Raw genomic sequence first — 68422 nt, forward strand, 5'->3', positions numbered from 1 at the left:
TTTTCCTTCTTGGCTCAATTCCATATATAAATATTTGTTCATAAGGAGAGAAAAAGCTTGAAATTTTTACAGAAGAACAAGAGCGTTTTAGACTTCAACGGAGAACAAGCACAAACAAAGCCTAACAAAGCACCAGCAATTTCAAAGGTCTCTCTCTCCCTCTCCCTTACAAAAATTACTAGTTTTGTAACACGTTCGTGGAATATCGAGTTGGGTTAAAAGGATAGGTAACATGCTCGTGGAATATCAAGTTGGGTTAAGAGGATAGGTAACATACTCATGGAATATTGAGTTGGGGTAAGAGGATAGGTAACATGCTCGTGGAATATTGAGTTGGGCTAAGAGGATAGGTAAGATACTCGTGGAATATCGAGTTGGGCTAAGAGAATAGGTAACATGCTCGTGGAATATCGAGTTGGGTTAAGAGGCTAGGTAACATGCTCATGGAATATCAAGTTGGGTTAAGAGGATAGGTAACATACTCGTGGAATATCAAGTTGGGCTAAGAGGATAGGTAACATGTTCGTGGAAGAGGATAGGTAACATGCTCGTGAAATATCGAGTTAGACTAAGAGGATAGGTAACATACTCGTGGAATATCGAGTTGGGCTAAGAGGATAAGTAACATGTTCGTGGAATCTCGTAATAACGTTCATAATTATTTTTCTTTCGTTAAAATATAAGTTTAATCCTTCAATTTTGTGATTATTTAATCCCTTTTAACTTTTAAACGTGTTTAGGGTTTAGGGTTTATTTAATCAGTTTTGTTTGATATGTTTTCAATAGAATATTGAATCGGGTTAAGAGAATAGGTAACATATTCATGAAATATCGTAACAACGTTTATAATTATTTTTCCGCCATTACAATACAAGCTTAGTCCTTCAATTTTAAATTTTATGTCTATTTAATCTACGTGTCTAATAAATTAGTCTCAAAATTTTAATTTTGTATATGATATGTTTTTAACAAATATATATAAATATATATATTTTAAATGAACTTTAAAATTCCGAAAATTTGTAATTTTCAAAATTTTAGAACTTTAATTAATTTTTTTTTTCAACCTTTTGAATTAATGTAATAATTTTGTACGGAAAAAGGAAAAGAATAATTATCAATAATATGCCATTAACAGAAAATATATACAATTACCTTTTTTTTATTTTATTTTATTTCCTTAAAATTCTTTATTTAATTTGATTTATGTTTTGAATTATTTTATTTACTTTCCTTAAAATAATTTATTACACACTTTTCCTTAATTTCTTTCCTTCAAAAAATGTGATTCTCTTTTATTTATTTATTTATTTAATAAATAAAAAAAACATGGCCTGTTTTTTCCTAGGAAACATATTCTGGGTATATTTTGATTCTTTCGCATGTTTTTTTTAATATTTAGAATTATTTCCTTAACTAATAAAATCATAATCTATCATATTTATTTAACAGATTTAATTAATTTTAATTTAAAATATATTATATAAACTCATATTGTTATTATTATTATTAATTCTTTCTTTTCCCATTCACTTTATTTCCATTTATTTTTTCATTTTGCTATAATTTCATATTTTTTTTAATAAATTGTAATTATTTTAGATTTTATTATCCATAATCTGCTTTTATTATTCTTAATATTTTATTTAATTGAAATTAATGAAAATTCTCCAAAATCCCAAATTCCTTAATTTTCTCATATTTCCATTTTTGCCAATTTCAAAAGGCTAATTAATTTTTTTTTAATTATTATTTTGAATATTAATTTTTTTATTTTTCATTTGTATATTTCTTGGTGGTGAAATTAGGTAATGATTGGAAAATTCACAAGTAGAAGAAGAGAACAGCCATGAAGCTTTTCTTATTCATAATTTCAAGGCCAATTTCTTTCTCCATTTTATTGGTAAGGAATAATTCTTCCATTTAAATCCATATTCGAATTCTTTTTCTCCAAAATGACATGAATATTCGAACTTGAACCTTCATTGCAGGCATTTGTGTTACTCGTACTTCCAAGCTTGTTGATTCCATGCTGGTACGGTACGATCAAACGTATTCATTCTCATCTCCTCACGAATACCTACAATGATACCTTAGAAATGTCAATCGAGATGGAGAGAATATCGACTTCGATTCAACCAATTTATTCGTCGACAACAAGTTTAGTTAAAACTTTCGACTCATCTCTCAATGGAAGTCAGATTTCGTCTTTTGAACTGAAATCTAAGGTTAGCAGATAGATATCTACCTAATTCCTTGTTCTCAACTTGTTTAAATTCGACTATAAGAAAAAGGATCCTTGATCTTAAATGGTTGACTCGATTTGGGCTCGAAACATCGAGTAATGTCGATTACGTCTTCAAACTATTAATGTTTTGAATGTGTTTTGATCTTTCAGATTGCTCCTATGTTATTTCAAGGATTTGCAATCATTCCATACCTGACTCAAATTTCCTATATTGGGATAGATGGTCTATTCTTCTCATACTACACTGACAAAAACCAAACTTTTGCAGTCTATTCTAACTCAACCTTCACTGCCAAATTCTATCCTCCTCCTCCTCCTCCAGGAAGGGAATGGAGTTGGCGGACTCAATTAGTAAACTCCAGCACAGGGGAATTATATGGGGATATGGTAGAGACCTTACCCACAGTCACTACCAAGACGAGCTGGTTCCGAGACGCCCTGAATAACGAAGAAAGTGCCTCTGTAGGGAAAAAATGGAGCTCAGATCATGAACTTTTGTTGCTCAACACAGTCAGAGTAAATGGAAGAAATGGAGTTTTCTCATTTGGGTTTTCAATCAAAGCACTCATTGATCTGTTCTTCACTAGCATTGAACGACAAGGAGGGAGATTGTACCTGGCCAGCACTGAAGGAGAAATTCTAGTCCAAGGGTTTCAGAACATTAAGATGGTCCTTGCTAATGGTTCAGCTTCATTTCGGTTCTTGAAGCCGAATGACAATGAAACTGCTCGCGTTGAGAACGTCTCATGTCGGCCTAGGAAAGAAGCCTTTGATGCAAAGGATTATTTCTATAATCTCTTCGGTACAAACTATATGATATACTGCTCTCCACTTGAGATATTGGGCGTGCAGTTGGTAAGTCATCATTTCCAACAAGAACGTATTTCCTGAAAAGTTAAGAACATATGAATCAGTTCATAATTATAAGAATTGTCTGTTACTTATGTTTTTATTTCAGGTCTATTCATTAGTATTGCCACAGAAAGAGTTAGCTAGCCTTGTCCACAAGAGTAGTAGAATGGGACTAATTCTTCTTATACTAACAATGAGTACTACAGTTATCTCCATTTTTGGTTTCGTGTTCATAGTCATTAGAGCAGCAAACAGAGAGATGCATTTATGTGCCAAACTCATTCAACAAATGGAAGCAACTCAACAAGCAGAGAGAAAAAGTATGAACAAGAGTGTTGCTTTCACACAAGCAAGCCACGACATTCGCGCTTCTTTGGCAGGAATTATTGGCTTGATTGAGATATGCCATAACGAAGCTGCCCCAGGTTCAGATTTAAACATAAACCTAAAACAGATGGATGGTTGTACAAAGGATCTTCTAGGTAATTCACATTCAAAACTTGAACATTCATCTCCTTGATTGTCAAACATATAAAAATTTGGTTATAATCTATTTCAGCCATATTGAACTCTATTTTGGATACAAGCAAGATTGAAGCAGGAAAAACACAGCTTGAGGAAGAAGAATTTAATTTGAGTCAACTTCTTGAGGATGTGGTAGATTTGTATCATCCAGTGGGAATGAAGAAAGGAATAGACATAGTGTTAGATCCTTATGATGGCTCCATTATCAACTTTTCACAAGTGAAAGGTGATAGAGGAAAGCTTAAACAAGTGTTGTGCAATTTACTAAGCAATTCTGTTAAATTTACTTCCGAAGGCCACGTAACTGTTCGAGCGTGGGTGAAGAATTTACCTGATATGCAGAATAAGTTGATTCCTTCGAATCACAATGGTGAAATATTGAAGCATCTATCCTTCTTATTATGCAAGGACACACCAACATTACGAGAACAGCAAACCGCAGATAATGGAGTTCATTTGAATCCTAATTGTTATGAATTTATATTTGAGATAGATGACACAGGGAAAGGCATTCCTAAAGAGAAGCGGAAATTGGTTTTCGAGAACTACGTCCAGGTAAAGGAAACAGCTCAGGGACAAGGAACTGGCTTGGGACTTGGCATTGTTCAATCTTTGGTATGTAACTTTCCCTCGTGTATCTTGCTAATTTGCTACTAAATGTTTAAGTTGAAGCTCAGCTCATTACGTAGATCAAAGAAATTTCAAGTACATTTGTTTCTATTATTGAAGGTACGCTTGATGGGAGGGGATATAGAAATTTTAGACAAAGAGATTGGAGCAAAGGGAACATGCTTCAGGTTCAGTGTTCTTCTTAATGTTTCAGAGGGCAACATCAATTCTGGTAATAACACATGTCAATCATTGGCTGCCCCAAAACTGACATTTCGAGCCCCCAGTCCAAGTCCCCGTTCCCCTAGACCAATCCAAACTACTAGTTTAAAAACCGAAACATCTCGTGTCCTTCTCTTAATTCGAAACGATCAACGAAGAATGATATGCAAGAAATTCATGGAAAGTCTTGGAGTAAGAGTAATGGCTATGAATCAGTGGGAGCAACTTCTTTTCACTCTACAGAAAATATTAGAGAAACAGAGCCATTCTAGGCACAGCCCAAGAGGCAGGTCAGGTAATAGTTCATCAAGTGATTACCTAAACAAATCAGCATCTGGTAACTCCAGCAATGGGCTAAATACAAATGCTTCTTTGGGTGCAATGAAAGAAGAGACAAATTACTTGCTTTCAGTATTCAAAAAGACTAGTCCCAAAGGTGGAATTACCTTCATCTTGATTGTAATCGATGCCGGTGCAGGACCATTCACAGAAATATGCAATATGGTGTCTAATTTTAGAACTGGACTTCAAGAGGCCTATTGTAAGGTTGTTTGGCTGGTGGAGAATCAAATGTCACACATCGTCAACCACAAGGGGCTAGACTCGAACATTTTGGAGTTCAATGATGTTGTTATATCCAGACCTTTTCATGGTTCTCGTTTGTATGAAGTGATAAGACTTCTTCCAGAGTTTGGAGGCACATTACAAGGCAGAGAAAGTAGTAGATTATATCAGAGTGACAGTGTTCCAAAAGATCCAAGTTCATCCCTAAACGAATATCGTGGTAAGGCCAAGGAGAGGATTTCACCAAATTTTAGAGACCAAATTGCAACAAGAGTACAACAAGAAACAAAATCAAGCACGGGGACCTCCCCAAAGAATTTGTCATTGAATCAAATTCATTCTTTTTTAGGCTCAAAGACTAGAATCTCACCAGTTAGTGGGCAGCAAAGTCAACACCAAGAAATACAAAAACCTCTAGGTGGGAAAAAAATCTTGGTTGCAGAGGACAATGTAGTGTTACAAAGACTAGCTAGATTGAACCTTGAAAAACTTGGCGCAACTGTTGAGATATGTGAAAACGGAGAGGCAGCTTTGGAGTTCGTTTGCAATGGCTTAGGCAATCAGCGAAAACACGGAGCTTCAAATATTCTTCCTTACGACTACATACTAATGGACTGTGAGGTAAGAACTTAGCTACTAAATGGAAATGCACTCATTATCCTACTTCCAACTAGAACATATTTGCAAATGATCAAGTTTTTAGCTTCCTGCAATAATTTATGTTCATTTGAGATTGATTTTTATGAGAATTTGCATATGGTAGATGCCAGTAATGGATGGATATGAAGCAACTAGACAGATAAGGAAGGTGGAAAGAGATTACAACACTCACATTCCAATTATTGCACTGACTGCCCATGCATCAGGAGAAGAAGCACGAAGAACAATTGAAGCTGGAATGGATGTTCATTTAGGCAAGCCACTGAAAAAAGAGAGCCTACTAGAAGCCATTAAATGTATCCATAGTAAATAATGTTCTTCTTTCAATTAGCAGATTAAACTATAAAATCTCAATGATTCATAGGATATAATATATATGTACAACTAATGAATTCAATGCTCGTGTTGTTTTATGTGTTTGGACATGTTAGAGAGATAATCAAATGACTCTGTTATCTCAAGGTTTTGATAAGCCAAAATAGACCTATCCTTCTGCCAAATCAAATCCTTGAATATGGATCCAAAAGAAACCACACGTAACAATTATAAAAAGATACTCAAAACAGGACGAACAAACACAAATTTGAATATCGATGGTAACGGCCCAAATCCACACCCTTATAAAAGGAAGGGTCTTTTTTAGGCTTCCCCTCAAGGCTTTAAAACGCATCTGCTAGGGGAAGATTTCCACACCCTTATAAAAGGAAGGGTGTTTTGTTCTCTTTCCCAACCAATGTGGGACATCACAATTCACCCCCCTTCGGGGCTCAGCGTCCTCGCTGGCACTCTTTCCTTTCTCCAATCGATGTGGGACCCCGCCAAATCCACCCCCCTTTAGGGCCCAGCGTCCTTACTGGCACACCGTCTCGTGTCTACCCCCTTTGGGGAACAACCTCCTCGCTCGCACATAGTCCGGTGTCTGGCTCTGATACCATTTGTAATGGCCCAGATCCATTGCTAGCCGATATTGTCTTCTTTGGGCTTTCCCTTTCAGGCTTCCCCTCAAGGCTTTAAAACGTGTATGCTAGGGGAAGGTTTCCACACCCTTATAAAGGGAAGGGTGTTTTGTTCTCCTCCCCAACAAATGTGGGACATCACATCGATCAACATCTTTTTGTTTCCACAGATCCAAAACATTCAATATCAATACGAGACGTTAATCAATATTTACATTATACTATAAAAATATGAATGGAATACTAACAAAATACAACTTAAAATGTGTGAAATGTTGTAAAGAATTCAATTGACAGAAGCCTGAACGTTTCGATTAATATCATCACATCCTTGCTTAAAGATCATCCAGAGATTTGTAATATATGTCTCACAGAAACAACAAAACTCCAATATTCAAACAAAATGTTTCACAGAATCTGAACAACTATCAAGAAATAGTTCAACTAGAAAACCTTTATTTCTATCCATATACTTGGATTCAATTTGTCAATTTTCACCTTAAATTTTCAATTCCTAAACATTAAATTTCACGAAAATGAACTCAAATTCTTGACCTACTTTTCTCTTACCTACTTCAATCCGTAGTAGCTCGATGAAATCCTTTTTCCTTGAAAATGAAGATTCCAGCTTCCTTCCACCGCCGGCGTACACCGTTCTTAGAAGCTGATGAGATCTGGCCGTCGATTGCATCTTCCTTATCAAATCGAGAGATTTCTCCCATCAAAAACACCGAAATTCCTGAAAAAAGCATGACGTTTGCCGACAATTTGAATCATAGACCTCAAAAACGGAGAAATTCAATAGGAATAAGAGAAATCAGAGAAGAACAAAATTCTCGATCATCATTTAAATTAATTGACGATTTTCTTAAATGGAAAATGATTATTAAATTTAAAATAAAATAAAAAAAATTAATATTAAAATTTTATTTACAAGACATTAAATAAATTTAAATATATTTTAAAAATATATATGAGAAATACACTATTAGGATCATATTACTCACACACTCGATCTAGATGAAGAACAAAAGAGACCGTATAGCTGTAAGTCTTTCTTAACTATTATATTTTCAAGATTAGTCTCGTGGTCTCGGTTCATTCATGTACTTCTCTTTTACTCGGTGTCACAACTTACGTGATCATTTTATATTTTTTATAATATTTGACATGACTTGAAATTACCGAAATAATTTTGGAGAAACACGGTTAACTTTAATAACACAGAATTAGCATTACAGGTGTATACAGGTCGGATTGAATTGAACCAACCTGAATTTTCAGGTTATTTGGGTCGGTGACGTGAATGACCTGAATAAAATATGATGGTCACGTTTAACTCAAATATCAAACATTTACGAGTTACGACACATTACTAACATCTGTTACAAACAATAAATATGCTCTTAAAAGTAGAGTTGGGTTGAAAATCTTATTGTTAGGTTGGTCGGGTTGACCCAACTAAAAAAGTTCAAACCAGCAAACCGAACCGAACTTATTCATATAATAAACAAATTATTTAACTCTCGATCGACTATAATCACAATAATCGGAATCTTAGATAATTGATCGGCCATATTAAAAGTTTTGAGGCCACATCAAATGGAAATGATCCCGTTAAATAAAAAGTAATCACTAATTATATAATTATATTAGTAAGGTTATCACGATCCACTTTTCAAACGTTTGAATTACAGATCACGACGTGAATTGACAGATGGATACCGAAAAATACGGTAAAATTCTTATATGAAAACAACACAGTATTATAAATATTTATATATCGAAAAAACTACTAGGAGAGACAGATGACTCGGGTGGACAACTCATGTACTAAGGTTTTCATTTGTTGCGAATTTTATTTCAATGAAATGCTCACCGGCTTACATAGATCCTCTTTTTTTCCGTGTCATAGGATCATAATTAAGTATAGATAATAATTATATAATAACGTTTTAAATCACATTATAATCGAGCCAACACGATCGAATTGACAACATCATCAGTAGGATGAAACGTTGTAAGAATCTCAAACCCTCGAAGATCAGAAGCTTCCACCACTGGATAAAGAAACGCACGTGCACCATACGCGCTTCTCAACATCAACAACGAGCCACTAGTCATGTTCTTACGTAAATGCTCGATTACCTTAACTTTCTCCTCTTTCTCCATTCCCACCAACGCTGCCAAAAAAACCACCTCGAACTCTCTCAACATGTTCGAGGTGACGTCCATGATATCAGTAGTGTGGAACAACATCCGCTTCGACAAGTCCACGTCGCTTGCCACGAGTGCCATAGCCTTGGCATTAGCGGATGAGTCGACATCAAAGTTGTGAAACTCGGTCGTTGGGAGGTATTTCAAAGCCATGATGATGGACGAGAACGGGAGAGCACCAGAGCCAATGAATGCCACTTTGGACGGTGGAGAGGATGATATGTAACGGGTGAGAATGGAGAATTCGAGATGGGTTAGTTTGAGGTAGTTGGAGTAGTAAGGGAAAAGGGAGAGATGGTCAAGAGGGTTCTGGTGGGAGGCTAAGATGGTCGAGTAATGGTGCTCGAGTAAGCCCTCGGCTTGGCCGCAGAGCTTGATGAGATGGGATCTCATGGTTTGGACGGTGGAGCTGAGGTTCGAGACGTCGATGAGCGGCGGAGACGGAGGAGGAGGCGGCGGAGGGGTGCAGGTGAGGACGAGCTGAGAGAAGAGGGAGTTGACATGTTTGGAGGGTTGGAGGCTTTGGAGAGTGGAGATTTTGTGGTAAAGTTCTGAGACCTTTTGGACCAAAAGGAGCCCTTCGCCGTCGCAACACATGGTGATAGTTGAAAGAAGAAGAAAAGGAAGAGACTTTGTTGGTAGATGTCTAGTGTTCAACAATGGAGTTCCTTTTATAGGTGAAAAGGTTTATGGGTTCGTAACTTGGGTTGGGTTGGGTGGGGTCGGGTTAAGACATTATGGGTTCGTAAGTTGGATTGGGTGGGGCCGGATTAAGACATTTTTCGAGTTGTAAACCTTAATTAAATTAACCCGATTCAACTATAAAACTGTTTATTTTTCGGTATAAGAGTTGGCTTCATAAGTTGGGTCGGGTTAAGACATTTTTCGAGTTGTAAACCCTAATTAACTCAGTCTGATTCAACTATGAAACTATTTATTTTTCGGTATAAGATTTGGGTTCGTTAGTTGGGTCGAGTCGGGTCGGGTTAATACATTTTTCGAGTTGTAAACCCTAATTAACTAAACCCGGCTCAACCATAAAACTATTTATTTTCAGTGAAAAGGTTTATGGGTTTGTAAGTGGGGTCGGGTGGGGTCGGGTTAAGACAGTTTTCGAGTGGTAAACCTCAATTAACTCAACCTGATTCAACCATAACACTGTTTCTTTTTCGGTATGAGATTTGGGTTCGTAAGTTGGGTCGGGTTAAGATATTTCTCGAGTTGTAACCACTGATTAACTCAACCCGACTCAACTGTAAAACTGTTTATTTTTTAGTATAAGATTAGCAATTTAATTTTTCAATATATGTTTTGTTTTATGAAAAGGTTTATGGGTTCGTAGGTCGGGTTGAGTTGGGTTGGGTTAATACATTTCTTCAATTGTAAACCCTAATTAACTAAATCCGGCTCAACCATAAAATTTATTTTTAGTGAAAAGGTTTATGGGTTTGTAAGTTGGGTCGGGTGGGGTCGGGTTAAGAAATTTTTTGAATTGTAAACCCTAATTAACTCAACCCGATTCAACCATAAAACTATTTATTTTTCGGTATAAGATTTGGGTTCGTAAGTTGGGTCGGGTTAAGACATTTCTCGAGTTATAAACCCTAATTAACCGATTCAACCATAAAACTGTTTGTTTTTCGGTATAAGAATTGCAGTTTAATTTTTCAATATATATTTTGTTTTATGAAAAGGTTTATGGGTTCGAAAGTTCGGTTGAGTTAGGTTAGGTTAAAGACATTTCTACAATTGTAAACCCTAATTAACTCAGACTCATTATTAAATTTTCCACGTCATCAATTTTTTAATATTAGATATCAGAAAATATATATATTCACTTATAAAAATTTTATTTTCTTTTAATTATTTTATTTATTTTCTTATTTATTGTTTGGGTTTTTTTGTCATTTATTATTATTATTTTAAAATATTTGTGAAAAGACGAAATTGCCCTTATATATTATAATTAGGTTTCCTAAAATGGTAGAGCTTGCATGCGTTATTTATAATATAGTGTATTATGTCGACATTCCTAATTTAGATTTGATTATGATTAGGTGTATTTTTCAATTCATTGGCTCAAAAATATTAATCTTAATTAAATCATTATTAATCCCTCCAATATCGATATAAATTTTAATTAATATAACAGCTTTGTCTTTTTCATTATCGAGTGGTTTACAACGATTATCCCTCTAGCTCAACCCGGGAGATACTTAAAGCGTTTGAATTTGCTGATTACCAAAGACTAGAAATTGTTTTTAAAAATTTATCGTTAAAAGATGATACTGAAGGGAAATTCACGGGAAAATTCTCGAGAGAAAGTTGAAATTACGAAATTGCCCTCATATTTAAAATGTTCATATTTGACGTCCAAAATTAATTAAAGTGATTCATAATCTGTAATTTTAAGTAATTTGTTAGGAGAGATATTATTCTTATTCTATATTTATATTTCTCTAATTTTCTCTCCCGTCTATTTAATCTCTAAATTTTTTAAATTATAAATTAGTCCATAACTTCGATTTTTTTTCAAAATATATGAAATTTTGTATATAAAACGTGAGACATCTGGAGGTTTTGTGTCTATTTAGCCTCTAAACTTTCAAAATTACAAATTAGTCCATAAACTTCAATTTTTCCAGAATTTACCGATTTACAAATTTTGTCATTTTTTAGCTTTTCTTCTGCATTTCCAGTTAAACTTTTAAAAACGGTTCTACTACAAAATTTAAAAACAGGTCTACCAAGAAATTTCCACATCCTTATAAAGAATGCTCCGTTCTTCTCTTCAACTAACGTGGAATTTCACGTAGAACAGATTTTCACACCCTTATAAAGAATGTTCCGTTCTCCTCTTCAACTGACGTGGAATCTCACGTAGAACAGGTTTTCACACCCTTATAAAGAATGTTTCATTCTCCTCTTCAACTGACGTGGAATCTCACGTAGAACAGGTTTTCACACCCTTATAAAGAATGCTCCGTTCTCCTCTTCAACTAACGTGGAATTTCACGTAGAACAGATTTTCACACCCTTATAAAGAATGTTCCATTCTTCTCTTCAACTGACGTGGAATCTCACGTAGAACAGGTTTCCACACCCTTATAAAGAATGCTCCGTTCTCCTCTGCAACTAACGTGGAATTTCACGTAGAACAGATTTTCACACCCTTATAAAGAATGTTCCATTCTCCTCTTCAACTGACGTGGAATCTCACGTAGAACAGGTTTTCACACCCTTATAAAGAATGCTTCGTTCTCCTCTTCAACTAATGTGGAATTTCACGTAGAACAGATTTTCACACCCTTATAAAGAATGTTCCGTTCTCCTCTTCAACTGACGTGGAATCTCACGTAGAACAGGTTTTCACACCCTTATAAAGAATGTTTCGTTCTCCTCTTCAACTAACGTGGAATTTCACGTAGAACAGATTTTCACACCCTTATAAAGAATGTTCCATTCTCCTCTTCAACTGACGTGGAATCTCACGTAGAACAGGTTTTCACACCCTTATAAAGAATGCTTCGTTCTCCTCTTCAACTAATGTGGAATTTCACGTAGAACAGATTTTCACACCCTTATAAAGAATGTTCCGTTCTCCTCTTCAACTGACGTGGAATCTCACGTAGAACAGGTTTTCACACCCTTATAAAGAATGCTTCGTTCTCCTCTTCAACTAATGTGGAATTTCACGTAGAACAGATTTTCACACCCTTATAAAGAATGTTCCATTCTCCTCTTCAACTGACGTGGAATCTCACGTAGAACAGGTTTTCACACCCTTATAAAGAATGCTCCGTTCTCCTCTTCAACTAACGTGGAATTTCACGTAGAACAGATTTTCACACCCTTATAAAGAATGTTCCATTCTTCTCTTCAACTGACGTGGAATCTCACGTAGAACAGGTTTCCACACCCTTATAAAGAATGCTCCGTTCTCCTCTGCAACTAACGTGGAATTTCACGTAGAACAGATTTTCACACCCTTATAAAGAATGTTCCATTCTCCTCTTCAACTGACGTGGAATCTCACGTAGAACAGGTTTTCACACCCTTATAAAGAATGCTTCGTTCTCCTTTTCAACTAATGTGGAATTTCACGTAGAACAGATTTTCACACCCTTATAAAGAATGCTCCGTTCTCCTCTTCAACTGACGTGGAATCTCACGTAGAACAGATTTTCACACCCCTATAAAGAATGCTTCGTTCTCCTCTCCAACTGACGTAGAATCTCACGTAAAATTAAAATTTTATCTAATAAACATTTTTTAAAGTTCAAACATAAAATATTTCTCAAAAAAATAAAAAATTAACAATATGAATCAAATCCCATAAAAAGACAATAATTGAAACCATTTTTTTAAAAAAATAATGGATTGTGATTCAATGATGGCTTATACACTTCCATGGTGGAGTAAAAGTAAGGGTTCCATTGCCTTTCTTTTGATCGTTGTTATTTGTATCTCTAAAGTTTGGCCTTTTGAACGCCCATTAGCCTTTCAAACCCAAAGTGGGAGTGATTTATAAATCAAAGTGTGTGCATTGCATGCCACCATGTGCTCACCACACATGTTTGCATGTCTTGCTTCTTCCCAAGCCCACCAAGAACCTCGCCTCAAAGAAGATTATCGAAACCGAAACTGACCCCACAAAGTAATCATATCGTGTTTTGTTTTAACACGATATGTTCTAGAGGTTCATGATGCACTGAGCTATGTCTACTTATATGTATCGTTTGTTTCGACTTGTTATGTTCGATATGTTGATGCACTGAAAGATGATATGGTTATGTTTACTTTCTTTTGTTTTTGCAAGTTATTTGTGAGATCCTATATTGATTGGGGAGGAGAACGAAACATTCTTTATAAAGGAGTGGAAACCTCTCCCTGATAAATGCGTTTTGAAAACTTTGAGGGGAAGCCTGAAAGGGAAAGCATAAAGAGGACAATATCTACTAGAGGTGGGTTTGGGCCGCTACAAATGGTATTAGAGCCAGACACGAGGCGATGTGCCAGTGAGAAGGCTGGCCCCGAAGGCGGGTGGACATAAGGCGATATGCCAACAAGGACACTGGACCCCAAAGGGAGTGGACACAAAGTGGTGTGCCAGCAAAAATATTGGGCTGCGAAGGGGTGGATTGTGAGATCCCACATTAGTTGGGGAGGAGAACGAAACTTGTTTATAAAAGTGTGAAAACCTCTCCCTAACATAGACATTTTAAAAACATTGAGGGGAAGCCCAAAGAGAACAATATCTGCTAGCGGTAGACTTGGACCGTTACATTATTATAGATCTTGATGATGCACCACCCCTCCCCCGCCCCTAATCACACACCACGTTTTTGTCTGCCCTAATGATGTTCTACATGTTGATGATGCACTAAAAAGATTGATGTAGCTTGTCTACTTATATATACCACGATGTCTCTAATNTCTGCCCTGATGATGTTATCAAAGATGATATAGTTATGTCTACTTTTGTATATGCACTACGACGTCTCTAATCGAACTTTTGTTTCAACCGACTATTATAAATCTTGATGATGCACCACCCCTCCCCCGCCCCTAATCACACACCACGTTTTTGTCTGCCCTAATGATGTTCTACATGTTGATGATGCACTAAAAAGATTGATGTAGCTTGTCTACTTATATATACCACGATGTCTCTAATCAAACTTTTGTTTTGACCTGCTAGAATGGCAGTTCTACTCCTCCGAAAGTACCAAATAAATGATTATTTGAATCGGGATTCCTTCTTTCTTACTCAGGTCAACCCCAAAGCCATAATGTCCGAAAACAAGGAGGCCAATAGAGAAACTCTTTTTTATTCCTTTCGTTCTACCCTTGTGAAGAACTCCATTCGAGATCTCCCTCGTAACGAACAAAAAAGTAAGGTTACACCCCTGTTGTGCACTCCCTCCTCTCTACGAACCCTTATTAATTCTAAACATCGTTCGCAATCTCGATGATAACTCGATAACTTAAACACCGTAAAAGCAAAAGTATTAAATATGCATGGTAGGACACATCATGTGTATCATGAAGATCAAATAACTTTTTCTATAATGATAAAGCATCACAAGAACACTAATCTGTCTACTCGGTCAGTTAGCATTGCCATCAACATATGCTGTACATTAACAAGAAAAAAGCATACAATACAACAAGATGTATTAATTCTACACATGATCCAAAGGGTATAATAAGCCATAAAATGTCAGTTTTTCAAGGATTCTAAGTTTGAACTGACCTCAACAAGCTCCAACATAGCTTTGTAATAATCATTTTGATTTCTTGTCTGAACCACCAGTACTGCTATCAATGGTTGATGTGGAAGCCAGTTCCATCAATCTCTCATAATCAATCTCACTAGACTTGTATTTCAACTTGAATCCACTTTGAATCCATGATTTGATACAAAACAGAGCTGGTGTGCTATCATGAGGCATACAATATCTTTGTTTATCTATATCGTCGCCTCTCCCACAAAACAGTTCTTCAGGGGCCAATGAAGTCGCCTGCACGGCCAAGAAGTCTCGAGCCATAACAGAGAGCCGTGGATAACGTGTGCTGTTAACTTTCCACCACTCTAGGACATCTGTTGATATCGGAGCCGGAGGCTCCGATAAATACTGCGTTAGCTCATCCGTCGTGTTGCTCATGCTCGCTCTTCGCTTCTTTCGAGCAATTTCCTCAGCGAAAGAGACACTTCCTCCATCTTCAATCTCTTGAGCAGTATAGCTACTGGGTATTGATGGAAAATGGTTTGAAGAATAATATCTCATGAAATGAGATCTGGCTTCCTCCAAATGGTTCCCTGAATTAAGACTCTCTGGAATCAAGTCTCCTTTGATTCTAGGATCAAGAATTGCAGTCATGTATGTGTAAATGTTGCAAACAAGATGGCTGTAATGTTTTGCTTTCTTAGCCATGTCTTCGGCAGCACTCTTTAGCCAGTCGGGGTTGTGTCGAGAATCTCGACATGCAGCGATAGTCTCGGAAATGTGATCCATGAAAAACAGAACCAGCCCGACAGTTGGAACCTTGTTTGTGCATATGTTGTTTGTGGTTTTATAAAAGGGTTCTAAATATTGATGAACAATATTAACTACGTTCTTCTCTGTAGAGTTCAAAAGCATCTTACTGCCAAGTGTTTCCTCGTACTTCCTTATAACAGCTTCCATGGATTTCCCTGCCTACAAATGAACAAAAACTTCACATAAACTTAGTTGAACGAATAGTATATCATATGATTAAGCAAACATCAGTAGCTCATATTATTCCTTTGTGGGAGCCTAAGGCAGTTCATATCAGATCGAGTCCACAAATTAGAAACCAACAAGTTCTAGGCACATCCAAGCACTTAATTTCATTTGGACACTCAGACAAATGTTCAATTTTTTGTTGGAAAACGTTCAACGAGCTTACAAAATAGCAGAGACGTGTGCGGTATGCACGTTCAAGTTACATGGAAGGAAAAGTTTCGTACAAGCTGATCATGGTTATTTCATCCAGGTTAGAAACTAGACAATGCAGATTCTTAGTTCTGTTCAGAATGGATTTACTTAGAGAGGAGACGGGCATTCTTCGTCTCGCTCCCATCTACGAGAGATTTACGTATGTATGAAAGCATAAAAACGTTACGGAAAAACTACGCTTCAAGGAAATTATTTCTGCATGATGAAAAAGTAATTACCTTGCATACTAGATTGAGCATCTGATAATTTCCACTCCATCTTGCTGAAGCATCAAGTGGAAATTTCCAGTTACCTTCTTGATAAACTGTAGTAAACTGAACAAAATCCTCAGAGATATCCAAGCAGGCATTCAATTCTAGTACGAACTCCCGAACTTTTGCAATTATTGATTTCGTAGTTCTTAATCCATCGTCTATGATCACGTTTAGAGTACGAGCAGCACAAGGAATATAAAAGAAAGGCCCGACTTTCTGACCATCCAAATGCTCTTTCAAAGCATGACAGGCATGCATGGCGTCTTGGCTACTATCATGAGTACAAGAAAGGATTCTATTTTCTATGTTAAACTTCTTAAGAACTTTAACAAGAGAGTGAAAGATCTCAACGCCTCCACAGGGATAGGGTATGTGAGAGATATCGAGAAGCGCCTTTTGGAAGGACCAGTTTTCATCAATCCATTGGCACGTAATGCTCATAAAAGAAATTTGATCATACGAATTCCAAAAATCGAGAGTAACTGAGATCTTAGATGAAACGTGTTCCAAAGAGGCTCTTACATCTTCCTGCATGCTTCTAAAAACTTCCCGAAAAACCGCTTTGTACTTTTCAGCAGGCCATAGTTGAATAGATGGATTGAGAAACTTATACGAGTTGATCAGCCATTTTTCTTCCAAGGTCGAAGGAGGGAGAGACGATAAGATAAGCCACTTAATTATCAACCAATTTAAATGATCATAATCAATCTGTTGCTGTTTCCCTTGAGGTTGAGATTTCTTGATTATGGTGATAGGCTGTGGTGCTGGATTACTCACAATATCACCAGACTTGTCATAACCTGGATGCCGATTACTTAGGTGTCGTCCCAAATTTCCTGTTCCAATGAAAACAACATTTCGTCACCAAAGAAACGACATACGGGAGCTCGTAGAAACATACACCAAAGCTCAACACTTAAGCAGACGCAACCAGTTAAGGAAACGAAAACAATAAGTCCATCTCGGCATAGTGTTTTGCACAAAAAATTAACAATATCAATGTAAGAAGCTCTATTTCTCCTCACTAAATTGCAGACTGTTAAACATAATCAACCAAGAAATAGTATCAAAATTACCAGTAGCTGTTGCAATGGAGTAGCTCTGTCCACAAAACTTGCATCTTCTGCTTTTCCCATCAGCAGCCGTCTCGAAAAATTTGAGATAAACCGATGTCATGGTCTTTTTTCTTGGTTTTGCTGAAGGATTCGGGCTCCCCTTGTCGGATGAGCCCAAACCAATATCGATTGGGTCAATGGTTGGAATGAGTGACATATCCATCACGGACTTGGATTCCAAATCTACTTGCAGTAACACAAAGAAAGGCTAAATTCATTAAAATGAACACCTTCGTTGCACGGAACCAACATCGAAAGAAGCAATACACAAACAAGACCATTGAGCAAACTACATCCACTCTTCCAAGCAATACACAAAAGAACCGTATGCATCATACATAAGCATATAATGTTACCTTTAAATGTTTTAAATGCATTATTCACACTCCAGTCCATTTGGTTTCCCACCTCCCCACTAACAGTCCCTGTTCTAACACCAAAAAATGAAATCAAGAAAGGTAGGTAAAAAAGAAGAGTCAAATATTAACCCATTTACTATATAAAGAAATCACTTATTTCACTAATGCATGAATCTAGTAGATATATTTCCTTCGGATGTAATTTCGGATTATCGATTGGCCTTCAAATGGCTATTTAAGTTTTTTGGCTGAGAAGGTTGGCCTTTAACATTCAGTACTTTTTAAATTTACTTTCTGTTAGTATTTCTAGCTGTAAGAAGGTTGGTTAGCTCTTCCATTGAATGCTTGAAGATCTCTTTTCATTTGAAATCTTGCTTTCCAAGTTGTGGCTGGTTGAGATTCGGACCTTCAAGCCTTCAACGTTGTTGAAAATCGAAAGCAGGTTGTTGGGGTGAATCGTCTTCTTCCACACTTGATGTAACAGCCCAAGCCCACCGCTAACAGATATTGTCCTCTTTGGGCTTTCCCTTTCAAGCTTCCCCTCAAGGTTTTTAAGACGCGTCTACTATGGAAAGGGAAAGTCCAAGTATCAGCTAGTAGTGAGCTTGAGCTGTTATACTTGAATTATCGAATTCTTGAAATCTTGGGTCTTCAAACTGACAACCCAACGCTCCGTTTTCAGCAGGAACCATTCTTACACGTTCATGATGAAGGAGTCTTGGTTCTTGGACTCCTCTTGCCATAGATTGTGTCTGTCCCTCACAGTGTGGACTGGTGTGATTTCATTCCCAAAAGCCTTGTTGATTGTTTTGGTGAATGTGAGCTACTCCATTTGGTGTGCAATGGTTCCAATAATCTGATGCAAATCACACAAACTGCCCTTCATTCCTTCCATAGAATCCTCCACCAATAGCATGCATTGAGTCAAGGATTTAGGGGAAAGACTAAAAGGTTCTAAACCGGATTGAACTGTGTCATCACTCAAAGTCATTGGGGTCTCTTCAGAAAAGGGTGCTCCAGTACCAAAATTGGAGTAAAAACACCAAGGAAATACAAAATTTATAGATGAAAACGCATCATACAGCCTTATCCCAAGTATTTACAGAGGATTTAAGTCCTTATTCTAGCCAACTCTCTAACTATTAGAAACTAGAACAGCAAAAACCAAAAAAGAACATAAAAACAAAACATCTGAGCAGCTAAAATCGACAACTTACCCGAAATACATGGAACTGAAAGCTGAAACATAAACACTTGTGTCGCTTATTCCACCGCGATCCCAATTGTCAAAAACGCGATCCCGACAAAGGGTCCTCCGAAAAGACAGCCAAAGAAACAGAAACCCATTTAGCAAGTCGAAGAAAAGCTGAACCCCACGATTGGAGGAGACAAAACAGGAAGATTGAGTGACATGTTAGACGATTTGGGTTCGTCGGAAAGCTGAAAATCGGTGTGATCAAAGGATTTGGAAGAGATGGAGGGAAGGGAGGAGAAGAGTGGAGCGGCGCAAGATAGATCTGAGCCGGATCAAAGCCGAGAGAGCGAGAGAGGGGGGAGAGATTTGAGTTGAAGAAGGAAAAGAAAAGAGGCTTTGAGCAGAGCCGCTAGCGATGTGGGTGGGGGAGTGAGCGCGAGAGGAAAAGGGTTTGGATTTGGATTTGGATTTTGGGGAATTGGGGATTGGGAATTGGATTGGCTCGGCTGTGAATTTGGCGTTTCACTGTAATGGCGTGATGGCGCGTGCTCGCCACTTGGCCAATCGTCTAGCCAGCTGAGCTCTCTTTGTCTTGGCGCGTGCTCATCGCGCGTTTCTTTTATTTAAATTCAATTTTTGTGTCTTTTTCTTCCTTTTTTTTTTTTTTAATTTGTTTTTTCAAGTTAAAATACAATTTTTTTAAAAATAAATGATTTTTTTTTTTTTTAAATTCAAAAACAACCTTTCAAATTTTGTGTTTAAATTATATATTAAAATTAAGAGAAAACTATATATATATATATATATATTATGAGACGGACGGGATCCATGTTAGTAATATTGTCCTGTTTGGGCTTTCCTTTTTGGGTTCACTCAAGACTTTAAAATGAGTCTGATAGGGGAAGGTTTCCACACCCTTTATAAATGGTGTTTTTCGGAGCTCAGTGTCCTCGCTGGCACTTGTTCGTTTCTTCAATCGATGTGGGACTGCCACCAAATCTAACCCCTTTGGGGCCCAACGTCCTTACTGGCACACCACCTCGTGTCTAACTCCCTTCGGGGAAGAGCGATAAGGCTGATACATCGACCAGTGTCTGGCTCTGATACCATTTGAGACGGCCCAGATCCACCGCTAGCAGATATTGTCCTATTTTCCCTTTCGGGCTTCCCCTCAAAACTTTAAAACGCGTCGGGAAGGTTTCCATATATCTAAATAAAATCTATGTGAATAATTACAAAGAATTTTTTTTTTTAAATGCTTCTATATGTCTAAATTAGATAATAAGTGAAAATGAAAAAAATGAAAAAAAAAAGTATCATTTAAATTTTGAAATTTTGATATGAGGTAACATTTCTGCAAATTATTATTTTTTTTTTTTTGTCAAAATTGACAAAAATATGTCAAATCATTGCGGGTATAATGGTAGACGTGCTCGTAAACACATAAGTTAATCTTATTCGACAAGAAAATACTTCGAATTCACACGGGTTAAATTAACGTTTATTTGATCATTGAGCTTTAAAAATGTACAATAATAAGTCCAAAAAATTTAAATTTTGTGTTTAAAAAATCCAAGACATTAAAAAAAAAAAGAAAAAACTAATCCGTCTATTAAAGTAAAAATAAATTTAAGATCAACCACTCGAAAAACATGAACTATTTCTTTCTCGGTCGTCTGACTTTCTCGTTGTGGATTATGATTCATGTGGTCGTTCCCTGCTATGTTGGTGTTTTCACTATTTGGACCTGTCGTATAACAATGGATCAGTTCATTCAACATATCCGTTCGAATCAAACCAAAATGAGTATCAAGTGTTCTATAAATTTCCAATTCCCATGGCTTCTGAAATTGGAGTCTTGAAATAACAGTTTTCTACGTTCATGAGCATGAAAGAACATCTAAAAATGTGTTTGTAAAGCAAGCGAACCCTATTTTTCTCACATTCTTGATTCTAATTCAACCAACCATAAAGAAAATTACGTCACCTAGACTCGGAGTTTTCATAATCTACAGAACCATCAGACGGCGAAGATTCATAGTTGTATGATTCTTCAGAACCTTCGGAGTTCGTGGAAATAGGAGCTTCGTTAACAAGGGAGTCGTCCGAAGCTTCGTTTTCGACGTAAGCTGCCTTTTCATGGACTACACTTTCTTCTTCACCTTCAACAAAATTGAGCAGGAAATGCATTCCATTGACAACATCATATACCATGAGTCCTATTCTACCTCCAACCCAACTACCTAAATGACTTCCTACGAGGTACCCGAACCTCCCGAGCCTTTGCTCGCCAATGAAACCGCCCCCATAGACACCGAAAAGTGTCCCTGAGCCCCTGAGGAAGCCTTCTGTGACGGAACCACCATAGTATAACGCTTCGAAAAAATCCCATCCAGAAGAGATGATCGGCCCGATGATGCGTTTCGCTTGTCTCTTTGCCAGCTTTGCTGCCTTGACTCCCTCTTTTTGTGCGTGTTTTGCTGCTTCTTTTGCAGACATTCCCTGCGCTACTGCATCGGCCAATGTCATCTCGAGAGCTTTGAGTCGTGCTCTCTCAACATGGGCCGATTGGATGTTGTAGAAGTAGAGCTTCACCCCCTCCTTCACACCACAAGCAACAGACCCAGAACCCATATCAAGACAATTCAAGAATGTGAACTTTCCACTCTGGGACGACGCTTCCTCCCCGACCAGATGTCGACATTTCTCCGCTATAATATGTTTTTAAAACACGAACATAAGCAACTCTAAGTACAACAATGTCAAAAACTAAGGATCAAACATATATGTAATGATATGATATACCAAATAAAGCCTAGTAACTCCAGAATATAAGCACCCTGTAAGATTCAAGACATAAAAACCTTCAATCATTTGAATACTTAACGTTTGATTCTCAACATAATACCAAATTCCTCTTCAAGATCAACATTAGAATGCGTTGAACACTTTGGGAATTCAATGATCATTATCAATAGGCAAAGAAATATGTATCACAAGATTGAGATTTAAATGTTTTCCCTCTAATTTCTCCTTGAACTTCTAAATTTGAGAGTGGTTCTGAATTATAAGTTCTTTTATAGAAAATTTTCCAAACAGATTCTAAATTGAATATAAATTTTTTTCCCTTTCTACACATCTTGGGATGTTTGTAGAGATAGAAATGAAAAGGAACATCAGTCCAAAACTTGTTCTAGATGTAATATATGATTTGACCAAATCAAATCTATGATAAATTCAAGCAAAATCAGCACAAAACTTCACAGATTTTAATACGATGCATAAACCAGAAACCATAAACGAGATAACAGCCAGTTTCATTTCTTCGAGATCTTGCAATAAACTAAACTCCATCACAGAAACACGATGATTTTCTGTTCTTTCTTCCTTCGTCATTCTCTACTTTCTCGGGAAACAAACAAAATCAAATTCCGAACAGCGAAATAATTATGATACTCGCATCTTGAACCCTTGATTCAACTACGTTTCAACATATTTATATCAGAAATGCAATCCAAATCAAACGTACCTGTGAAACTGAGGGAGATGATGCCGATGATGAACACCAGAACTTGGAGGCGCTTCTTCCCGAAATCGAAATCGAAATCAAAATCGAAATCCATGGAAATTCCTGAAGCTCACGAGTGGAATAAGGCACTAATTACAGGAATTCTCTCGAGCCAAGTCGAATCTCGGAAGGAAAATGGTAATTTGATGCGAATTTGGCAAGGAAATCTCAAACATGGGGAAGAGAAATAAGAAATGAAAGAAGCTTCCGAAGATGGAAGTGTTAACGACTCGGATTAAAGCCAAGTGTGATTTGCTTCTTTGACCCGTTGCCCGTTGGATTTTGTTTTAATTTTAATTTTGTTGGAAATTTAGTTTTCTTTATTTATTTATTATTATTTTAAATCACTATATTCCCTAAACTACAAATAATATCAGACTAAATTAATAAAAATACTCCGTTAAATTAATAATATACTCATAATTTGAAAATTTCTCTAAAAAAATATTTATTCTAACAAATTGAAAGGATCTTCTGCTCAATCCCGAGATCATTTTGATTCTATTAGTAACGAGGATTTAGAATATCATCCTTCCTTTCTTTAAATGGAACGAACAGAGATAGAATCAGACTGATTCTCTAAATGTTTTTCTGGATATTCCTAAATGTCTCGGCTATTCACGGAACGTGAGAAGCAGATGAATAATCATCCGCTTCTTAATTGAAAGGATTTTCTGATCACCCCCGAGATCATTTTGATTCTATTAGTAACGAGGATTCTGAATATCATCCTTCCTTTCTTCAAACGGAACGAACAGAGATAGAATCAGACCGATTCCCTAAATGCTTTTCTGGATATTCCTNAACGGAACGAACAGAGATAGAATCAGACTGATTCCCTAAATGTTTTTCTGGATATTCCTAAATATCTCAGCTATTCACGGAACGTGAGAAGCAGATGAATAATCATCCGCTTCTTAATTGAAAGGATTTTCTGATCAATCCCGAGATCATTTTGATTCCATTAGTAACGAGGATTCGGAATATCATCCTTCCTTTCTTCAAACGGAACGAATAGAGATAGAATTAGACCGATTCCCTAAATGCTTTTCTGGATATGAATGTCTCAGCTATTCACGGGACGTGAGAAGCAAATGAATAATCATCCACTTCCAGAAGAAATCGAACAATTTCTCGAGAATCCTACAAGATCTATTCTTTTTTTTTCCTGATAGATGGTCAAAATTTCATATGAAACTTTCAGAAATTTTAATAATACCCTTAAACTGTTAAAAAAATATTCTTACGATTAGTTTTGGATTAAAACCGTTAATATTTTGTTTAAAAAATAACCTTAATTTTTACTAATATTTCAAAAATACCCTTAAAATTTGAAAAATATGAATATATATATATATATATAAAGAAAATAAAGAAATAAATAAAATATAATTATTACCAAATGATGACGTATCTTTCCAAAATTACAGAGTTGGAATAAAGTGATATCTTTTAGAGTCAGAAATAGCTTGCTTCTATAGCATGCAAAGTAGCATAAAACCTATGAGGAATTTTCACTCAAAACTTTCAAAGCTTCCAAACTTGAAAAGTTCGGGACGGAAAAGTAACCCGAGAACGAAAGAGACTAGCTATTGACCGACCCTCTCGTAGCGACGTTCGCATAAAAATTCAACGTCTGCCAACAGCATATTGTGGATGATATACAAATTGCTTCTGACTCAAACATCAACAACCAAATGCAGGTCTAAACGAGCTAACGACGACACAAATAAGGAGATAAGTGTTTGTGATCAAGTCGAGATTGCAGCATATTTGTATCTTGTTTCTCAAAGTTGCTGCTTTCTTCTGCAACGGTCGAACGAGTAGCATAGAGCTTAAATAGTCAAATCATCATCATTGGAAGCGAAGCGAAGTGAAGTGAAGTTCGCTCGGTATAAGACACGAGATGAATGTTTTTCAGCGAAATTACAAGGTCTGATCTTAAAGTAAAACCAGAGTGCATCGAAACGCAAGAAAACGAACCAATGAATGCAGATATTCATCGCAAATCGGGCTGCAACGACGACCAAAAAAACAACATACAATAATCAAAACAGTGACATAAAATGGTATGGAAGGTAAAGTAAACAATGCTATTGTGCCCATGAAGCATTAGAATGTAAACAATGGAGAAGGAATATCAGAAACAGCTCAAGAATTGACAAGCTCTCAAATGGTATAGATTAAGGATATATATTAGTTACCTTGAAACGCCCTCTTGCTCCGATCATGCCGGCCTGATCAGCGACATATGAGTTTGTACAGCTCCGTTCCACCCGTAAAGTTGCAACGTTGTTGATTAACGTCTAACGGGAGACTTGATAAAGATGACCTTCGATATCAGGTAGAAATCCTTTCTCCATCATTTCCTCTCTAACTATCTCGTAAGTAGTTCGGTTAGGTATCAATCCCTTCTCGAGCATCTCGTTAAGAAGTCCATTTGCATCCTCCATCTTCCCCTTTCTACAATAACCTTGAATCAACACGTTATACGTCACCACGTTAGCCCACCTTCCTTCTTTCTCCATTTGTTTCCTTACATTCAAAGCAGCCCTTAAGTTTCCTTCTGTACAATATCCATTCAACAAAATGTTAAACGTCAAATGACTTGGTCGTAATCCCCTGTCGAGCATCTCATCGATGAGTCGTGCTGCCTTTTTCGACTCCCTTTTCTCACACCATGCACTAATCAAAATATTATACGTGATCGTATCAGCTTTCAAACCTCTACCTTCCATTTCGTTCAAAAGATTCTTCGCTTCCTCCATCTTTCCCGCCCTACAAAAACCAGTGATAAGACAATTGTAGGTCGAAACATTCGGGAGAAATCCCTTCTCGAACATTAAGCTTCGGATCAGAAATGCTTCGTTCATCTTCCCACACTTACAATATCCATCAACTAAAGTATTGAACGTTATAACATTAGGATCCAACCCTTGTTTTCCAATATCATCAAACAACTCCCGAGCTTCCTCCAACAATTTCTTCTTACAATACCCATTAATCAGAGCATTATAAGTAACGACATTCGGCTTCAAGTTCAAACTCGACATTTCATCGAGCAAAACCCTTGCCTCATTCAGTTTCCCTTCATTGCACAAACCATTAATCAATGAATTATATGTTACAACAGTTGGCTTCACACCCTGACTCTGCATTTCATCGAACACCTTCATCGCAGCCGAAACGTTCTCATCTTTACAGAACCCATCAATCAATATATTAAAAGTAACATCATTAGGGCTAACATTATTTGCCACCATCTCCTTCAACATAGCATCAGCTTTGAACATCTTCCCGACCCTGCCCACTTTACAGTACCCATCAATGAGAGTGTTATAAGTAACCACATTGGGCAAGAATCCCCAAATTTTCATATCATCAAGAACATCACCAGCTTTGTTCAATCTCCCTATCTTACACAATCCATGAATCACAATATTAAATGTAAACAAATTAGGGCTAAATTTCCTCCTAATCATTTCTTTATACACAAATTCTACATCCCCAAATTCATTCTCCTTCACCAGAGCATTCAACAATGGGTTACAAGATAACACAGATAACTTATATCCATAATCACCAGCTCGCTTAAACGCCTCCAATCCCAAAGCCGTTTTCGAATTTTTCACATAAGCCAACACCAACATATCAGCAATTATCGAATTAGCACAAAATTGATCGCCACAAACCGAAAGCGTATGAAAAATCAAAGAAATCGTGCAATTTGTTTCACGCTTTACAAAAGAGTCAAGAAACGAACGCATTTTGGGGTAATATTTGGCATTGGCTAACAAATTTAAGAGTCTGCAAAAGAGTTCAATGTTGTAATTAACTTTAAGCTCTTTCTGAGACCATTTGAAGTACCTGAGTACAAGCAACGGATCGACGGCTCCCGAACCGAGCAACTCGTGAAGAAAATCGATCGGAGTTTTGAATTTGAAATGGGATTTAAGGTTCGACCATTGTTGCCGGGAAATTAGGTCTGAGATGATTTGTGGATCGAAATCGTTCGATGTGGGAGCCGTATAGGTTGAATTGTCAGTGCAGAACGGCAGATGCGTTGTTGAAAACTTGTATCTCCGACCAATTTTCGCCGTGAAAATTCTCGGCGGGAAGCGAATCATGGCGTTCATGTTTTTCACCCGGTAGACATTTTCCTCGACCACAGAGGAAAATTAAGGTTTGGCTAAATTATTAAAAAAAAAAAAAAAAAAAAAAAAAAAAAAAAAAAAAAAAAAAAAAAAAAAANAAAAAAAAAAAAAAAAAAAAAAAAAAAAAAAAAAAAAAAAAAAAAAAAAAAAAAAAAAAAGACAATTCTCATATTTAAAATAATTAAAAATTTTATTACACTGTTTAAAAAAAATAATAATCTACATGTCTCAAACATTTGGACATATATACACATTGAATTCGTTACGAGGGTTTGCACCCGGAGGTCGAGGGCAGTAGACGGCGGCGGTGCGGTGGCGGAACGCGCACGGTGGGGCGGTGTCGGAACATTTCCGTGCACGTGCCCCCTGCCGCCCCGCTTGCATGCTCCTCCCCGGCGCGTGAGCCCCGCCCCACTCGCGTGTTCCCCCGCGCGCGCCGTGCCCCTCCCCACCCTGCCCACGTGCTCCCCCACGTGAGCCCCGCCCCTCTCGCGTGCTCATTAGATTAACTCATTAGATTCAGTCGTAGGTTTTTTCAAAATTGATTACGCTCCACCATCGAGAACAATATACATGTCAACCCAGACATTTCCCCCGAGAGATTGTCCAGGTTAGTAGGACAGATTTTAGTGACACTCCTTGGAATATTACTACTTAAAAAAAACAAATCTATTGGAGAGTGTTTTTTATTATTATTTTTTATTTTTAATTTAGCCTAAAAATTAAATATAAATATGACTGATAAGATGTGTTCGGTGGACGAAGGAAATGTCGTTACAATATGGAAAATGTTATGCAATACTCACGTGTGCGATATTATATCGAAGAATAAGATAGTCCACCTGATCATAGTAATGAACTAGACACGAGCGTTTAATTCCAACACTACAATTATCAAGGAAGAACGGGACAGTAAATATATAGTTTTAGAGATATAACCACACAAAAAATAAAATTAAAACGTTAATTTTTTTAATATATATTTAATTAAAACTAAAATAAAAGTAGATTTATTAAAATACATTTTAATTTCAATACTTCCAATTTTTCAAAATTTTTTACGTTAATTTTTAATGAAATTGGTTAAATTATATAATTTTTAAGAATATATTAAAAAAAATTACATGGAAAAATAATAAAAGACTATAATTTAATTTAAATTTTTAATAATAAAATGGAAATTAATTTTTAGATTTATTTAAATTACAAAATTAGATATTTACAAAGGCACAAATTTCCAAATTCCAATGTTTTGAAAAATAACCCTATCCGCCCACCCTCTCCATCTCCAGCGGGCTGCTTATATTCTACAGCTTTACTTATCCTCGCTTCCATGGCGATTCCTTGCTCTGCTTCACTTCACTGCAGCTGAGAAATCCACGTGCTCACCTCTCGGTTCATTGGCTTCTCACATTCCGCGCTCTTCGCCATCGCAGGCCTTCAAGCTCTTACTCGACTTAGTCTGATCATAGAAATCTAAGGTAAATTAGTTTTCGTACTGAATTTTACATGTGGAACATCTTTTAATTTTTGTGGAAATGGAAGTTTGGATGTTTTATTCTCTGAGTTTTTGTGGGTTTGACTGAAATTGGGATGTTTCTATGCGAATTTTTAGGAACTGGACTCCATACGTTGATAATTTGTTGTTTTTCTAGGGTTGTCTTATGCTTAATTATGTGTTTCTGTAAGTTTGTGAATCTGCAAATTGTTGTGATCTTGTATGTAGCATGACTATCTCTGGGAAGTTAGCAACTCCTTGATATACATATATATTTTGAGTTTACTGCTATGTGCATAGGGGATGGATGTCTGAACGGTTCGAAGAGTCGGTATTGAAAACTATATGATGTTTTCACAACTCTACCACCTAGTTAATTTCGTTCCACTCAATGCCTATTTCATGCCAACCCTTTCCCCTTAGCCCAAGCCTACCGGTAGCAGATATTATACTCTTTCGGCTTTCTCTCAAGGTTTTAAAACGCGTCTATTAGGGAGAGGTTTCCATACTCTTATAAGGAATGTTTTGTTCCCCTCTCCAACCGATTTGAGATCTCACAAAAAAGAATGAATACGAATGAGATTCACAATGCTTTCATTGTAAGTTGTGTAATACTAACCTACCTTACACGGCCATTAGTTCAACACGAACATTATTTGATTATAAATTTAGAGGCCTTGAACAACTAATCTAACAGAACAACTTAAAAGATAAAAAAAGTATCGATAACTTTTTCATGCTCATTTCAACTGTTCACCAAATTATCTGAAATGATCCATATGGTAATATTGAATCCTCAGTAAAAGTTCATTTGAGTATAAGATAAACCAAGTTCATTACTTCAAAAGGAAACCTATCTATGATTGAAGGAGTAAACCTATCGAAATTTCAGTAGGACACTGAGTCTGCCCTGCATTTGAAGAAAATCGAGGAGGGTTACTTCTCCTTCATCTGCAAGGGGATAGACCCTTGTGAGGTTTGTTTAGGAGAGTGCTTTATCTCAAACAGCGAGGAGGAAACTCTTTTCCGTTTGCAATGGAGAGACTTCCTCTATTTAAATGAACCAGTTGATATGGCTCTCTCTCTGTCTCTCTCGTTTTGGTTCTTCCTCGTTTTTCTTTTAAAGTTTTGAATATAATTTGATGCTGATTCAAATGTTTAGAAATTCTGGACTATGTAGTACTTTGGAAGTGGATATGGATCGTCAATACGTGAACTAGTAGGTAATCTAAATCAAATTTTTAGTGAACTTTAGTATTGTAGTGTTATCGTGTAAGTAGAGGTCGGTTAATTCATCTTGTACAGTATTTTGTTATTCATAGATATATTTATTTTTTCTTATTTTCTTATTATTATTTTTTAAATTGTAACATATATGCAGTTTTTCCAGGCGCAGGGGTGCAAAACCTAGAGTTATGATGATCAGAGGCCATACTGGTGTGGTAAAACCTAATTTTTCCATCATGTTACTCGAGATGCCTACCCTTAAATGTCAGAAATTCAAATTTATTACGACATCAACTTTTCAAACGTCTCCTAACCATGAGAAAAGGAGGGGTTTGATTACAAAGTTACAGTACTCTCGTGGTGATAGGAGAACAGTATCTAAATCACTGCATTCTACTATTACATCAAAGCCTTACAGTTCTAAAGTGAGTAGAAAAGAGGGAAGTGCTTCATCGTTATATAGTCGCCCTAGCTTAGTGGAAATGAAGAATGTGAGACAGGAAAATCGTGCAAAGGTTTACGAGTTCTTGCGTGGAATTGGTATTGTTCCTGATGAACTTGATGGATTGGAGCTTCCAGTAACAGTTGATGTTATGAAGGAACGTGTCGATTTTCTTCTCAAACTAGGACTTACCATTGAAGATATAAATAACTACCCCCTTGTTCTTGGCTGCAGTGTTAAGAAAAATATGGTACCAGTACTTGATTACCTTGGTAAATTGGGTGTTAGGAAATCTACTTTCACCGAGTTTTTAAGAAGGTATCCGCAAGTCCTCCATTCCAGCGTCGTTGTGGACCTTGGTCCAGTAGTCAAATATCTTCAGGGCATGGATATTAAACCAAGTGATATCCCGCGCGTTCTTGAGAGATATCCAGAAGTATTGGGGTTTAAGCTTGAGGGAACCATGAGCACTTCAGTGGCATACTTGGTAGGAATCGGAGTGGCAAGAAGAGAAATCGGAGGGGTTTTAACCAAGTACCCTGAAATTTTGGGAATGAGGGTTGCTCGAGTAATCAAGCCTTTCGTAGAATATCTTGAAAGTTTGGGAATTCCAAGATTAGCAGTGGCTAGGTTAATAGAGAAACGACCACACATTCTCGGGTTCGGATTGGAAAAAAGGGTCAAACCCAACATCCAATTGCTCTTGGAGTTTAATGTGAGAGAAGCATATCTTTCTTCTATAGTTGCACAGTATGCCGAGATCATAGGAATGGACCTTGAGACTAAGCTTCCAAGTCAAAGGAACTTACTAAAATCGATAATTGAATTGGATAACGATAACTTCGGCACTATAATTGAAAAGATGCCACAAGTTGTTAGCCTTAGCAGTTCGGCTGTGAACAGCCATGTCGATTTCTTAAAAAGTTGCGGGTTTTCCTTGCAGCAAGTAAAGAACATGGTTATAGGTTGTCCCCAGTTGCTTGCATTGAATCTTGACATAATGAAACACAGCTTTCAGTTCTTCCAAAAGGAGATGGGAAGGCCTTTAGACGATCTGGTCGCTTTTCCTGCGTTCTTTACGTATGGTCTGGAGTCCACAATAAAGCCTAGACATAGGAAGGTTGTACAGAAGGGAGTTACCTGTTCTCTTTCATGGCTCCTCAATTGTTCCGATGAAAAGTTCGCTGAAAGGATGACCTACGACACCATAGATATGGAGGAGATGGAAACTGCACCAACGTTCGATATGAGTTCTCTTACACAACCCCGGTATGATGAATCGGATTCTGACTATGAAGAGGACAGCGAGGAGGAGACTTAACAGGCTATTGTCTTGGCTTCGGAAATGGTTTCGACTGGAGGGGAGTGGTTATTTTTGCCAATTTATGGATCTCATTAGAGTCGGGAACAAGTTTTGAAAAGGTAAGATCCTTCAGTTTTATTCTGCCATATAAAATTTGAGTGCAATTTTTGTTCTCTTTTATTAGTTAAAACTGTTTACCACGACGTATGACATAGTAAGCCTGATCGTATAATGCGATCGTATTTTGTCTTGTAGAAACTGATTTATATGAAAGTCATAGAACGCGCTCGCTAACCGTATCTGTCATCCTCTTGTAGCTATCTTGTCGTGAAGGAAATTAGAGTAGTCTTACGATTACGGTTTATGACTCTGTATGTCTCGAATTGCGAGAGATTTAGTTACCTGCATGACTAGATGAATGGGGAAAAAAAAAAAAAACTGTGTGATATTTCTTATATTTTGCTCATCTACATGATATGATCCAAGCATTGAAACATTGCTCCGTTCTACCGATTTCGTTTCATCGATGGTTTCTTACTTTTCAACTGGATCCAAACGAGGAACAAAGTCACCTCCTTGTATTAACTTCATGGTATTTCTGCTTTCATCTGAAACCTCGTACGATTCCTCACACTTTTTTCATCGAACGAGTCCGTTCTTCGAAGGCATTACCGTACAGTTATGCACAAAGGAAGAACTTGCTTGTGAGGTTCGACTTTGATTTGGTCTAGTTTCTCAACCTTTTTTATTATGCTTGAATCCTTGTGACTATCTACAGCACGGTCGAATAAGATTGAGCATAGGCTATTTACTTCATCAATAGAAAGTATCGACCGAGCATAGGCTATTTACTTCATCAATAGAAAGTTTTTGCTCGTACGACCATGTCAATACTAAACGAAAGAGACTTTGATTTGGTCTATTCTCTCAACCTTCTTTTTTATGCTTGAATCCTTCTGACTATCTGCAGCACGGTCAAATAAGATTGAGCATAGGCTATTTACTTCATCAATAGATAGTTTTTGCTCGTACGACCATATCGAGACATTATTTATTGTTATCAGCAGAGGCCGTGGTTCAGTTACGACAAATTGTGTTACTGTCTGTAAAGAACTTTGTTGTTCTAATCTTGGCTTTATATCTAATATCACTATGTTGTTGACTCATATGTCAGTTAATGCGGCCAGGCTACATGGAAACAAGAGAAAATGAGCAAAGGAGGAAGTCCTTGATTCAGGGCAGACACTGTTAGAGAAAGGGGAAGAACAGTTTACAAGTTTGCTATGAAATCTGAACGGAAGGGAAGGATTTGAGGCTTAAAGAGGTGTAGCATCATGAATTTTGTTATGAACAAAGGTTGATGAGCTGAAAATTTATGTAGCATTTGTTTAGATCTGAGAAATTAATGTATTGTAGGGGATTATGAGTTTATGCAGCTTTTGTAGTTTTGTAATCTTGCATATTGGTTGACTTTTAGGTGATTTATATCTATTGGTTCTTAAAAAAAAGTATCGATTTAACCGGCTAGGTTTTGAGAGGGATATATCGATCTCGGAAGCTTGAAACAAAAGGCCTTTTGATCCCATTTGAAACGACTACAAGTGCGTGCATTTTCCTATTAATGCCCTTGACCTCACCTTAGAGGTTAGACACTCAAGTCGCCCCTTCGAGACCCTGAAAAATGAACAACTTTTCTTTGGAACACATACAACTTTGTCATTGCAAAAAGGATAATAGTATTGGAAACATCTTCAGTTCTTTCCCCCCGGTTGAATCCGACACCTACCTTTTCTAGAACCGATCTGATTCTTTGAACAATTGGAATTTTGTACTTTTGTCGGATCCTCCCTATCTCCTGATCGAGGTTCGAATCTCTTTGAAAAAAGCTGTGAAAAAATTTATAGGATTACATTATTATTATTATTTAATGTATAACCAATTTGTGCATAGGTCAACTAGTTAAAACATATATATTTGACTTGCAATATGGGGTAGATGACTGTCCACCAAAATCATGTCTAATAAGGGGATGAGACTAGTTGTCAATTCTTTCTCGAGTTATAAGATATTTAAGTTGTGGTGTTCCTTTTTTTTCTTTTTCTTATGGCCATATTATGACTTATAAACTTTTTTTCAACCTTGCTTTTAAACTCTCTCTAAAAAATCTCTCCCTCTCTCACGTTTTCTAGAACATTTCTCGTAAACGTGACTCGAATCCCAAACTTCTCGCTCCCACCGGCCGACTGTTCCCTTTGGCTACTCTCACTCAGGTACCGACACTGAACACCAACTCAATCTCGACGAAAAAAAGGAAACTTATTGCAACTACATCAAAGACCAAGATTTCTAACGTGAACGACCGCTTTCTTGGAACTAATTCACAGAGGGCAACGTGTGATATAAATCATGAAATCTAAAACTTCTATTAAGATAAATATTTGGGTTAAATTTCAAAATTGGTGAAAGTTAAAATTTAATTTTTACTATTTTAAATATTAAGAATTTAGTAAAGATTATTTATAAATTTTTTATCAAACTATAAATTTATACATAAAGGTTTATTAAAGCATAATAATTTTAAAAAATTATAGGTACTAAAATCTAATTTTTTTAAAAAAATTATAGGACTAAATTTGCATTAAAATAATTACCAATTTACTTTTATAACCGTCTGATTTGAAGTCATGATGTAGCGATAAGTAATTCAATTCAACATCGAATAGGGGTATTTTAGTAAAATCACACATTACCCGAGGGTTTACGAAGGGTTTTTAGCACGACCAACCTAGTTCAGTTTGGGTTTTCTTTTCGGCCAAGCTCTTCCTCGTCAATGGCGGTTGTGGATCAGAACCACCATCCGAATTAGCGAAATCACTGAAACTCCTTCAAGAATTCCATTAAGAAATTACGTAGTTTTTCGATTCCCAGTCAATGTTGAAGGTTGTGAACTCCTCATGCTTTCGGAGCCGGTTCCACAGCCTGGCTCCGAGTCTCCGGCCGGCAGCCGAATCGGAATCGCCTCTGGTTAGGGTTCTTGGGTCTCTCAGAGGGTTGGGTGGGAGAAACACGAGGTTGAGTGGTCGGGCGTTTTTTTGCTCCGATGCCAGTGATGGGTCGCAACCGGTGGTTGAAATCGACGCTAAGGTGGAGGAGGCAGGGGCGGAGGATGCTGAGTCGAAATCTACGTCTGCTATCATTCCGACGAATCCTCGGCCGGAGGACTATATGACGGTTGGTATTGAGTTTTGATTTTTACTCGACGTGTGGATGAGGAATGCTAGGGAAAAAGTGATTGAATGTTCCATTCTCCCTACATTGTTGAGCACTTCGAGGATTGAATTTGGTATCTTAATTTAGTTAACTTGGCTGAAGGGTTGAAGAGAAAGAACAGAAGAACAAAAGAAGGATAATACTTCATCATTATGACATATTTGAGTTTGGGAGGTTGAACTAGACCAAGTTAGATATTGTAGTAGGATTATGGTGAAACCTTCCATTTCGTATCACCTCCTATAAAAGTTTCATACTTGGATTAGTTCGGTTTGATTCTTAATTTGACTAATCCCAAATGTTTCTTGACAACAAAGATAAATGGTTTTGTTTGTTCTTTCAACAGGTTTTGGCGCTGCCATTGCCACACAGGCCATTATTTCCTGGATTCTACATGCCAATTTATGTGAAGGTATCATATGTTCTCGACACGCTTGGACTACATTGCCTTGTCATTTAAGTTGAAGTGCTCTCATGTATCTTGGTCTTTTGTTCTCTTTGGTGATGTTGGTATCATGCTGTTTACATTTGAATTGTGCGTCAATTCTTATGTTGCTCGTTGAACCAATATATTGGAGGCATTGACTTGTTTATGGGGAAGGGATTTGAGATATGTGATATATTGCAGGATCCTAAACTATTGGCCGCTCTGCAAGAAAGCAGAAGAAGGCAAGCTCCGTATGCCGGTACGTTCCTTCTTAAGGATGAACCAGGAACTGATCCTAGTTTAGTATCTGGAACGGAGACAGAAAAAAATATTAGTGATTTGAAAGGTAAAGAATTATATGATAGGCTTCATGAAGTTGGCACCCTTGCTCAGGTACTTGTGTTAATTTTTGCCCTTTTTCTTTAGCAGTATCAAGCACTAACGTTTTTGCTCTTAGTGGGGTTGATTCTATGTGCTCTTTATTTCCATTTCAGATTTCAAGTATCCAAGGAGACCAGGTGGTGCTTATTGGTCACAGGAGACTCCGAATTACAGAGATGGTAATAGGATCTAGGAATAATTTCAGACATAGGATATAGGAATAGCATAAGAAATAGGCATTCTGCCTTTCTCTTCCCTTGCCATTTGTTATATGACCCTAAAAGCTACTTAGATTGCGCCGTAATATATATGGTCTTAATGTTTATGTATTAGGCTTTTATTTGATTGTGCGAATTACAGAGCTGGAAAATGACTGTACTTACGATTTCTGTATAGGTTAGCGAGGAGCCCCTAACTGTGAAAGTTGATCATCTCAAGGCACGTGGTTCTACATTTCTCATTCGAATCATTTCTTGAGGTTTCCTTTGAGAATGGATTTTCTCATTCTGTGTTGCTAATTTTTATTGCACTTTCTACAGGATAAACCTTATAACAAGGATGATGATGTTATAAAGGCAACTTCATTTGAGGTTATATCTACCCTAAGGGACGTTTTAAAGACCAGTTCCCTATGGAGGGATCATGTTCAAACATACACCCAGGTACCCCCTCCACAAAAAAGAAAGAAAAGAAACAAAGAAAAAAACAGGAAAATCAAAGAAAAAAAAAATCCCGAACATAAAAAATAATCCAAGCGTATTTGAACAGTTAGATGTAAGTAGATATTTGACAGACGCCATTTACATTTCAAGGGTTAGTCATATGTAATGTGGGGTTGTTCAGGATACTTTTTTTTATTCTTCTTTTTTTCTGTGGTGCAGCATATTGGCGATTTCAATTTTCCAAGATTAGCAGATTTTGGGGCAGCAATATCTGGAGCAAATAAATTACAATGCCAGGAGGTGCTTGAAGAATTAGACGTAAGCAGATATTGAGACTCTTAAACTCTTGGTAGATATAATGGGTTGTGCGGCATCTGTGGGAAGATAGATTTTTATACATTTTTAAGACCAAAAAAAAAAAAAAAAAAAAAAAAAAAAAAAGTTGTCTTCATAGATATGATTGTCATAGATTTAATTTGTTGCATTCTAGCATCGATTAACATTGCAGTTATTTCGTTGGTTCTATTTGTTTCTTACTCTTTTTCTTCCTCTGATTTAGGTGTATAAACGATTAAAACTTACACTTGAGTTATTGAAGAAGGAGATGGAAATAAACAAGATTCAGGTATGTTGCGAAAGTTTTCTTGATAATTTCACATTTTGAACAATTTATAAGGCTAGTCTATTGCTATATGAAAATGCATGTAGAGGTTTTAATTTTCATTATAATTAAAATAGATTCTACATGAATATGTTTTAATTTCTAATGACTGAGGTTGTCTAAAAGAATAGCATACTCTGAGCCTAGTGGCTCCAGTCCCAATCTATGTGATTCTCTTTACACAAGAATGAGGACAGAAAAACTTTACAGTTTCACAAGTATCCATTTTCTTTCAACTCCCACTTTTTGGTGCTATTTATCAATATGCTAAGAATGATAGAAAGACGGATATATGTCTGACAATTTTGAATTCGATTCACAAATATTCCTCCTATTAATATATTGAAGGCGATTGGGCTTGCTGATATTATCCTTTAAATGGTTAAAATAGGAATCTATAGCGAAGGCTATTGAGGAGAAAATAAGTGGTGAGCAACGTCGTTACTTGTTGAACGAGCAACTTAAAGCCATTAAAAAGGTTTGTACAACTTTCATCACGTGGTCACCGATCTGCTAATATATTGTCCACTTACTAGCTACTTGTTACTAGCGAGGTTTTCCTCTTGTTTCAAACTCTTGAGACATTTTATTGGAATGTCTATGTTCAGGAGCTTGGACTTGAGACAGATGACAAAACAGCTCTTTCAGGTTAGCCTTTTCTCAGTGAGCCCATGTTAAAACTTTCGAGCGATGGATTCTATTTTGGTCTGTATATATACCTGATATAAATTGCATGGAGAGTTCCTGTGAACTAACTCAATTTTTAATTGAATAAACCACTAAGAAGATGTCTGCAAGAGGTTGATGACCCTAGATGTGAGTGGGTTATAAAGTCTCTCAAATGAGTTTGTATGTCGAAAGTTCGAAAAATTAATCATTTTAGGGAAAGTCCTGAATTTCTGGGGGCATGCTTAATTATGAATTCAGATGTACTCCTATCCTTGAAATGTTATGGTGGTAATTTGTTGGTAGCTTCAATACAATGATGCAGTCTGGAGGGTCGATGTTAGGCTTTGCTTTTCATTGATCTTTTTATCATTGATTATAGTTATACTAATATTTATTTCTGCTACAGCAAAGTTTAGGGAAAGACTTGAACCAAACAAAGACAAATGTCCCCCACACGTGGCGCAAGTCATAGAAGAAGAGCTTACAAAACTGCAGCTATTGGAGGCCAGTTCGAGTGAGTTTAATGTTACACGAAACTATCTGGACTGGTTGACTGCACTTCCTTGGGGAGTTTACAGGTTTATGAATTTGAACTTCTGTACCTGCAATACACACTTACGATTGCTGATGCAATGATGGAGATTGAGACATTTTTCACTTATTTTACATTATACAACTGCAGTGATGAGAATTTTGATGTCCTCGGTGCACAAAAAATCCTAGATGAAGATCATTATGGATTAACTGATGTCAAGGAAAGAATCCTCGAGTTTATTGCTGTTGGAAAGCTCAGAGGGACTTCACAAGGTTTTTGTGCCTTTTTGTTTTCTGATTGTGGATAAAAATATGTGCTATGATGATAAAGAAGTACTCGTTCCATGCCTGTTGACTCTCTTCTTTCATGTTTTTGCTGGCTTGCTGATGTCTTTCTTGATAACTATGTTTTGATGGATAAAATCAGCCTTGGTGCTTTGAGATGTTTGATGATATTCAGGCAAACGATGTGTCCGAATCATGCTTGATTATTATTCTTTATTTCTAAATAGTTGGTGATGCTTAAATAAAAAGACTTGGTCAATAGTTTGTGACATATGTCAATGACAACTAGCTACTGTTTTTATCTTCCTTTTTTAAAAAAAAAAAAAAAAAAAAAAAACTAAGTTTTTTTTTCATCTTAAAGAAACAAATACTTGTATTTTGAACTTGTTAGTTTGTTGACAAGTGAGTTAATACATGACAGGAAAAATCATTTGTCTCTCTGGTCCACCTGGAGTGGGGAAAACTAGCATTGGTCGCTCAATTGCCCGGGCCTTAAATCGTAAATTCTTCCGATTTTCAGTTGGAGGATTAGCTGATGTTGCGGAAATTAAGGTACTTAAGCTTATTCTTTGACCTGTATCTTTGTACAGCTGCTAAGTTATTGCATGTACACTCTCTAACTGCAAAACTGCATCCAGGGTCATCGGCGAACCTATATTGGTGCAATGCCAGGAAAGATGGTGCAGTGTCTTAAAAATGTTGGAACTGCTAATCCTCTTGTCCTGATTGATGAGATAGACAAGGTATTTGGAGCTCTAATGGTCTGATTGATTCTAAAACATATCTCTCAACACGTGCACGCACACATATATTATAAGAATGTACCTGATTTACCTTGTTCAGGCGTAGTCAGTTCATTAGATATATTCTTTGGCGAGTACAAAGTCTATTGTTCATTTGATATATTCCTTGAAAAATACGTCTTTCGACACAATTTTAACTGAGACTTCATAATTTTGGTATTCTTTTTATCTTGTATCTTGCTTCATGAAGCTTGGAAGAGGAGGTCATGCTGGAGATCCCGCTAGTGCTTTGTTGGAGCTTCTTGATCCTGAGCAGAATGCTAACTTTTTGGACCATTATCTTGACGTTCCAATTGACCTTTCAAAGGTGGGTTAAGGTGATAAATTTCTCTGTCGGTCATAAGATTTATATTTTAGAATTCGGTTAAGTGGAAGTTGGCATGTGAAGTTGGGGTACAAGGTTTACTAAAAGTAGCTTACCATTTGCAAATGTCCATTACAGGTTCTTTTTGTCTGCACGGCGAATGTTGTTGAAATGATACCGAATCCTCTTCTCGATAGGATGGAAGTCATTGCCATTGCTGGATATATTACCGATGAGAAGATGCACATTGCAAGAGACTACTTGGAGAAAGCTACACGCGAAGCGTGTGGTATTAAACCTGAACAGGTCTGTTTCTTCCTCCCTCTCTCTCTGAGGCACCTATAACCAGAGGATACCATGAAAATGTATAATTCCAACTAATTTCAGGTCGAAGTGACTGATGCGGCCCTTCTTGGTCTCATCGAAAACTACTGTCGAGAAGCAGGGGTCAGAAATCTCCAGAAGCACATTGAAAAGATCTATCGTAAGGTTTGTGAAAGAACTCAGCTGTTAGAATAATCTTGTGAGAAGCCATTAGAAGATATATTCTGTGCTAAACCAATTGTACATGTTTGAATTTTCTGTGATACATCTTGGAGCTGTTGCCTGGATCGTATAAAGAACCTTGCCATTGTATAAAAAAGCAGGAACCTTACCATATAATTTTATTTGGAATGTGGCAGATTGCTCTTCAGCTTGTAAGACAAGGAGCATCAGATGAACCTGCACCAGCGGAGGTTGTTGAATCTAATGAAGAGAAAGTCGAACTCTTAGATGAATCGAGTCAAAACAGTGGAAGTGAAATTCAGAGTGATAGTGAATTGATCAAAGTAAGTAGCCAAGAACAGAAGGCTGAATCGAAGATGTCGGGTGATCTTCTAGCCGATGATTCGCATCCCAATCAACCTGTGGATGCCAAGGTATTTATGAAATATAGCTGGACGCTAGAATCTAACCGAATTGGAGTTTTCCTGAGCAATGTCGCTACCGAAGTCATGTCCTTGCTCCATGTCTGATTTCATGTCCTGAATTTTTCATGGCTTTTGCAGGATGAATCAGAAGTCACCAATGAAATTGAGAAAGTCCTTGTTGACTCGTCAAATCTATCTGTTTATGTGGGGAAACCAGTTTTCCATGCAGACCGAATTTATGACCAGACACCGGTCGGAGTTGTGATGGGGCTTGCTTGGACCGCCATGGGAGGCTCCACTCTCTACATAGAAACTACTCAAGTTGAGCAAGGAGATGGGAAAGGGGCGCTTCATATAACTGGGCAGCTTGGAGATGTCATGAAAGAAAGTGCACAAATTGCTCACACACTTTCCCGAGCGATATTGCTCGAAAAAGAACCAGATAACCCCTTCTTTGCAAATACCAAGCTTCACCTTCACGTTCCTGCTGGAGCAACGCCCAAGGACGGGCCAAGTGCTGGCTGCACCATGATAACATCTCTGTTGTCACTTGCCATGAAGAAGCCTGTCAAAAAGGATCTTGCCATGACTGGAGAAGTAACTTTGACTGGAAAAATTCTCCCAATTGGTGGGGTAAGTTGAAGAGTTCTAAACACTTGCTATAATCTCCTTTTCATGCCAACGTCCTAAATTTAGAAATACTGCTTAAATCAAAGTCCTAGTAGGAGTTGAGAAAAATCGAAAAAACTGGTGAAACAGTCCATCAGTTCAATTTGATTTTATTTAGTATAAAACAAAAAAACAGGTTAGGAATCACACCTCTTCACAATGGTATGATATTGTCCACTTTGAGTATAAGCTCTCATTGTTTTGCTTTGGACTTTTCCAAAAGGCCTCGTACCAATAAAGATATATTCCTTACTTATAAACCCATGATCATTCCCTAAATCAGTCCGTGGGACTCTCTCCCAACAATCCTCAACAGTCCTCCCCTAGAACAAAGTATATTATAGAGCCTCCTCCGAGTCCTATGAAACCCTCGAACAGCCTCCTCTTAATCGAGGCTTGACTCCTTCTCTGGAGCCTTCAAACAAAGTACACCCTTTGTTTAACACTTGAGTCACTTTTGATTACACCTTTGAGGCTCACAACTTTTTTGTTCGACACTTGAATCACTTTTGACTACACCTTCGAGGCTCACAATTTTTTTGTTGACACTTGAGGATTCTATTGACATGGCTAAGTTAAAGGCATTAACTCTGATACCATGTAAGGAATCACGAGTCTCCATAGTAGTATGATATTGTTCACTTTGAGCATAAGCTCTCATGGCTTTGCTTTGGGTTTCCCCAAAAGGCCTCATACCAATGGAGATGTATTCCATACTTATAAACTCATGATCATCCCTAAATTAGCCAACGAGGGACTCCCTCCCAACAATCCTCAACAAAATCTGTCCATCAGTTCGAGCTAAACAAATTTTGTCAATGTCGGTTTGGTTTTAAGTCCATTTCGTCGGTTTCAATCGTTTATCGTATTATTCAAATTGCTTATCCTCACCTATGCTGTTCTTACAGGTGAAGGAGAAAACAATAGCTGCAAGAAGAAGTGGGGTAAAGACAATAATATTCCCTTCAGCAAACAGGAGGGACTTCGATGAGCTTGCTTCAAATGTGAAAGAAGGTCTTGAAGTTCATTTTGTGGATGAGTACAGCCAGATATTCAACCTGGCATTTGAGGATAAATAAAATTTTCATATTTGAAGAATACATACTTTAGAGTTAGTATCCATCTGGGTTTCTTCATTACTTTATTTATGATGAGAACTACTCAAAAAAGTGTATTATTTTTAAATGTCTCCATTGATGGAGGGAGGCTTTAATTATTAATATCATCATTTTTTTAGACCTGTTTCTCTCTTTTCAGTGTGTAATAAGAAGCTTCTTTGGACTGTTCATGTCCCAACTGTTGATGAATGATAATTCTACATCGGTTGGGTTGTCCAACTTAATTGTTATGTGCTAAATTTTTTTAAAAATATATGTAGGTTGGGTTATATTAATTTCATGTTCGATTCTTGAATTTTTTTATCATTAGACAGTTTTTTATATTCACGTACTATAATCTATTAGATATTTTTTTTAAAATTTATGAACTAGATAGATACAAAATTGAATGTGAGATCCTACTTTGGTTGAAGAGAGGAACGAACCTTGTAAGGGCGTGAAAATCTCTCCCTAATGGAAAGAAACATTTCTTACAAGGGGCGTGGAAATCTCTCCCTAATAGATGTGTTTCAAAACTTTAGAACGAGAAGCTCTTTCTTACGGGGTGTGGAAACCTCTCCCTAGCAGATGTGTTTCAAACTTTGAGGCTCTTTCTTACAAAGGGTGTGAAAACTTCTCCCTAGCAGCAGATGTGTTTCAAAACTTTGAGGGGAAGTTAAGGAAGGATAGTTTCCTTATAAGGATGCGGAAACCTCCTCTCCCTAACATACACATTTTAAAACCTTGAGTAGAAGCCCATAAGGGGCTTCTTAAAACCTTGAGAGGAAGCCAAAGACGGAAAGCTTCCTTACAAGGGTATGAAATCCTCCTCTAGTAGACGCGTTTTAAAACCTTGAGAGAAAGCTTCCTTACAAAGGTATGGAATGCTCTCCCTAACCATTTTAAAACTTTGAGGTAAGCTCAAGACGAAAAGCTCAAAGAGGACAGTATTTGCTAATAATAGACTGTCATACCGGCATTCGATGTAGAGCTTGCACAAGGCCCTGACTCTAAATAAAATTTGCCTCTTGGCTCTAGACCTATAAACCAACCAGTCTGCCATTGAACCACCACTGAAATCTGGTTTAAATTAAAGTTAGAACACTCAAATCTAATTCAACACAAATCAGAGTAACACACAACACTGCCAACAGAACAGGAAAAAGAACAGATTCTTGAAAACTTAATCAGTGATGTAATCTACTGAGTACTGCACAACAACGCCAATCAATATTTGTATTGTTTTTCATAGCATTGACATGGATAGATTAGGCTACAAAAGCTAGTTTTTTAACCACTAACTGTCCTATTTCCTAACCAGAGCATTAAAGATCATGGAAGTGTTCATATACATCCACACAAACATAATTTCGGACCCATCAATTGCGTGTGCTGCGTGTATAGTGTCGAGTTTCATTTGTGTTTGACAGGCCATGCTCATCAGATTAAGTACGAAAAACTCGAGCTAATAATCACAGACCTGCAAGACCTGCCATCCTAGCATGGTTCATGACATGTTTTTGTCTTCAAACTCGACTAAGGTGACCTACTATGTTCCTCAGTTGCAGCTAGATTTTCCCCAGCTCCATCTACGACATTGTTTTCGTCTTTGCCATTCATGTCAATGAAACTCCTTTTCCTAAGAGGTTGTGATTTCTCCTTGTGATAATCATCTTCAGGTTCTTTTCCCTTCCCTTTGTCGTTCTCAGTTTCTTTGACCGATGGGATATCCCCATTTTCAGGAGGAAACAATGGAGGTTCCTTGCCACTCAGTCGACAAAATACTTTTTCGACTGTGTCGTTTATTTCTTTGCCCAATCCACCGTTGTCCAAAATCAATTCCCAAACAGATTTAGAGGCTTTCTCAAGCACGGGTGCTCTGCATAACATCCAAGAGTAGTAAAATTATCAGAAACCTAAACATGTATTAAGACTTCTGTTCACTTACACTTTGTTCAGCAAATCGTTTAAACAGATGCACAATTAGTAAGGAAAAAGAGAAAAGGGGGAGGGAGAGAGAGAGAGAGAGAAATAGAGGAATTCTCTTAAACGGACAATCATCATGAACATTCCAGACGTGGTACGACATTCTGAAACCGTCAACGCATACGAGGATACATAATCTGCTTTTTTAAAGCTAGTGGATGTTGTATTCTCTTCAATTATTTTGCAAGAATTTATTGTTAATAAAGTTTCTGTTCCTGATGGAAACAAATAACTCTCTTCAGGACTCATGCTCATTCAAATATTTGTATTTGTAGTAACTTGAATATGCTTCAACCACAGACCTCACAAGATGGAAAACTAAAAACTAAGTGTGCAATCCTTTCAACAAATTTAAATTACATGCTGTGATGAAGTTTTAAGTGCCTGCTCGTGTTCAGTTCAGCTCACGAAAACATGTATAAAGAAGAGAGGAGACATTTAAACGATAAAGTAGAGATAATACTGACTCGAGTTCCTGTCGAAGAGCATCAAATAACTCTCTTTTGGTCTGTTTCTCTGCCCCAGGCGTGTTGAGGACTTTGCTCTGTTCTACCATTTTAATGGTGGTGTTCTTAAGCTCCTCCTACAACAAGGAAAATATACATCAGAGAGACTCGTCAAATGCGCAGCCCAAAAACAACGGCTCAAAGACCACTCAATCACATTATCACCTTATGAAATTCAAATTCAAACAACTGCTGGATAAACTAATAGAACAAAAGAAATCTCAAGAGAACATACAATTTTTCTTACAAACAGAAAAGCCATGAATTCACAATAGAAGTGAGTAGATTCTATCAGCTATTGACACCCCAATGAGATAATGTATAACTTTACTTCCTAAGAACACTAGAGAGAATGATTCAGTTGACATAGCTCCAAGTTCCTCAATAACTTAAACCAATGTTTGGTATGTGAGTTACCAAGATTACAAGTTTGTTAATCCGACTTGGTTTCTACAACTTATTTCACCCAAACTTGATAATCTTAGGCTTATCAAAATTTCAAAACAAGCATCCCAAATTTGTTTAATTGTGAGCTAAAGATTACATGGTTGAATCAGTTCAATGATGCCAATTTGAAACCCAAAGAAATTAAAACATGATTACGGAGGAAGCGAGACTAACATTGGCTTTGAGCTGGTTGATGATCTTCAACCTAAGAGAATCGATAGTACCATCATTCATCAGCGACTCCAACACATCTTCTGGAGTGATTACTGAAGACGAACTCATGAATCTCCTTCTCGATTCCGCTGTCTCCCTTTCTCTTCAATATTTTCTCCTGACTTCAAAATCGCAACAACCTACGAACAAAACAGCAAAAATTCAGAACAAACCAAATTCTTCAGGACTGGAAATTTTATGCTAAGATGTTCTCTACACAGAAAAGAGCCGATATAATCATGAATCCACGCGATTTCAAATGCTTCGAAAACGCAAGATTTTCTCCGCGGAAACAAACTTTTCCATTGAAACAAACACAGAAGATAAGAGATGAGACCAAATCTCAAAGAAATACTATAAACAATTGAAGTAAAACAGGTAATTTTGAATGTGATTTCAAGAATCAAAGACATCCTTCCACCTGCTCGTTGATTAAATTCTGAGGGCTACCGCCGGAGAATAATTTCGATGAGTGTTTCTATCTTCCACAAAACGTTCTTCAAAGATTTGTTCATATACTCCGCGCGTGGGGGTGGGAAAATTATTTTATTAAAAAAAAAAATTGTTTTATTATAATTTCTGTAAATATTAAAATATTTTAATTATTAACCCAATTATAAAAATAAAAAACAAAATTGTAAAAGAATTAAAATTAGAAATTATAAAAATAAAAGCAATATTTAAAAAAATATAACCCATGATTAATAAACATTAATTTTTACTTGTGATATTATTTTTTTATAAATATTTTTAAATTTTAAGCTAATTATTTAAAATCAAGAGAAAATTTGATAATTTTTTTTTAATATTTTTATTTATAAATTTGACAAATTAAAATAAATGAAATATTAATTTAAACATATATTAATTATTAAAAAAAAAAAAAAAAAACTTAAAATTTTGACGTTCTCAACCCAGCTCACGTACCGCTTTAATGAGCGATCTTTTGACATTTTCAACTCAGCTCACATACCGCTTTAATGGGCGATGTTTTGACGTTCTGAACCCAGCTCACGTACTGATTTAATGGGCGATCTTTTGACGTTCTGAACCCAGCTCACGTACCGCTTTAATGGGCGATCTTTCTAAAGGTGTATTTGGGACAGTGTAAGTTACAGCAACAATAACGTCAGATCAAAAAATATTATTTAAACATGTAAATTTTTAATTATTTGTTACTTTTTAATAAATATTTAAAATTTTAATTTTGGTGTATAATAAATATTTGATAAATTAAAAATTTTAAAAGTAATTAACCAAATATATTTAATTTTTTTTTAAATTTAGTGTATAATAAGTTAGATTAAATTTAAAAAATAAAAAATTAAAAAGACTTAATTTTATAATTTTAAAAAATTTAGGATAAAATAAATATAAATTTAAGAAGCTTTTATAATTGAATTTTGGGACAAAAATAGCTTTTAATTACAAAAATGGCCCTCGTCGTTACACTTCAGCCCCCCTCCTCAATTCCCCACAAATCCTTCGCCAAATTCCCAAAACCCTTCCGCTTCCATAGATTCAGACCAGTCACCAATAGCATGGCGGACTCATCAAAGCCGGTGACCGGAGAGAATTACCCGGTGCCCCTCTCGCCTCCATTGCCGGCGATATCTAAGAACTTGGAGCTCGCCAGAGCCATGGCTGCCTGCTCTAAATCCAGCCTATTTTCTTTGTCAGCTTGCGATGTTATATACGAGGACGAGTGGCTCATTGTTGTCAATAAGCCTCAAGGGGTGTACTGTGAAAGCGTTTTGGCCTCTGTTCCTCTTTTTCTCGGCGATTCGGCTATGGCTGGTGCGCAGAGTGGAGGTACTAGAATTCTCTGCCTATGTGAACTCTTTGCTAGAATTTTTTTTGAGATAGATTTAGATTTTTAACATGAACTTGGCAAGTTGAATTCAATTTTACCCAAATTTTCGTGTTTGATAATCGATTGGAATGGTGCAAGTGCAACTTTTGATTTGCTTTCGTTTGAAGAATTGTAAAAAGATATTAGGATGTGCTTTCAATGGATTTTCAAATATGGACGAAGCTGCAGAGAATGAAGATATAAGGGTTGAATTGTTCTTAAAAATAGTTTTGAAAGATTTATTCCATACAGATCTCGGGCATTGATTTCTTGAAACTTTTGTGCATTGATATGAACTTGATTATTGTTGAAATTGGGTGAAATGAATAGATAAATGTAATGGAAGTCTAACAATTTGTATCAATGAACTGTTTTCTGGAATTTGTATTCATTGTTTTAAGCTGTTTAAGAACGAAATCTCTGAAATTCTCATCCCTTTTGTATTTTTCATGAAAACTTTTCGTCTAATGGTTTTTAAGGAGAGAGATAAAATGTAACAGCTCAAGCCCACCGCGCTAAAAGATATTGTCGTCTTTGGGCTTCCCTTCAAGGTTTTTAAAACGCGTATGTTAGAGAGAGGTTTACACACCTTATAAGGGTATTTCGTTCTCCTCCCCAACTGATATAGGATCTCACAATACACCCCTCTTCAGGGCCTAGCGTCTTCTCAGGCACTCGTTTCCTTCTCCAATCGATGTGGGACCCCCCAAATCCACCCCCCTTTGGGTCCAGCGTCCTTGCTAGCACACCGCCTCGTGTCCACCTCCCTTCAGGATTCAACCTTCTCACTGGCACATCGTCCGATGTCTGGCTCTAATACTATTTGTAACTGCCCAAGCCCACAGCTAGCAGATATTATACTCTTTGGGCTTTCCCCTTCGGGTTTCCCTCAAAGTTTTTAAAACGCGTCTGCTAGGGAGAGGTTTCCACACCCTTATAAAGGGTGTTCCGTTCTCCTCCTTAACCGATGTGGGATCTCACATAAAAACCCTTCATTATTTTTTTTCTAGAACAAACATTGTCTTTTCAACTAAATTGTCAAATAAGCCTTTAGTTTATCTCATCAAATTATGTCATTAAAGTTGTCTGGGAGTTTGATATGAGTACATTGACTTAAGATTTGTGTAATTGTTTGGTGCTGTTGCCAAAAATAGCAATGTTTCTGATCATTAGACAGTCGATATAAATGGTTTAGCCATATCCTGGTTGTTGAAGAGAGATCTGCTTGAATGTATCTGAAGTGTTAAACTTTTGTCTCAAATGATGTCATGTAATTACAGCTTTCGATTATTCTATCACTTTCGATTTATCGAATTGTTCTCTGCTCGGATTCTTCATATGCAGAGATCAAAATCAGTCTGCCAGAGCTTCATCTTGCCAACCGCCTCGATCGTGACACGAGCGGGGTGATGGTTATAACAAAGTCGCATAAAGTTGCTTCTAAATTAGTGAAGGCATTTACTGACCACAAGGTTTCAAAATCATATATTGCCTTCTGCGTTGGCTCGGCTCCAAAATGGAAAAAAATCATCGTCAAATCTGGTCATGGAAGGTCAAAGTTCGGAGTCTGGCGTGTCTATGCTGCAGCCGATGTGGGTCGCTCCTTACCGGGCGGTTCGGTAGTCCGAGACATGGAAACCTCTTTTGAAGTATTGTCTGTAAATGGACAAAGCACCAAAGAGGAACTTCCAGAATCTAGAAAAGATGAAGAAGAAGAAGAAGAAACAATTGTAGCCCAATCAAAGTCTCTGATAGATGTCGATGCTCGGAAAGACGAGATATTGATTCGAGCACGACCTCGGAGTGGAAGGACTCATCAAATCCGTCTTCACTCCCAATATCTTGGAATTCCTATAGTAGGAGATGTGAAATATGAAGGTGTTACGGAGTGGAATGGAAAAATTTATGATAGCCATGAGCTTCATGCTGAAAGCTTGTATTTTGTGCACCCTGTTACAGATATTCCTCTTAAACTGCAAGCTCCTCTACCATCATGGGCAACCCAAGCATTGCAGCCCCAACAGCAAGAAGTGAATTCTGCAGCATCCTTGAAACCTATGCCTTAATGTTCTCACTGCCACTGTTATACGACGAGTCTCAGTGTCGAAGAATGTCGGGAAACGGTTAGTATTCAATCTAATTCGTACAAGTTGGACTACAGACAGTTTTTGTATCACTGACTTCCTGTCTGCATTTTCCTCGATAGGTGCTCGTTGAATCAGACGTTCGATGAGCTCTTGTGAGCACAACAGTCTCCTCTAGAATATCAGCAAAGTCGGGAACGAACAACTTGCTGAGTTTCTTCTAAAAAATCGAGAGGATGGGATGCTCGTATCCGATTCTGGAAATGAAAGAAGAAGCATGCATATCTAAGGCGATCGAGGTTCTTCAAAGCACCCTCAAAATATGACAACAATGATATGATAAATAGTTTAGAAATCGAATGTCTTTATAGAAATATATATTGAATTGTTATATAATAGAATCGTATAGATGTTTCACCTCGACGATCTTTGTCACGGTATGAACTAGACTGTTTCTGTATGAACTGAACCATTATATTTTAAACTTTTAACCTTGAATTTAATTAGGGGAAGAGAGTTATTATATATATAACTGTGTACAAGTGGACAATAAATTAGACATGAATGAACCTTAAATGCTAAGGAAAGGAAGTTGTTGAAGGAAGTCATTGAACCTTCAGTTTTTTTAGTTTTTTTTTCTTTCCTTAAATAATATTTTTGAAATTCAACTTGATTTGGTTTTGAAAGTTGCAAAAGTTTGACTTTTTGAGTTTGACTTTTCGTCCCTTCATTGTCATCTTATCTAGAGATATTTATTTACTCCATAGAGTCGAGACTCGTGGAGATCCACCCCGAATGAAGTGGGAATCCCTGATTAAATGGATGTCTATTTGCCCTATAGAGTCCACCCCGAATGATGTGGGATCCTCGATTAAATGGATGTCTATTTACCCCATTGAGTCGAGACTTGTGGAGACCCACCCCGAATGAAGTGGGAATCTCCGATTAAATGTGTGTCTATTTCCCCTACGGAGTCGAGACTCATGGAGACCCACCTCGAATGAAGTGGGATCCCCAATTAAATGGATATCTATTTACCCCACTGAGTCGAGACTCGTGGAGACTCACCCCTAATGAAGTGGGAATCCCCGATTAAATGGATGTCAATTTGCCCTACAGAATCAAGACTCATGGAGACCCACCCCGAATGAAGTGAGAATCCCCGATTAAATAGAGAATGAAGGAGGAAGTAGGGAGAGATTTCTCTCTATTAGATAAACATGGTCAGAGACGAAGATTATATTCCCATCCCACACCGTCCTCCCTTCTTTCTAATACATATTATAACAAATCAATTCTTTTTCTTCATCTTATAATTACATTTTCATGACTTTCCCGCCCCTCCCCGTTCCCATTTTATTTTAGTTAATAAGCCCAAAGTCGGAAAACCGAGAATCAAAAGGGTTTCTTATAATATTTATGGCTCCAACACTACGATTATAATATTTAAGGTAAAACTAAGTCGAAACATTTTTTTGTACGTGAAAGACGTTTTAATAGGGACGAGGAAGGCTTCTCTGACCCCGCCCTGTCCCGTGAACATCTCTTTCCATCCAATTTCTAGCCATCTCTAACGTCATAGATCCAAATCTAGAAAAAAAAACTTTGCAACGAAGCAACCATGTTAACTCCGTTTGAATTCCAACCTTTTTTTTCTAAGTCAATACAATAAGGTTAGCGCAACAAGTAACCAAACCAAACCGCCTCTTCCATAGATATAATTCCAGTCAAACCATTAATATTACTTAAGAGTTACATTCCACAGAAGCCGATCAGCCAAAGTGTTGTGCACATCAAGGCCTGAATTGGCTGTTGTTCTGAAAATGGTAGCTTTGAGTGAGGGTCTAATACAGGTGTTGATACCTGCAGCTGCCTTGCTTGGTATTGGATTTGCCTTTCTTCAATGGGTTTTGGTATCAAGGGTTAAGGTTTCTGGGTATGCTGATGATGAAAGCCAGGAGAACAATTTGATTGAATCTGGACATGAGGAAGGTTTCGAGGATTTTGAGGTTGTCGCCAAGTGCGCTGAAATCCAGAAGGCTATTTCTGTTGGTGAGTCTCTTTGCTTTTCTTTCAATTTTTGAAAGTTTTGTTCATATCGAGTGTGATGCACGAGTAAATGAGGGATACATGAATGAACCGAGACCACATCTGAATGAGAGCGATTGTGAGGATAGGATTACTATCTATTGTAACGACCCAGGCCCACCGCTGGCAGATATTGTCCTCTTTGGACTTTCCCTTAAGTTTTTAAAATGCGTCTGCTAGGAAGAGGTTTCCACAAGGGTGTTTCGTTCTCCTCTCCAACCAAATGTGGGATATCACAACCCACCCCCCTTCAGGACCTAGCATCCTTGCTGGCACTCGTTTCTTTCTTCAATCGACGTGGAACCACCACCAAATCCACCCCTTTCGTGGCCCAGCGTCCTTACTGGCACACCGCCTCGTATCTACCACCTTCGGGAACAACCTCTTTGCTGGCACATCGTCCGGTGTCTGGCTCTGATACCAACTATAACGACCCAGGTCTACCGTTAGCAAATATTGTCCTCTTTGGGCTTTCCCTTCCGGGCTTCCCCTCAAGGCTTTAAAACGTGTCCACTAGGGAAAGGTTTCTACACCCTTATAAAGGGTGTTTCATTCTCCTCTCCAACCAAATGTGGGATATCACAATCCACCTCTTCATGGCTCAGCGTCCTCGCTGGCACTTGTCCTTTTCTTCAATCGATGTGGGACCACTACCAAATCCACCCCCTTCGTGGCCTAGCATCCTTACTGGCACACCGCCTCGTGTCTACCACCTTCAAGGAACAGCCTCCTCGTTGGCACATCGTCCGGTGTCTGGCTCTAATACCAACTGTAACGACTCAGGCCCACTGTTAGTAGATATTGTCCTATTTGGGCTTTCCCTTTGGGGCTTCCCCTCAAGGCTTTAAAACGCGTCTGCTAGGGAAAAGTTTCCACACCCTTATAAAGGGTGTTTTATTCTCCTCTCCAACTAAATGTGGGATATCACACCTATACCAACAAGGTGCATCATCCTTTTCGGTGGCTTAACCATAGAAACTCCATAGTTCTTTGCTTAGAGTAGGGGAACTCCTAAGAATTTTCTTGGGATGCATGTGAGTGAGGATAAAATATGCCGGAAGGACTCGTGTTGATCTGTAGGGATAACCTTCACTCTTAGAAGCAATGAGTAAGTAACCTAACCATGTTGCAGAGGAATACCGGGGCCATTAGGTGCCGAATCCTGGGCATAGATCGTTACATCAACTGTCATTAAAAATTCCAACTCCTGCTATACATAGCTAAAGTCATCGATATAAACCTTTAGCCAATATTTCTCATTGCATTTTTTCTCTTCTGTTCTTTGTCTTCATCTAGATCGAGTGTGTGCGTTGTTGTGCGATCTTAGCCGATACAACACGACACGGTTATGGTGATAGTTATTTTTTAAGAATCTAGGACAGGGACACGACAAGGAATGAGTTTGATGTCTTTCATGTTGATATGAATTATTTGTTCATTGCTTTCAGGAGCAACCTCATTTCTATTCACCCAGTACAAGTACCTTGTTGTGTTCATGGGAGCATTTGGAGCCATTATTTTTCTGTTCCTTGGCTCAGTCAAGAGCTTCAGCACCAAAAGTGAACCTTGCACATACAACAAGGGACAGATGTGTAAACCAGCTCTAGCCAATGCCATCTTCAGCACAATTGCCTTCTTCCTAGGTGCTCTCACCTCGGTTCTATCCGGTTTCCTTGGAATGAAGATAGCAACTTATGCAAACGCTCGAACGAGCCTAGAAGCACGAAAAGGCATCGGAAAAGCATTCACTATCGCCTTTCGTTCGGGTGCTGTCATGGGATTCCTTCTAGCTGCCAATGGCCTCCTTGTGTTATATGCCTCCATCAATTTGTTTAAGCTGTATTATGGCGATGACTGGGAAGGATTGTACGAGTCTATCACCGGGTACGGTCTTGGAGGTTCTTCAATGGCGTTGTTTGGACGAGTTGGGGGTGGCATATACACAAAAGCTGCTGATGTTGGAGCTGATCTTGTCGGGAAAATCGAAAAGAATATCCCAGAAGACGATCCACGAAATCCTGCTGTAATGTCTATATATTCTTCCTTCCACTATATTTTCTATAGTACTCTTTGAGCACTGTGTGTTAGGAATCACGACGCTCCATAATGGTATGATATTGTCCACTTTGAGCATAAGCTCTCATGGCTTTGCTTTTGTGGGACTCCTCTCCCAGCAATCCTCCCCTCGAACAAAGTACATTATAGAGCCGCTTCTGAGGCCTATGGAGTCCTCGAACAGCTTCCCCTTAATCGAGGCTCGACTCCTTCTCTGGAATCCTTGAACAAAGTACACCCTTTGTTCGACACTTGAGTCACTTTTGACTACACCTTCGAGGCTCACAACGTCTTTGTTCGATATTTGAGGATTCTATTGACATGACTAAGTTAAGGGCATGACTCTGATACCATGTTAGGAATCACGACTCTCCACAATGGTATGATATTGTCCACTTTGAGTATAAGCTCTCGTGGCTTTGCTTTTGGGTTTCCCGAAAATACCTCATACCTGTGGAGATGTATTCCTTACTTATAAACCCATGATCATTTCCCTAAATAGTCAATGTGGGACTCCCCCCCAACAATCTTCAAGAATCCTCCCCTCGAACAAAGTACATTATAGAGCATCTCCTACGGGCCTATGGAGCCCTCGAATAGTGTCCCCTTAATCGAGGCTCGACTCCTTCTCTGGAGTCCTCGAACAAAGTACACCCTTTGTTCGACACTTAAGTCACTTTTGACTACACCTTCAAGGCTCACAACGTCTTTGTTCGATATTTGAGGATTCTATTGACATGACTAAAGTTAAGGGCATGGCTCTGATACCATGTTAGGAATCACGACCCTCCACAATGGTATGATATCGTCCACTTTGAGCATAAGCTCTCGTGGCTTTGCTTTTGGGCTTCCCGAAAAGACCTCGTACCAATGGAGATGTATTCCTTACTTAATCCCATGATCATTCCCTAAATAGCCAATGTGGGACTCTCTCCCAACATCCTCCCCTCGAACAAATTACACTATAGAGCCTCTCCTGAGGTCTATGGAACCCTCGAACAACCTCCCCTTAATCAAGGCTCGACTCCTTCTCTGGAATCCTTAAACAAAGTATACCCTTTGTTCGACACTTGAGTCACTTTTGACTACACCTTCGAGGCTCACAACGTCTTTGTTCAACATTTGAGGATTCTATTGACATGACTAAGTTAAGGGCATGACTTTGATACCATGTTAGAAATCACGACCCTGCACAATGGTATGATATTGTCTACTTTGAGCATAAGCTCTCGTGGTTTTGCCTTTGGGCTTCCCGAAAGACCTCATACCAATGGAGATGTATTCCTTACTTATAAACCCATGATCATTCTCTAAATTAGTCAATGTGGGACTCCCTCCCAACAATCCTCGACACTGTGATCATTCACTCCTATTTATTTTCCAGGTCATAGCTGACAATGTGGGTGACAATGTAGGAGATATAGCAGGAATGGGATCTGACTTATTTGGATCATATGCAGAATCAACCTGTGCTGCACTTTTCGTGGCGTCGATATCGTCGTTCGGCTTCACACATAACTATGCAGCCATGTCCTACCCTCTACTTATAAGCTCAATGGGCATTGTGATTTGCTTAATAACTACACTTTTTGCAACCGATCTCGTTGAGGTTAAGAACGTAAGTGAAATCGAACCGTCGTTAAAACGACAACTTCTCATCTCCACCGTGCTAATGACAGCCGGAGCAGCTCTGGTCAGCTTTGTCGCTTTACCTTCGAAGTTCACACTCTATGACTTCGGCAACGACAAGGTCGTTAAGAACTGGTACGACATTGTCGATCACGAGAGTTTGTTTTGTCCCATGAATATTGGTCTTTATGCTGACTATAGTTGCATCCACATACAGGCACCTTTTCTTCTGTGTTGTGACAGGATTATGGGCAGGACTTGTTATTGGATATACAACTGAGTATTACACTAGCAATGCTTACAGGTGAAATATCAGTTCCTGATGCTTAAACGAGCCGTTATTTATCGACTCGTGCATTTGAGTTTTACGGTACTCGACATGGTATTAGAATTGTAACATCTCAAGCTCACCGCTACCAGATATTGTCCTCTTTGGGTTCTCCCCTTCGGGCTTTCCCTCAAGGTTTTTAAAACGTGTTTGCTAGGGAGAGGTTTCCACACCCTTATAAATAATGCTTCATTCCGCTCTCCAACCGATGTGGGATCTCACAATTCACCCCCCTTCGAGGCTCAACGTCCTCGCTGTCACACCTCTCAGTGTTTGGCTCTGATACCATTTGTAACAGCCCAAGCCCACCGCTAGCAAATATTGTCCTCTTTCGGGCTTTCCCTCAAGGTTTTGAAAATGGGAGAGGTTTCCACACCCTTATAAAGAATGCTTAGTTCCCCCCTCCAACCGATGTGGGATCTCACAATCCACCTCCCTTCGAGGCCCAGCATCCTCGCTGGCATACCGCCCGGTGTCTGGCTCTGATACCATTTGTAAGAGCCCAAACTCACCACTAGCAGATATTGTCCTCTTTGGGCTTTCCCTTTCGGGCTCCCTAAAGGTTTTTAAAATGCGTCGGTTAGGGAGAGGTTTCCACACTCATATTTGTTTGGTTCCCCTCTCCAACAGATGTGGGATATCATAATCCACCCTCCTTCGAGGCCCAGCGTCCTTGTTGCGCTCGATGTTTGGCTCTGATATCATTTGTAACAGCCAAAACCCACCGCTAGCAGATATTGTCCTCTTTGGGCTTTCTCTCAAGGTTTTTAAAACGTGTGGAGAAGTTTCCACACCCTAATAAAGAATGTTTCGTTCCCATCTCCGACCAATGTGGGATCTCACAACCCACCCCCCTTTGAGGCCCAACGTCTTCATTGGCACATCGCCCGATGTCTGGCACTGATACCATTTGTTACCGCTCAAGTTCACCGCTTGCAGATATTGTTCTCTTTGGACTTTCTCTCAAGGTTTTTAAAACGCGTCTGCGCTAAGGAGAGGTTTCCATATCGTTATAAAAAATGTTTCGTTCCCCTCTCTAACCCATATGGGATCTCACAAGAATAGTAGATCCCGAATCCACGCGTCTTGATTCTCGTGATCATTTTCGAGCTAACCTCGTAAACTTTTTGGTATAGTTTAGCAATACATTCTTTGAAATGAATCTGATATGAAATCTGATGTGTGCAGTCCAGTACAGGATGTGGCTGATTCTTGTAGAACAGGAGCTGCAACAAATGTAATATTCGGATTAGCTCTTGGATACAAATCCGTCATCGTTCCCATATTTTCGATCGCCTTATCGATTTACGTGAGCTTCCGCTTGGCAGCCATGTACGGTATCGCAATGGCTGCTTTGGGAATGCTTAGCACCATTGCCACTGGTCTAGCCATTGATGCTTATGGACCTATAAGTGACAATGCAGGTGGAATAGCTGAAATGGCTGGAATGAGCCACGAGGTTCGTGAGAGAACGGATTCTTTAGATGCTGCAGGCAACACGACCGCAGCCATAGGAAAGGTTCACGTTTTGTTTTCGTTCATTTTTCTCAATGAAAGCTCGGTTTCTTATATATATATGTTATGTCAGGGCTTTGCCATTGGATCAGCTGCTCTTGTTTCCCTCGCCTTGTTCGGCGCCTTTGTGAGCCGAGCAGGCATCAAAACCGTTAATGTTATGAACCCGAAAGTCTTCATTGGATTGATAGTAGGTGCAATGCTTCCATATTGGTTTTCAGCCATGACAATGAAGAGCGTTGGCAGCGCAGCGTTGAAGATGGTTGAGGAAGTTCGACGACAATTCAACTCGATCCCGGGGCTGATGGAAGGCAGGACAAAGCCAGACTATGCAAATTGTGTCAAGATATCGACCGATGCGTCGCTTCGAGAGATGATCCCTCCGGGTGCTTTGGTTTTGGTTACACCACTCATTGCTGGAACATTCTTTGGTGTTGAGACTCTTGCTGGTCTTCTGGCTGGTTCCCTTGTCTCTGGCGTGCAGGTAGCTCTGAATTATAGAACCTTTGCTTGAAAAACAAGCCTTGTTGGTGGCGTTCATCATGAGCTTTACTATAAGTGAGTGGCTAAAGTTGTCTCTTTTTGTTAGGTTGCTATCTCTGCTTCAAACACTGGTGGGGCTTGGGATAATGCAAAAAAGTACATTGAGGTAAGCTCTATTAGATTCACTTCGAACGGGTTTGTGAGCGTTTTTTCGATGTCCTAATCTGATTTTGACCCGGGTGCCAAAATTTTCGTATCTCTAAAAAGAAGAGCCATTTTCAATAAGTTTAAGTAAAAGTCGTGTTTGAGAAAACTACTAGAAACGGTATGTGAGATCCCATATCGGTTGGAGAAGGAATTGAAACATTCGAGCCAAAGTGGACAATATCCGTTAGTGGTGGGCTTGGGCTGTTATAAATGCTATTAGAGTCAGACACTAGGCGGTGTGTCTGGGAGGACGCTGGGCCCTGAAGGGGGGTGGATTGTGAGGTTCCACATTGGTTGGAGAGAGAAACGAAACATTCCTTATAAGGGTGTAGAAAACTCTCCCTAATAGACAATGTTTTATAACCGTGAGGCTGATGGCGATATGTAACGGGTCAAAGCGGACAATATCTACTAGCGATGGGCTTGGATTGTTATAAATGATATCAGAGCCAAACACCAGCCGGTATGCTAGTGGGGACGCTAGGGCCCAAGAGGGTTGGATTGTGAGATCCCACATCGGTTGGATAGGGGAATAAAGCATTCCTTAAAAGGATGTGGAAACCTCTCCCTAACGGACGCGTTTTAAAACTGTGAAGCTGATGACGATATGTAACAAGCCAAAGTGGACAATATCTGCTAGCGGTGGGCTTTGACTGTTACAAACGGTATCAGAGCCATACACTGGGCGGTGTGCCAGCAAGGACACTGGCCCCTAAGGGGGGTGGATTGTGGAATCCCACATCGGTTGGAAAGGGGAATAAAGCATTTCTTATAAGAACGTGGAAACCTCTCCCTAACAAACACATTTTAAAATCGTGAGGCTGACGATGATACGTAACGAGCCAAAGTGGACAATATCTGTTAGCGGTGGGCTTAGGCTGTTACATAGTAACAAGCTCTAGGGAGCAGGTTTAGAAGACGTGTAAAAATTAAGATAATCAGTGTTCAAAAGTCAAACGCTCTTTAAAAAACTAATAAAAGAGTCGAGCACTACATCGAGCATGCTTTTTGTAGAGTCAACGGGTACACTTATAGCGGTTTCGATCGATAAAATGCAGGCGGGAGCAAGTGAACATGCTAAAGCCCTTGGTCCCAAAGGGTCAGAGGCTCACAAGGCAGCTGTGATAGGTGACACAGTTGGGGACCCTCTCAAGGACACTTCTGGTCCCTCACTTAATATTCTCATCAAGCTCATGGCTGTTGAGGCTTTGGTTTTTGCCCCATTCTTTGCTGCACATGGTGGCCTCATCTTCAAGCATATATAACAAACTAAAATAATGTAAATCCCGTACCCGTTAAAATATCATTTTGGTCCTTCAACTTTTTTATTTTTTTCATTTTAGTCCTTATACTTTCGATAAATTTTAAAATGAATCTCTTCTGTTGCCTTGTGATTAACTTTTCCGTCGTTCAAATAACATTTTGGTCCTTATACTTTCAGATTTGTTTCATTTTAGTCCTTATACTTTCGATAAATCTTAAAATTAATCCCTTATGTTAGCTTGTGATTAACTTTTCCATCGTTAAAATATCATTTTTGTCCTTATACTTTCAGATTTGTTTCATTTTAGTCCTTATATTTTTGATAAATTTTAAAATGAATCCCTTCCGTTAGCTTGTGATTAACTTTTCCATCGTTAAAATATTATTTTAGTCCTCATACTTTTAGACTTGTTTCATTTTAGTCCTTACACTTTTGATAAATTTTAAAATTAATCTCTTATCTTCGCTTGTGATTAACTTTTCCAAAAATAATTTGGTCTCGGCCAAGTCTTCTAAAAGTATTTTTTAAATTTATTTATTAAATTAGCTCGGTGGTCAAAATTTTTCACCATACATTTGGTGTACTAAACAAAACACGAACGCAAGTTCAACATGTTAAAACAAACATCTTTGCTCCGGTAAAAACTTGTAAGCTAATGTTACAATATCATTTTGGTCCTTGTAGTATGTTTTATTTAATTTTTAGTCCCTGTACTTTCAAATATCGAAATTTAGCCCCTATACTTCCAATAATTTTTAATATTAATTTTTTTTATCAAATTCAACAATATAATAATAATAATAATAATTTCAAACTCGAGAAAATTCACCGATGTAATAGATTTTTAAAATTAACGACTAATTTTAATATTTATTTTACCTATGAGATCTAAATTTAGACATTTTAAAAATGGAAAACTAAAATAAAATTAATTTAAAGTATAAAAAAAAAAACAAAATAATATTTTAATTATACATTTCCCAAAAAAAATATATTTTAAGTATTTATAGAGAGAGAAAATGTAGATTGCCTTCCAATTTAAGCATCCAGAAGATCCAAAGGGATATGAATGAATGCCAACAAACTAATAGCTATTTATAAACAACATTTAATCATTTCTTATCCATTATTAAATATACATTTTTGTTTACGATATAATTATTTTTATTAAAATAAAAAATTTGAATAAATGACGTAAAGAACCCGAACCAATCCAACTCAACAAAATGTATGGTTGGGTTGGGTTAGGTTCATTATTTAATAAGGGTTGTTTCATTATTCAGAACACTTCTATTATCCTTCAGTCTAATGCACTGCGTTTCAAGCAACCTTTTACTCGAGGGGGTGCTCGGGGTCCAGTGAATATGCTTATTCTGGTGTTTATCGGTGGTGGTATACAATCGGTTTACGTACTAATGGAGATGTCTATACAAGATTCGATGTTTTTGTCTAAGTTCAAGGAACTCATTTCGAATAGTTCTAACAAATGATGGAATGAGTTACTTGAGCTTGAACAAACCATTTAATCCAAGTCACTATTCAATGAACCTGCGATCACTTGACTAGAATCACATGATTCATCGTAACACTAGTGTGAATTTTTAACTTAATCGTAACACTAGTGTGAATTTTTAACCTAATCGTAACACTAGTGTGAATTTTTAACCTAGTCGTAACACTAGTGTGAATTTTTAACCTAATCGTAACACTAGTGTGAATTTTTAATCTAATCGTAACACTAATATTGAATTTTTAATCTAATCGTAACGGTTTATATCGTTAATTAATTTTTTTCCTTTATTAAAAACCATATATTTAAGATATTTTATTTGTTTAGTTTTTCAATTTCTCAAAAATTTTACTGGGACAAATCTCGGGCAATATCTGCCAGCGATGGGCTTGAGTGGTTACTAATGATATAAAAAACAGACATCGGGTGGTGTGCAGGTAAATCTTCTCAAAGACAAACATCGCACGGGTGATGTGCGAGCAAGGACGTCGGGCGTTAGTTGGAGAGACAAACTAAGCATTTTTTGCGAAAGTGTATAAATTTTTAAGCTAGGAGCCAACATTATATATAATGGGCCAATACAGACTATATCTGTTGTCAGCAGTGAACTTAGAGGGAGATGGTTACTACTACTAGCAAAAAAATAGTAAAAACAATTTAAAAATATATAAAAATAAGAGAAAAAATAGCCATTTATCTCTCTCTTTGAAATTAATTAAACAAGCCACTTCCAAAAATAACTTATTCAAAACGGCATTTTATTTTGTCCTCTGGATAATTCCATCGAAAAAAAATTACAAATTCAAATATAGAAAATTCAGAGCTGGAATCCACTACATCATCACTACGCACTTTCTTCATACACACCCAATAACATACCTCCACGTGTTATTTCTGCAACCATTTACCAGGTCATGTAGATTAATCCAATGAAATTAATTCCGATTCTACACACGTGTAGCTTCCAATAGAAACCCCAAGAACTCGTGTAGTTTCCAATAAAAACACGCCACGTGTCAGAAATGTATATTCGGCAGCTTTTTATTGGTGATTATTACCACGTCGGAAAATATTTTTGTTTTAATTTATTTCCACGACCCACTGAGAATTTATGACGTCGACCCCCTATATAGTGCCCTCTGATTTCCATTTCATTCTCCAACTTCGCAATTCCGTTTCTCTTTTGACTCTCTCTCTCTCTCTCTCTCTCTCTCTCTCTCTCAGTAAGCTTTGAACCTTAGCCATGGCGTTTAGGGTTCGAAACCCTAATTTACTTTCCTTGATCCTTCTATCTCTCGTTGCCATCGCTTCGGCAAAGGTGTTTTTCGAGGAGCGCTTTGATGGTATGGTTTCATTCTCTTTTTCCTCGTTGTTTTGTGTCATTTCCAGATCCACTTTTTGGCTCCTTAATTTACGTGCATTTTTAGATGATGATATATAACGGCTGTTTATACTTTTCATGATGAATTTGTTTGATTGTGGTGGATCGATTGTTTTTGTTTGATCTGTTACTAGTCTAAATGTGAGTGTGTGAAATTTGATTTTCAGGTCACAATGTGCTTATTAAGCGTAGATCCGTTTCATTTTTATGTGCTTATTTGATTTAGAATCATGAAATGTTTTGATTATTATTATTATTATTGAAATACGTTGAAAATGTTGGTGCTCTTTGATGAAGGCTTTTGATGTATTGAAATGAATTACAATATAATGCACTAGCCTGCACAATGATCTTAAACGAAAATTCACTGCTGGATCTTGATGCGATACTGTTATTTCCTTTGTCATGGTCTAACATCGATATAAATTGCTTTGATCATCAGTCTCTTGCTATACGATACTGTTATTTCCTTTAAGATCAGTCTCTTGTATATTTCCTATGGTTTTGGATTATGAATCTTGTTTTGAACTTGATATCTCGAACTATCTTGCGTTATGTTCTTAATACTTCAGCATCTGTTGCTATTTTGTTTGGCTTGATTTCGAATTCTGACTATTTGTTGGTAATATTGAAGATGGATGGGAGAATAGATGGGTTAAATCTGAGTGGAAAAAAGACGAAAGTTTAGCTGGAGAATGGAACTACACCTCCGGAAAATGGCACGGAGATGCTAATGACAAAGGTGAAGCTCTTATTAATTTCCTTGTTGAACATTAGTGTGAATTTACCTTGTTAATGAGACTTTGCCGTATGTGGTTTCAAGAAATATTAGTTTATTTTCTATTATTCCTTTGATGTCCTAGGTATCCAAACTAGCGAAGACTACAGATTCTACGCTATTTCAGCCGAGTTCCCTGAATTCAGCAACAAAGATAACATTCTTGTTTTCCAATTTTCCGTCAAGCACGAACAGAAGCTTGATTGTGGTGGTGGTTACATGAAGTTACTCAGTGGTGATGTTGACCAGAAGAAATTCGGTGGTGAAACTCCGTACAGGTCAACACTCAACCCCGTGAAGTGTCAATTTTATTTCATTTGTATTTTTAGTTATTTATGGCAGATAGTTTATTGTATTGACATTCTTTTCGATTATGCGCTTCTCGTTGCCTGCAGCATCATGTTTGGCCCAGATATCTGTGGCTACAGTACCAAAAAAGTGCACGCTATCCTTAACTATAACGACACTAATCACTTGATCAAGAAGGAAGTTCCCTGTGAGACTGACCAACTCACTCATGTTTACACTTTCATCATTCGTCCTGATGCAACTTACAGCATCCTCATCGATAATGTCGAGAAGCAAACTGGTAGTTTGTACAGTGATTGGAGCCTCCTCCCATCAAAGAAGATCAAGGATCCCGAAGCTAAGAAGGTAAGTTCTTTAAACAAGGATGCCATTTACGTACGATGCTCGAGGTTATGGATTTTTATTGATGTCTATGTATGAAACTTGCAGCCTGAGGATTGGGATGACAAAGAATACATTCCTGATCCAGAAGACAAGAAGCCAGAGGTAATGATCCCTATTTATCTTGATCCCCCATGGTATCCGAATTTGCAACATAGTTCTTAAATGTTACTTGTTTTGTGCAACAGGGGTATGATGACATCGCAAAGGAGATAACTGATCCTGAAGCCACTAAGGTAGCTATTGAATTTTTCCTTTCTTATCTGTCTTCTTTGAATAGAAACACTGTTTACTAATGAACCGAGCTACTTGTTTCAGCCCCAAGATTGGGATGATGAGGAAGATGGTGAATGGGTGGCCCCAACCATTCCCAACCCCGATTACAAAGGCCCATGGGAGCCTAAGGTAGGATGTCTCCGCTTGTCTGTGCTATTAATATCATATCCTTTATTTTTATTTTAAAATTTTAAATATGATTTTTTCTCTTTGCAGAAAATTAAGAACCCTAACTACAAGGGAAAATGGAAGGCACCAATGATTGACAACCCAGGTTGTTTTCTGTCAAATGTTTTTAAATCTCAGTTGCGTTTCAACGATCTCGAACTCGTAGTTGCTAATTCTTGAGCTCTTTGCAGACTTCAAGGATGACCCTGACCTCTACGTTTACCCCAAATTGAAATATGTTGGTATTGAGTTGTGGCAGGTATACCTTCTCTCTTTTCTTTTCAAACCATTTCTGCTTATATATATATATATATATATATATATCTTGTTATGAGTTCCTACATTGATAGCCCCCCAAATTATTGGATATCAGGTGAAATCCGGCACCTTGTTTGACAACGTCTTGATTACCGATGATCCGGAATACGCTAAGAAGGTTGCTGAAGAGACATGGGGCAAGAACAAGGAGGTCGAGAAAGCTGCATTCGATGAGGCGGAGAAGAAGAGAGAGGAGGAGGTAACTTCTGAATTCTTTTGCTGCTGCTGCTGCTGATAAATCCTTTACGTGAAACATGTCATTAACTGTTGAATTTGTTCATTCCCCAGGAAGCCAAGAATGATCCAATTGACTCAGATGTAAGTATCATATGTCCTGAAAATCTCAGCTTCTTGAGATGATTCCTTCTTCGACATAATTTGAAATATATGCTTTTGTTCTATCAGGCCGAGGAAGAAGATGAAGACAAATCAGACGATGCAGACGACTCCGATGCAGAGTTAGATTCGGAGAAGGACGATGCAGCCGACGACAAGGAGGATGCCAAACATGTAAGGGTTTCATGGAACCATATTGAACAATAGAACGAACAGTCACAGTATTTTTATCTAATCAGACAATGCTTATATATGAATTCAACTATTTTGCAGGATGAACTGTAAGGAGGAGGAGAACGTATGGAGAGTTGGGTTGCAGAAATTTTCCATATTCCCTCTTTGTTTTTGTTTTTGTTTTTATTTTTTTTTAAATTTCTAGTCGTAGAAAACAACAAAGTCTTGATGCTTCAATGCATAAAGGACTAATTTGGTGCTGCTTTGAGTTTCTTCAGTTTTTAAGTTTGAGCGATTAGGAAGAGAAGAGAGAAGAAGAATAGGACAATTGGATGAATCATGGGTTTCTGTGCTCTTGAGTTCTCTTGTAAGAATTCAATTCATGAAATTGATTCATATTCTCTTTTTTTTACCACAAATTTTTACTTTTATATTGTTTCTTATCTTATTACCTGCTTAAGTAATTTTTATTATTATTACTTAAATGAGAATTTGTTTATATTATAAATTTTTTGTTATTATATATTATTATATGAATAATTGAATAACGTAATATAAATTTATTAAAAAAATTATCACTAAAATATATATATTTAAATTAAAATAAATGTTTTTTTTTTTTTTATTAAAGCAATTATTAGAATTTCGAATATGAAATTGCTATTAGGGTATGTAAAAAAAATAAAAATAAAAAATTTACATCCAAAAAGAAATAGGCACAAATTGTCAACCATGTGGATACTATCTGGGGCTGATTTATGCACCTGAGTCGTCTAAAAGTGATGTAAATTGGGTGATACCTTGGGGTGGATGTAAAGCTAAGCAAATAGCTTCTTATGGATAGACCCTTCTCTTTGTCTTAGGTCGATGGATCTTCTCCATTAAAAAATCTCCTATATGGATAATACACATTCCAGTTCAACGAGCCTAATTTTAATTGTTTTGTTCCGAAGCAAACTACGGGGAAGGAATACTGGATTCTCTTTTGGGTAGACCCTGAAAGGAGAAGGAAGACTATTGTAAGCGTCTATTATTGAATTCACCCGACTCGATAGTACCCCATTTTTGGAACGTCCAGTGCCAAAGTCACTGAATGGGTAAGTCGCCAATCCCTAAAACGGACTATGTAATGGGTCTAGCTTATTGATATCAATCTAGAGTGTTCGTGTTCGTGCCATTTGATTTCTTTTTTACCGACAAAAACTCGTGCTTGAAAAAAAAAAATATATTTTATATGAGATTTTTTTAATCTAAATTGGTATCAGAAATATATACGTAGAGAAATAAATTGAATTTTTTTTTAATTTCATTCATAAATTTTTAAAGATTTTTACCAGAGAATAAAAAGTTTGATAATTATAAAATTAAAAATAAAATAGGCACAGATATATATAGAAATTACGTAATAATTACTATTAAAAAATCAAAATACTTATTTTCCAAAATTAAAATTCATTTGAAATAAAAAAAAAAAAAAAAAAAAAAAAAAAGANATTAAATTTGCTGTAAATGACAAAAAATATGGGGCCTGTCTCGTCAATTGGGGAAAGGGAAATAGGCCCATTAAGCCCCCCATGTGGGCCTGTCTAGGGCTCCATTAGGTTCGAAATGGCGGCCACAACAGGTCTCCTCTCTCACCTACTTACTACGTTAATAATACCAACGTTTCCCAACTGCATTGATTTGTAATATTCTAAATCCCTTCAAGGGCACAGTTGCTCTGGTTTTGAGGGATTTTAGGGCCTCGATCCGGTGGGTTTACGGTAAAAATTTGCTTCTTTTCGAGGTCTTTTCTGGCTTGCATTCTGTCGGAATTCGGAAAATGTTTTTGGTCGATTGGTTCTATGGAGTTCTTGCGTCCCTTGGGTTGTGGCAAAAGGAGGCCAAGATCCTTTTCTTAGGGCTTGATAATGCTGGAAAGACGACCTTGCTTCATATGTTAAAAGATGAGGTGCATTTCTTTGTTAATTCACTTTTCTTAATCTGTGTACATGATTTAAAATTCATGAAATCCATTCGATGGAGAGATAACAATGTTCCGCGTCTTGAGACTCTCGATTGTTCGTTGTTTTTAAATTAATTCAATTGATGTATGGATTCGTGTTTTAGAAAGCATCAAATACTTACTTTGCCTTCATTTCTCAACGTTTTCTTAAATCTGATTTGTTGATTAGATTTACTAGAATGTGAGGTTTTGACTTAGCGGCTAATATAAGAGTTGTTCTCATATTGCAGAGATTAGTTCAACACCAGCCGACTCAGCATCCAACTTCCGAAGAGTTGAGCATTGGCAAGATAAAGTTCAAGGCCTTTGACCTTGGAGGACATCAGATTGCTCGCCGAGTTTGGAAAGATTACTATGCTAAGGTATATTTGATTTGAAAGATCCCACATCATAGCTTTATTTTATTTGAGTTGCAAGTTTCAGTTGACCAAATAAATAATTTTCTGTGGAATCGCGGGTTGAATTTCTTGAGAAATGAAATTTTTGAACTCCTGCAATTTTTAAACTTAAAGCTGTGAAATGTGTTCAAACGCTGAACAATTTCATCAGTTCCAAAATGTTTCCATGCCCTCATAATCATAGACGGAGCTTTTTATGTTTTTTCTGCTTTTAGTATTTAATTGTACATTTTTCTTGTTAGTCGAACTGTTTTTCGACTGTAAATTATACTTGCTGAATATTCATACATCATTCACCACATTTGAGACCTCAGGTACTAAGTTACACCATATTCTCTTCTTTGAGAAACACCTTTGCTTCCAAATTCTAGCTACGGTTTTCAACATACGTTGATTTCCTCAACCGTTGCGGTTATTTTAAATTTGAACTTATCATTTCCAAATGTTTTGCTGCCTTCATAATCCCAGACAAACTTTTTTTTGTATTTTTCTGATTCATGGGAGGCAGAAATTACATGGTTATTCGCTGATAGCATGTCTTCTTGTTGAAAAAGGTCTGCTTATAGTTCATAACCATACATTTTTATCATAATTCCTACCGTTCAAGTGATACTTACTGAAGTTTTCTACCCCATTTATGATTTACCATATTTGTGATCCCATTTCACTCCACTTCTGCCCTCTCTGTGGAGGAAAATTTGACACCTTTGATTCCAAATGGCAACTATGGTGTCAACATACGACGTTGTTATTTGAACTCTGTACAATCGCTCTGTGTTCAAATATTACCCTGCCTTCATAATCCCGGACTAACCTTCTTGTGTTTTTCTGATTCATGGGAGGCAAAAATCATGTGGTTATTCGCTGATAGCATATCTTCTATGTCAAAGGATCTGCTTTTAGTATATAACCATACATTTTTCTTGTCTTCAAAACTTTTATTAACTTTAAGTAACACCTACTAATATTTAATACGACATTTACGATATTTGAATCTGAAGTACCACTGTGTTACTGTATTGCCTTCTTCAAGGAGGAAGGATTGAAAACTTTGCTTCCAAATGTGTTAACTATGGTTTCAATGCGCTTGATTTAGTCTACCTTTGCAGTTATTTGAACCTTGAACCAACTGAGTGTTTTCAAAATGTTACCCTGCCTTCGTAAACCCGGACAAACCTCTTCGTGCTTTTTTTGACTCATGCTCATATCTTCTCCTTGAAAAGTGTCTGCTTTTAGTATATATCCACATATTTTTCTTGTCATCCAAACTATCCTTGGACTATAAATTGTACCTATTGGTATTTTGTAAGACATTTACCATATTTGAGATCCGATGTACTGAATTACCACATTGCCCTCTTCGAGAAAAGACTGAAAGCTTTGATTCCAAATATTAGCAAATTTAATATACATCCTGTTGTCTAACCCGTTGCAGTTATTCAAACACCGAACCCCATCTCAATGATTTCAAGACATTTCCCTGCCTTCATAATCCTATACAAACCTTTTTTGTGTTGTATTAGCCTCTGCGATTTTTTTTTTTTTTTTTTTTTTTTTTTTTNAATCTCATTGTTTTAAAAATGTTGCCTTCATAATCCCAGACAAA

At 37.5% G+C, this 68422-nt stretch overlaps 11 protein-coding genes and 3 non-coding genes across 15 annotated transcripts in view; 10 read left to right on the top strand and 4 right to left on the bottom strand.

Annotated features, from left to right (window-relative positions):
• Positions 1–2086: 2086 nt before the first annotated feature.
• Positions 2087–6288, top strand: LOC111798859 (histidine kinase CKI1). The gene is made up of 6 exons (XM_023682210.1): positions 2087–2228; positions 2399–3103; positions 3144–3582; positions 3660–4240; positions 4355–5641; positions 5784–6288. Exons 1-6 carry the CDS (start codon positions 2100–2102, stop codon positions 5991–5993), a joined length of 3351 nt encoding a protein of 1116 aa, XP_023537978.1. The 5' UTR covers positions 2087–2099; the 3' UTR covers positions 5994–6288.
• Positions 6289–8601: 2313 nt separating this feature from the next.
• LOC111799305 (nicotianamine synthase-like) lies at positions 8602–9450 on the bottom strand. Its single transcript, XM_023682816.1, has one exon. It carries the CDS (start codon positions 9448–9450, stop codon positions 8602–8604), a length of 849 nt encoding a protein of 282 aa, XP_023538584.1.
• An 11598-nt stretch (positions 9451–21048) lies between these two features.
• On the bottom strand, positions 21049–23064 carry LOC111798021. The gene is made up of 2 exons (XM_023680967.1): positions 22790–23064; positions 21049–21971 (listed from the first exon to the last, which is right to left on the bottom strand). Exons 1-2 carry the CDS (start codon positions 22881–22883, stop codon positions 21244–21246), a joined length of 822 nt encoding a protein of 273 aa, XP_023536735.1. The 5' UTR covers positions 22884–23064; the 3' UTR covers positions 21049–21243.
• A 1214-nt stretch (positions 23065–24278) lies between these two features.
• LOC111798031 (pentatricopeptide repeat-containing protein At1g09820) lies at positions 24279–27005 on the bottom strand. Its single transcript, XM_023680982.1, has 2 exons — positions 25033–27005; positions 24279–24842 (listed from the first exon to the last, which is right to left on the bottom strand). Exon 1 carries the CDS (start codon positions 26962–26964, stop codon positions 25135–25137), a length of 1830 nt encoding a protein of 609 aa, XP_023536750.1. The 5' UTR covers positions 26965–27005; the 3' UTR covers positions 24279–24842; positions 25033–25134.
• A 1237-nt stretch (positions 27006–28242) lies between these two features.
• LOC111798974 (transcription termination factor MTERF4, chloroplastic) lies at positions 28243–32960 on the top strand. Of its 2 annotated transcripts, none has more exons than XM_023682339.1 (3): positions 28243–28463; positions 29862–31571; positions 32627–32960. In XM_023682339.1, exon 2 carries the CDS (start codon positions 29896–29898, stop codon positions 31468–31470), a length of 1575 nt encoding a protein of 524 aa, XP_023538107.1. In that variant the 5' UTR covers positions 28243–28463; positions 29862–29895; the 3' UTR covers positions 31471–31571; positions 32627–32960. The 2 variants fall into 2 exon arrangements, with proteins under 2 accessions (XP_023538107.1, XP_023538106.1); XM_023682338.1 differs by having other exon boundaries at positions 29871–31571.
• Positions 32961–34238: 1278 nt separating this feature from the next.
• LOC111798716 (lon protease homolog 1, mitochondrial-like) lies at positions 34239–42370 on the top strand. Its single transcript, XM_023682030.1, has 20 exons — positions 34239–34683; positions 35069–35134; positions 35351–35542; positions 35644–35709; positions 35927–35968; positions 36070–36192; positions 36412–36510; positions 36752–36817; positions 37245–37331; positions 37462–37501; positions 37929–38100; positions 38205–38329; positions 38763–38893; positions 38980–39084; positions 39335–39451; positions 39587–39754; positions 39836–39937; positions 40132–40368; positions 40498–40992; positions 41937–42370. Exons 1-20 carry the CDS (start codon positions 34384–34386, stop codon positions 42105–42107), a joined length of 2904 nt encoding a protein of 967 aa, XP_023537798.1. The 5' UTR covers positions 34239–34383; the 3' UTR covers positions 42108–42370.
• A 946-nt stretch (positions 42371–43316) lies between these two features.
• Positions 43317–45785, bottom strand: LOC111798060. The gene is made up of 4 exons (XM_023681014.1): positions 45699–45785; positions 45239–45417; positions 44579–44694; positions 43317–44004 (listed from the first exon to the last, which is right to left on the bottom strand). The coding sequence occupies exons 2-4, from the start codon at positions 45344–45346 to the stop codon at positions 43662–43664; spliced, it is 567 nt and encodes a 188-aa protein (XP_023536782.1). The 5' UTR covers positions 45347–45417; positions 45699–45785; the 3' UTR covers positions 43317–43661.
• A 937-nt stretch (positions 45786–46722) lies between these two features.
• Positions 46723–49738, top strand: LOC111798077 (RNA pseudouridine synthase 1). The gene is made up of 3 exons (XM_023681034.1): positions 46723–47089; positions 48474–49252; positions 49336–49738. Exons 1-2 carry the CDS (start codon positions 46819–46821, stop codon positions 49193–49195), a joined length of 993 nt encoding a protein of 330 aa, XP_023536802.1. The 5' UTR covers positions 46723–46818; the 3' UTR covers positions 49196–49252; positions 49336–49738.
• Positions 49739–51036: 1298 nt separating this feature from the next.
• On the top strand, positions 51037–58855 carry LOC111798289 (pyrophosphate-energized vacuolar membrane proton pump 1-like). The gene is made up of 8 exons (XM_023681349.1): positions 51037–51265; positions 52750–53324; positions 54741–55120; positions 55203–55289; positions 56502–56832; positions 56902–57312; positions 57418–57477; positions 58577–58855. Exons 1-8 carry the CDS (start codon positions 51037–51039, stop codon positions 58781–58783), a joined length of 2280 nt encoding a protein of 759 aa, XP_023537117.1. The 3' UTR covers positions 58784–58855.
• A 2600-nt stretch (positions 58856–61455) lies between these two features.
• On the top strand, positions 61456–64832 carry LOC111799090 (calreticulin). Its single transcript, XM_023682488.1, has 13 exons — positions 61456–61635; positions 62308–62415; positions 62537–62729; positions 62847–63105; positions 63190–63246; positions 63330–63377; positions 63460–63546; positions 63634–63691; positions 63777–63844; positions 63959–64102; positions 64192–64221; positions 64309–64413; positions 64513–64832. The coding sequence occupies exons 1-13, from the start codon at positions 61536–61538 to the stop codon at positions 64522–64524; spliced, it is 1269 nt and encodes a 422-aa protein (XP_023538256.1). The 5' UTR covers positions 61456–61535; the 3' UTR covers positions 64525–64832.
• A 1201-nt stretch (positions 64833–66033) lies between these two features.
• Positions 66034–68422, top strand: part of LOC111799333 (GTP-binding protein SAR1A-like) — a 3375-nt gene continuing 986 nt past the window's right edge. Inside the window, exons 1-2 of the mRNA XM_023682857.1 lie at positions 66034–66364; positions 66649–66780. Of these exons, the coding sequence (XP_023538625.1) occupies positions 66236–66364; positions 66649–66780 (261 nt within the window). The 5' untranslated portion in view covers positions 66034–66235. The remainder of the gene's footprint in view (positions 66365–66648; positions 66781–68422) is intronic.
• Positions 67278–67399, top strand: LOC111799365. The gene has a single exon (XR_002815834.1). It is a non-coding gene; the product is annotated as a small nucleolar RNA snoR83 (small nucleolar RNA).
• On the top strand, positions 67618–67736 carry LOC111799366. The gene has a single exon (XR_002815835.1). It is a non-coding gene; the product is annotated as a small nucleolar RNA snoR83 (small nucleolar RNA).
• The window catches only part of LOC111799364, a 121-nt gene continuing 109 nt past the window's right edge, over positions 68411–68422 (top strand). Inside the window, exon 1 of the small nucleolar RNA XR_002815833.1 lies at positions 68411–68422. This exon is cut by the window's right edge and continues 109 nt beyond it. This is a non-coding gene — a small nucleolar RNA (small nucleolar RNA snoR83).

Source organism: Cucurbita pepo, chromosome LG07, assembly GCF_002806865.2.
Source record: "Cucurbita pepo subsp. pepo cultivar mu-cu-16 chromosome LG07, ASM280686v2, whole genome shotgun sequence".
Taxonomy (NCBI): Eukaryota; Viridiplantae; Streptophyta; class Magnoliopsida; order Cucurbitales; family Cucurbitaceae; genus Cucurbita; species Cucurbita pepo.

Coding starts and splice junctions, on each gene's coding strand:
- LOC111798974 (XM_023682339.1), top strand. CDS start 29,896: ATGATGATCAGAGGCCATACTGGTGTGGTAAAACCTAATTTTTCCATC.
- LOC111798021 (XM_023680967.1), bottom strand. CDS start 22,883: ATGGATTTCGATTTTGATTTCGATTTCGATTTCGGGAAGAAGCGCCTC. Junction 21,972..22,789: donor CATCTCCCTCAGTTTCACAG/GTACGTTTGATT, acceptor AACATATTATAG/CGGAGAAATGTCGACATCTG.
- LOC111798077 (XM_023681034.1), top strand. CDS start 46,819: ATGGCGGACTCATCAAAGCCGGTGACCGGAGAGAATTACCCGGTGCCC. Junction 47,090..48,473: donor GGCTGGTGCGCAGAGTGGAG/GTACTAGAATTC, acceptor CTTCATATGCAG/AGATCAAAATCAGTCTGCCA.
- LOC111798859 (XM_023682210.1), top strand. CDS start 2,100: ATGTCAATCGAGATGGAGAGAATATCGACTTCGATTCAACCAATTTAT. Junction 3,583..3,659: donor TTGTACAAAGGATCTTCTAG/GTAATTCACATT, acceptor AATCTATTTCAG/CCATATTGAACTCTATTTTG. Junction 5,642..5,783: donor ACATACTAATGGACTGTGAG/GTAAGAACTTAG, acceptor TGCATATGGTAG/ATGCCAGTAATGGATGGATA.
- LOC111798060 (XM_023681014.1), bottom strand. CDS start 45,346: ATGAGTTCGTCTTCAGTAATCACTCCAGAAGATGTGTTGGAGTCGCTG. Junction 44,695..45,238: donor TCAACCAGCTCAAAGCCAAT/GTTAGTCTCGCT, acceptor TCCTTGTTGTAG/GAGGAGCTTAAGAACACCAC. Junction 44,005..44,578: donor GCTCTTCGACAGGAACTCGA/GTCAGTATTATC, acceptor GATGTTATGCAG/AGCACCCGTGCTTGAGAAAG.
- LOC111798031 (XM_023680982.1), bottom strand. CDS start 26,964: ATGAACGCCATGATTCGCTTCCCGCCGAGAATTTTCACGGCGAAAATT.
- LOC111798716 (XM_023682030.1), top strand. CDS start 34,384: ATGTTGAAGGTTGTGAACTCCTCATGCTTTCGGAGCCGGTTCCACAGC. Junction 35,135..35,350: donor ACATGCCAATTTATGTGAAG/GTATCATATGTT, acceptor GATATATTGCAG/GATCCTAAACTATTGGCCGC. Junction 38,101..38,204: donor CTTCCTTGGGGAGTTTACAG/GTTTATGAATTT, acceptor ATACAACTGCAG/TGATGAGAATTTTGATGTCC.
- LOC111799305 (XM_023682816.1), bottom strand. CDS start 9,450: ATGTGTTGCGACGGCGAAGGGCTCCTTTTGGTCCAAAAGGTCTCAGAA.
- LOC111799090 (XM_023682488.1), top strand. CDS start 61,536: ATGGCGTTTAGGGTTCGAAACCCTAATTTACTTTCCTTGATCCTTCTA. Junction 63,106..63,189: donor AGGATCCCGAAGCTAAGAAG/GTAAGTTCTTTA, acceptor TGAAACTTGCAG/CCTGAGGATTGGGATGACAA. Junction 63,247..63,329: donor CAGAAGACAAGAAGCCAGAG/GTAATGATCCCT, acceptor TTTGTGCAACAG/GGGTATGATGACATCGCAAA.
- LOC111798289 (XM_023681349.1), top strand. CDS start 51,037: ATGGTAGCTTTGAGTGAGGGTCTAATACAGGTGTTGATACCTGCAGCT. Junction 55,121..55,202: donor GACAAGGTCGTTAAGAACTG/GTACGACATTGT, acceptor ATCCACATACAG/GCACCTTTTCTTCTGTGTTG. Junction 57,313..57,417: donor CCCTTGTCTCTGGCGTGCAG/GTAGCTCTGAAT, acceptor TCTTTTTGTTAG/GTTGCTATCTCTGCTTCAAA.